The sequence below is a fragment of the Hevea brasiliensis genome, chromosome 11 (genome assembly GCF_030052815.1).
Source record: "Hevea brasiliensis isolate MT/VB/25A 57/8 chromosome 11, ASM3005281v1, whole genome shotgun sequence".
In the NCBI taxonomy this organism is placed as follows: Eukaryota; Viridiplantae; Streptophyta; class Magnoliopsida; order Malpighiales; family Euphorbiaceae; genus Hevea; species Hevea brasiliensis.
Genome location: NC_079503.1, coordinates 51,895,041 through 51,967,129, shown reverse-complemented (window position 1 = coordinate 51,967,129; position 72,089 = coordinate 51,895,041). Strand labels below are relative to the sequence as shown.

General features: G+C 35.1%; 1 non-coding gene across 1 annotated transcript; it reads right to left on the bottom strand.

Annotated features, from left to right (window-relative positions):
- Positions 1-28,562: 28,562 nt before the first annotated feature.
- LOC131170887 (small nucleolar RNA R71) lies at positions 28,563-28,669 on the bottom strand. Its single transcript, XR_009141652.1, has one exon. It is a non-coding gene; the product is annotated as a small nucleolar RNA R71 (small nucleolar RNA).
- Positions 28,670-72,089: the final 43,420 nt, after the last annotated feature.

Below are 72,089 nucleotides of genomic sequence, written 5' to 3'. Positions count from 1 at the left end.
CCAAGTGAGTATGTTTAACCACAGAGTTCTTCTAACTCTCCAGGCCATTCTACTAAAAGGCATATCTAGTGATTAGCTTCTCCTATTTCAATGTATGATTCAATTCATCCCTATGCCCCGCATTCCACTACCCTAGGTAGCCTTGCTATTCTAGAAGCCCGCTGGGAGTTTACTCTCTTATGCCACTCCCTGCCCTCATCGGAGCACTTTCCCGGGATGGGTCGTCACATAGAAAGTTTGGGAAGGGGGAGAATAGAAAAGCAGAGAGAAGGAGCTAGTTTAGGAAGAACAGAACACTACAAGATTTAACTAGAATATAAATGGATTTTTCCATTTCTAAACGTGGTCAATCCATTTTTAATATAGATTATAAACAGATTTGAAATAGAAATTTTTAGTTCCCCAGGATGCATTGCCAATTGAATTTGAAATGGAAAATAGATTCCATTTTTAAATCAGAAACTGAGTCAATCCATTTCTACTTAAAAATAGAAACATTTCTGTTTTTGATTTGTTTGAATATTGAAATGGAAAGAAATTCTGTTTATAAATGAAATTAGCATCAATATTGAAATAGAATTTTTTATGTTTCAAAACAAAAACGTATAATTTGTTTAAATTCCGTTTGTATATTCCATTTCAAAATAGAAACGTCTTTATGCTTCAAAATGAATGTTAACTAAAAAATTAATAAAATTAAAAAAAAATAAATATAGGACTTGTAATTTAAAATATTATCACCTGTGATTGGAGAAAAATAATTATAAAAGCTTCATTTTCTATTAATAAATAAATGACATAAATTAAAATATATAATCATGAATCCATAAATATAATGTAAAGTGTATGGATAAATACAATGTAAAGTGTGCAGGAAAATTCATCGTGCTCAATAAGATAAGGAAAAAAAAAAGGAAGTAATAAATCATCCAAATCATCATCCAAATGATTAGCAGTAGCATCATCTCTTGAAGGTGGATCCTTTTCCATAAGCTATCTCCAAAGTTGTTGGTGATAAGTTATCATTAAGGCCATAGATTTGATAACACTAAAAGGGTTGAAACACTTCTTTTGTATTAACTATTCCCTAGCCTTCGAAATTCTTTGACTTTTATTTGATTAGTGAATAAAGGTATCAATTTTTCTATTAAATAAAAATATATTTCCTTTTCATTTATGCTTGCTTTTCAAGCCAATTTTGGTTGTGAAGATATTAGATTGAATATATATATATATATATATATATATATATATATATATATATATATATATATATAAGGAAAACCATGATTTAATTAAACATGATCTTGCTACAAAGGATAATCAATACATAGATGCTTCAATCTAAGGTCAGCTACTATGTGTGGTGATTTCTCTTTTCCTTAATTGATTATTGCATGACAAAGGGGAGAAATCACAAGTGTTACTTTTATAGTATTGAAGTACTAAATTATTTCATGAATAAAATGAAAAATGAAAGTGAAAGATATACCTAATTTCTACGCTCACTCGAGTCTCCTCATCGAGGAGACTTATTGCTTGTGACTCTAAAACCACCTCACTCAAGTCAACTGGTCGAGTGATGCATGTCGAATGCACGAATTAAATAAAGTACTCTACTAGACTAACAAACTTGTAGCAAAAGCAAGTAGAGGTCGATCCCATAGAGAATGATTGACCAATTAGCAAAGTGAACTCAAGTATTCACACGCATTAATACTAAAGAAAACAGGGGGTTTTGAATTTTATTAATTCTAAAGAAATAAACTAATTAAATTAAACTTAAAGCTAAAAGTATTAAGAATGTAACATAATATGATAATGGCTCAGTAGAAAGATATGTATCCACCATGGAAATTAAGTATCAATCATTAAAACTATTACAATTATTCATTCACTTAAACAAATTGGCTATAGAAACAAAACAAGCATCAATTTCTCCATTTCTCTTTACTTATTAGATTAATCAAAGCGAGCATCTAATTAACCCCTATTGAATTGAAGAGCCATAGTCCAATGCAAGATTTAGCTCAACGGCAACTTTACCATACTAAAGAAACATCACCAATTCTAAATAACAATTACATAGTATGCAACATAACCATTTAACCTAGACTAAAATCTCTAAGCAATATAATGAATTCACACAATATCACCTTTGTTACAGATGTAAAGTTAATTAAGCAATTATGGACTTAATCAACCATACTAGCATTAAACATTCATGAATAATTAAGTAATAGGCCTCTTAAATAATTAACATGCCATCTTTTCATGAATCACAAGAGAAACATAGATATTCAAGTGAAGAAAATATTTATTTAATCAATAGCTCAAAATAGTCTCATGACAATTATTCTATAGTTTCAACAAACCTCTCTACTAAACAAAAAAACTACTCAGTCATGGTAACGAAAGAAAACACAATCAAAATAACAAAGAAGAACATGCTGCCCTTTTTGAATCGAATTCAAATAACTTGAATATGATGTTGATAATGATGCTAATCAAAATAACACAGAAGAATATACTACCCTTTTTGAATGGAATTTGAACAACTTAAATTTGATGTTAATGATGATGCCACACACTCCAAAGGGATGTAGATGTGCTCTATAGGCCAAAAAAGAAGAAGAAATCATACCAGCAACTAGATCAAGCAATCGATGCCTTTGAATGCACAAAGACAGAATTTTGCCACTCTGAGTAGAAGAAAATTAAAAAGCCCCAGATCTGTATTTTAGACCCTTTTTATAGAGAAAAATAGGCTAACTAAGACTCTAGATTTGATTTGGAAGTCCTAGTTGCATTCTAACTTAAAACTCTCTCAATAATCCTAATTAAAGTAGGAAAACAAGTTAAAAATAACTCTCCTTATATAGATCTACCATTTCACAACCTTAAGGACCCATATACCTTTGTTTTATTTATTTTGGGCCTCAAATAAAATAATTAAACCCATCAATTAAGGCATAAACTCTTGATCCTACACAACTCAACATAAAGAGCTCAAACATTCTCAATATGTGACTCTCAATGTAATCTGACCCAATTGCTCTCATTTTTCATATATCACCTCAGAATATGTCAATTAAGTTCCATCTAAGCCCATAAGGTCAGATTCACACTCTGAATAGTGGATCACATACAAGCTCCATTAAGAACGTTTAAAAAAGCTCAACATGGCTTCATGTCCGAATCTGTTTATTTTTCACCATTAGCCTTCAAATACCATGAATAAGATACTTCTAAGCTCATTTTGTCTTTGGCTAAGTCCTCATCAAAATCACAGCTCCTTTTGCCTTAAAATGCTTGATGCGTGTTGTGCTTCTTTTTATGCTCAATTCATCTCTTTATGCTTTATAAGCTCTTACATGCTCTTGTAAACACCTAATAACATAAAAATAAGCATTAACAAGCCAATTAAATAAGAAACAAACTCAAAGAATAAGTATGCAATGATAAAGATATGACATTTTAGGCAACTTTCATCAATGCTACTATATCTTGGATTATGACTAACCCTAAAATAGAGAAAGGGTGAATGAGACTGTTTAACATCCTCACTTTAGGTAGTTCCATATATTCTTCTGTTTTGATGACTAATGTCTATTTAGGCAGCTAAAATGTTTGAAACCACACTTAAACTAAAGTGATGAGTCATAAATTGGTTAAGTAAAGATCAAGTAAAATTGAAGAAAAATAAAAGAAGTGGAGTGTAAATTGGTTAGGTGAGCTTAAGTCCACAGCGAAGGGTGACCGAATAGGGAAGTAATGTTAGTTCAATTGCTACCCCAAATTAATGAGGAACCCTATGAGACTTTTATTTAGGACTTAATTGAGGGATTAATAAAAATAAATATGTCAAGGAAATGAAATGAAACCAATGCCAAAAACTTAATCGGTAAAAAAGGACTATAACCCGATGAAGGGCATTTTGGTCATTTCACTTGAGAGCTAACTTTTGACCAAAATCTCACATGAATTAAGTGAAATTAAAGAATTTAAGTGGACTTTAATTAATTGAAAAGGAGTATGAAAAAAAAATAATAGAAGAATGAAAATATGTGATGGAAGATTAAATTTCAATTACAATCATAAATATAATTATTTGGAAAATTATTTCCAAATAAGACAAATAACTTATTTAATATTAAAATAACATAAATATCTTAAAAATAAGAAAAGAAATCAGATTTTCTTTATCTCCTTCTTCTACTTGCCATGACACACACTCTCTCTCTCTTTCTCATCTTTAAACCTCCATTAACACTCACACCAAGCTCTAATCACTTAGCTTCTTCCACAATTTCTTTAGGAAATCAATAGAAAACCCTAAATTGAAACTTGATTTGAAGAAAGCACATCAAAATTTCAAGGAATTTGGAAGATTGGGTGAAGGGGAAATTTGACCAAATTAAGGTAAGTTGGGATTTATACTTATTTAGCTATTAGCTAATGATATTCAAGTTGAATATGAAGTTTTCTATGGAAAATTGATTGAAATCTTTGGTATGTTGAAGAAGAGAATTTTAGCCAAGGGTGGATTCAAGTTGGAAAGTCAAGTTTGGTTGGATTGGGAGGTTGAATTGAGTTGGTTAAAGCTTAAGCACAAAGGTTAGTGCTATGAATTATGATGAATTTTAAAGTTATAACAATTTGAAATTAGAGTTTCATGAAATTAGGGTTTTCAATTCTCATGCCTTATTTGATGTGTTTATGCCTAAATTAAGATCATTTGGTGTGCAATTGTTGTGAAATGTTAATGAAATGCCAAAATAAATGAGTGAATATAGAGTGGTGGATTCAAACTGCTCCTGGACAGCCTAAGTCCAGTGAGTTCAAATACTCATAACTTGAGCTAGACAACTCTAATTGATGTGAAACCAAAGCCAAACTAAAGATAAGACAAAATGCTAAATTTTTTTTATGAAGAGCACTTGATTTGAAACTAACTGGAAGCCACTTGAATTATGAGTTGAATTCGGAAATGAAAATCTGGAATTCTGGAAAAATGACTAAATAAATAGTACACACCAAAAAGAGCATAACTTGTACTAAGAAACTCTAAATAAGGTTATTTTTATTTTGTTGGAAAGCTGAGACATAATAGAACAACTTTCATGAAGAACAAACTGCTCAGTTCTAATTGTAAATTGGTCAAATTCTTAGAGTAAGTCTGCATGGCTGAAACTGGAATTCCCTGCGATTCTAGCAAAATGCCCTATGACTCCTATGTAGTAAATAGGGCATATCTCCCATTGTATAATTCAAATTGAGGTGATTCAAAATTCTCTAGAAACCTAAGCATAGGGCTATAACTTTATTTTGGAGACCTTGTACAAATTCTAGGTGTAAGACACTTGAATATTAAGTGCAAAACTAACCTAGAAACTTGGAAATCACAGGAGAATGCATATGTGAATGAGGTTTGATCATTTACCCATAACTCACACTACAAAACCCCAAATTGAGTGATTCTTAAACCTGTGTAATCCTAAGACATAGGGAAACAATTCATATGAAGAACAAGAAGTCAAATTCTGACTGCAACCTATTCAAAATAGCTTGACAAAATTAGTCCAGAATCTGTTTGGATTCCAAAATACCCTGAAAACTGGAAATAGGTCACTAGACTAGTTTTGGTAAATTAGCCATAACTTAGGCTACACAAATACAAATTAAGTAATTCCAAAGCCAAAATAAACATAAGACATAGATCTATAAATCTCATGAAGGAGTTATAGCCCAATTCCTACTATACCTTAGTCAAAATTGTTAAAGAAGTTGAGGCATTAAATCTAAAATTTATTTAATGTCAACAAAATGGTTCAAAATATGAAAGGTAATGAATGCCAATGGCATGAAAAACATGAAGGACATGCGAAATTGTATTTTGAGACATATACTTCCATGATGAATGAATGTTGAAAATATGAGAATGTTGACTTGCTAATATTGATAATTAGCCCAAGTATGCTTAGACAGTAGTGTAAAGGTTGGATAGATTGGCATGCCAAGAAGGGATGAGATTAACAGTACTACATTTAGCTTTTATGCCTAGATAACATTGGCAGGTACCAAGCGTCCGATATGGTTATCCTTATTCATGTTACTTGATGGTTTTTATGCCTAACTACATAGCATACCCGGTAGACACTGATGTGTCTGACGGTATGACGGCCCGAGGCACTGAGTGTGCAACGCTAGTATAACCTGCATATCCAGTCCAAACAGTTTAATTATAGGTTACTTGGGCACTGAAATAAATTAAAGAAGCTGAATATCAAGATAAAGAAAAATAAAGATGAAAAGAAATAAATGCTCCCAAAAATCACACAAATTTGACATTACAAGTACTATTTTCTTTTAAATAATTCCTGATTAACTTGAAAATGTGTTCTCTTATATTACTTCAAATATGAATTATTTTTTTATTTGTATATTGTACTTCTATTTTACTATTGCCCCAATAAGTAGAATCACTTAGCGCGATGGTTTTTCTTTGCGCAGGTCCTGGAGATAGGACCCGGTAGATATCAGACTGGGATTTTTGAGACAGGTCTGCAGTAGGGATTGTTGTCACCTTAGCATACCACTTGGGTAGGGCTCATAGTTCCAAAGCAATGTATATTTTGCAATATTGTAATTAAATGTAAAGCCTATAATTAAATTTTGAGTTTGTATAAAAATTATATAAACTATGTGTATTGAGTAAATTAAGGGAATGAGATAAATCCATGTATGGAATGGATGTGAATGACATGAAAACATGATTTATGATATTGAGTAGTTATGAAATTGAGATTATATTATTGAAATATTTGAACAACTAAATATTTTAAAAGGGAAAAACGTTAATAAAACAAGGGAAACTCTTGCAGTTTTCACATAAAATTTCCATAATTAAATGAACAAACCTAAAGTGACAATTAATCAAAAGAAGATAAGATTAGGAGCTCCGACACAGGTTGTGACATTCCTTTGCTTGGCTACACAGTGGATCGGATAAGGGAGTGTTATAGACTAAGCTTAAGAGAGAAAGAAAAAGAAATTACCCAAAAGTGAGACTGATCGATTGAACAACTCCAAAGTGAAAAGGATTTCAGATGTTGTGAGCCAATTAAAGAGGATGTTTAGTGCGATTGTAAAGAAAGGGATTTTGGAATAGTTCGAGCATGAGAGAGAGAGAGACAAAGTGAGAGTGACTGAGTAAGGTGGAGAATGGAAAATGAATTAGGGGTGGGAGAGGGAAAATGAATTAGGGATTCGAAATAGAGAAAGGGGAAAGAACCAAATTGCATAATAGAAACAGACACTTGAATCCATTTCCAAAATAAAAATGGCACAACACTTCATTTCTAATGTACACGAGACCTCAAACTAATTAGAAATGGAAAACTACTCTATTTCAGAAGTTTGAAATGGAAAATCCTTTTGTTTCTATCATTCTTTGATACAATAAGACCAAGAATATGTGTCCCCTATTGTATATAGAAATGGACAATGTTCCATTCAAATATAAAAATAGGCAAGAACTTCATTTCTAATAAAGGGGACCTTAACCTCCATTATAAACGGAGAACAACTTCGTTTCAAAATTTTGAAATGAACAACACTACTTTCTATCCTTCTTTGTTAGAATAAACCAAAAATACATGTCCCTCTTACATAAAGAAATGAACATTTGTCCATTTCAAATATAGAAATGGAAAACTTGTTTATTTCAAAATGTTGAAATACATATCTGATGTAATAGAAACAGAGATGCTTCTGTTTCAAATTTTCAAATGGATATGTATCTATTTTTTTATTCCATTTCAAAGACATTTTGAAATAGTTTTGACTCTTTGTGTCATTTTTTCCCACCCTATTTACCAACAAAATATGTTCCATTTCTAAGTTTTTTTTTTATTCGTGTCAACTTTGTTTTAAAAATCTTTATGCTATTTTTTCTCGCCCCATTTACAAACGGAATATGTTTCGTTCCTAAGTTCCATTTCTGATCCGTGTCAACTCTGTTTCAAAAGTCTTTAACCACATCTCCTTCCGAATCTATTTATAGACATCTTCTTGTAATGGAAGAAACTCAAAGATGGTGACTTGTGTGGTGCTAGGTGTAACATCCTCACTTTAGGCAGTTTTGTACATTCCACTGTTCCGATGACTAAAGTCTGTTAAGACAGCTAGAATGTCTAGAATCACACTTAAACTAGAGTGAGGAGTCATAATTAAATTAAATAAAGATCAATTAAGGATGAAGAAAAATAAAAGAAATAGAGTACAATCGGTTAAATGAGCACAAAACGCAGCGATGGATAGTTCACTTAGAAAAGGTGAACCGAAAATTTGGTAAGAGAAAAATTTGGTCAATCAAATTTAAAGGTCCAATATTGACAAAAAAATGAGAGTTATTAAATTAATGAAGTAATATTAATTTAATCACTTAAGATTATGAAAATTAAACATAATTATTAAAATATTCAAACCTAACGATTATGGATTTCAAAGTATTTATAATTTTTCCATTCCCCTTATTTATAGAAATGTCATTATTTCTTTTCTTAATATAAATATCTATAAAAGAAAAGAAAAAAAAAAGGAAATTATCTTCATGCTCTCCATTGTGCCGGCCAAACACTCTCTCTCTCTATCTCATTTTTTCTCAACTTCTGCCATTGTTACACAATCTTCAAGCTTCAAAACCCTAACTATTTTTCATACTTTCCATAGGAAATCAAGGGCAAACCCTAAATTAAGCCCTAAATTGAAGAAAGCACACAAGAATTTCAAGGATTTTGGAAGATTAGTGAAAAGAAGGTGTTGACCAAATCAAGGTAAGCTATGTTATAAGCTTTGATTATGGTGAATTCATGAAATTTAAGCTTGATTGTGGGATTTTCTTTAAAAAATTGATTGGATTTTTGGGTGTTTTAAGAAGAGGAATTCAGTCAAAAGGGGAAACAAGAAGGAAGGTTAAGTTTTGGTTAATTTGGAAGCAAATTGAAGGTTGATTGGAGTTGTTTAAAGCTTGTACATAAAGGTTAGAGCTATGAAACCCTTTGAATGTTAAAGTTAGAGTAATTTGAATTAGGGTTTCATGAAATTAGGGTTTTTAACTCTTGTGACCTATTTGATGTGTTTATGCCTAAATTAAGACTATTTGGTATGTAATTATTATGAAATGTTGATGATATGGCAAACCAATTGAGTGAATGTAGAGTTGTGCATTGGGACTGGTTCTGGACAGCTTGAGTCTAGTGACTTTAATTACTCATAACTTGAGTTACACAACTCCAATTGTTATGAAATCAAAGCCAAATTAAGGTTAAAACCCATAATTACAATTTTTGTGTTTTGACCCTGACCAAATCCGTGGGTAACTTGGTTAAATTGCTAGAGCAAGTTAGAGTTGCTAAACTAGAATTTCCTGTAATTCCAGTAAATTGCCCTATGACTCTCGTGTAGTAATCAAGGCAAATCTTTCATTGTATAAATCCAATTGAGATGATTCAAAATGATCTGGAAACCTAAGACATAGGCCTACAATTTTGTTTTAGAGACGTTGTCCAAATTCTAGGTGTAGAACATTAAAATGTTGAATGCAAAATTGAAGTGAAGACTTGAAAACTTGGAAATCACAGGATATTGCATCCGTGACCCAGGATTGGAAATTTAGCCATAACTCACTCAACAAAACCCCAAATTAAGCGATTCTTGAACCTGTGAAATCCTAAGATATAGGAGAAAAATTCATATGAAGAACACAAAATTAAATTATTACTGCAACCTATCCAAAATAGCTTGACAAAATGAATCCAGAATCTGCCTGAATTCCGGAATGCCCTGAAATTGAAAATTGGTCACTTAACCAGTTTTGTTGAAATGGCTATAACTTGAGCTACACATATGCAAATTGAGTGATTCTAAAGCCAAAATAAACCTAAGACATAGCTCTACAAATTTCATAAGAAGGTATGGCCTAATTCCTGCCATACCTTGGTCAAAAGTGTTAAAGAAATTGAGACAATAAATCTAAAAATTATGAAATATCAATATAATGATTCAAAATATGAATGGTAATGAATGCCAATGGCATGTGAAATTGTATTTTGGGACTTATGCTCCCATGAAGAATGAATGATGAAATAATGAAAATGTTGATTTGCTGATAATGATAGATTAGCCAGAGTGTGCCTAGAGAGTAGTGTAAGAGTTGGATAGATTGGCATGCCAAGAAGGATGAGGTTAGCAGTATTGCATTTGGCTTTTATGCCTTGATACTATTGATAGGCACCGAGTGTCTGATGTGGTTATCCTTTGTTCATGTTTACTTTGTTGGCTTTTATGCCTAATTACATAGCATACCCGGTAGGCACTGATGTGTCCGATGGTATGACGGCCCGAGGCACCGACTGTCCAGCACCAGTATAACCTGCATATCTAGTCCAAACAGTCTGATTTAAGGTTACTTGGGCACTAAAATAAATTAAAGAAGTTGAAAATTAAGATAAAGACAAGGGAATATATCAAGAAAATAAATGTTTCTAAAGGTTATAAAAATGTGTAAATATGAGGAAACAAGAAAAACATTGTGAAAGGTGATTAAAATTATTATGTGATTAAATAATGAAGTGACAACACAAAATGTTGACATTACAAATTCTATATTTCTTTTAAATGATTTATGATTAAATTAAATATGCATTTCCTTATATTACTTCAAGTACGAAATTATTAGTTTTATTTGTATATTGTACTTTCATTCTATTAGTGCACCACTAAGCAAAAATGCTTAGCGCGATGGTTTTTCCTCGCGCAGATCTAGGAGATAAAACCCGGTAGATGTCGGGCAAAGATTTTTAGTGGGATCTGCAGTAGTGAACAATGTCATCTCAGTATTTCATTTTAGGTATGAAATTTTTGGCCCACAACAATGCATGATTATGTATGATGTAATTAAACAATGATGTAATTAAATTTTGGATTTTATGACAAATATGTACATTTTGTAAATCAATGACATGAAGGAAATTCATGAATAGAAATAATTATGTGAATGAATATGGAATTTGATTAAGATGTTGGATTGATATAAATTGAGATTATATTATTTGAGATGATTTAAACAGGTTAATGATTTAACAGGTCAAATGTTAATAGTACGAGGAAACTCTTGCAATTTTTTTGTTTAAATTTCTTAAATTTAAATTATAATGAAATATAATTAATCCCAAATTTAACTAGATAAGATTAGGTGCTTTGACACATGATGTGACATTCCTTTGCTCGGCTATACTGTAGATCAAGTAAGGGGGTGCTACACTCGGGAGGGAGAACTGAATAAGAAAGAGATAGGTTTAGGTTTTTTTGTTCTCTTATAACTTAATGGGTTGGATTTCTTCTGTTTGGACTTGGGCACATATGGAATAATGGACTTAGGCTTGTGAAAAAATAAAAATGAAAGGAAGAAAGCCCATATTTAGTCAATTCGGTTAATTTTCAATTTTAAATGAAAATAGTTCAATCAAATCAAAAACTAAAATTTCTTAAAATTACTATTCAAATCGAATTGTTCTATATTAAAAATCAAACAGAAAACTGAAAAAAATTAATTCCTTTTTTTTTTGGTTAAAATTGTTAAATGGACGTCATAGAATGGAAAAATTGTATTAAGTGGTCTCCAAGTGTTTGGAAGGTAGCCACATTTTAGTAAGTCATAAACACGTTATTAGAGTTATAAATAACATATTAAAAGTTTAAAATATGTATGGCTTGATATTCAATTTGATATGATATTTATTGGGAATGTTCAATTTAACCTATTTTCAATTTTTGAGTTAAATTAATATAATTTTTTTTATTTAAACTTAATTTAGCCCAATTGTTTGTGCAAGTGTGAATTTTTTTTTACTTTATATATTTTTAATGTTAATTAATTGTAAAACGTGTGAATTTTATTTTTACTTTATATATTTTTAATGTTAATTAATTGTAACTAATTTTACGTTTTGATTTTTATTAAACATATGAAAATATAATATAATATATATTTTTTTATTTTAGTTGATTATGTGAAAGTGTAAAAACAATATTATTTACATTTTGACTTAATTAATTATAATAATTTACTTTTAATTAATGTAACATTCCAAATTTTAAATAATTATTTTATGTGTAAATTTTGATATTTTAATGTATTAAATATTATAGTATTTAATTTAAATTTTTCTGAGTTTTTAAAATCGGATTTTTATTTTTCAAGATAATTAATTTTAATGATTTTTAAAAATTAATTTATAGACTATGTGGCAAGTTTAAAATTATATTTGGATTCCATAAATTTTTATGAGTTTTTTGTAATTTTTTCTGTATTTTCGAGCCTCGTTTTGGATCTTAGAGTAAAGCAAAAATCAAAATTTGAGTATCCTAAATTGAATTGGTTAAATCGAATCGGATTGGGTTGGACTGGTCGAATCGGACTAGCCCTTTCTTTTTCTCCCTCCCTTTCCCTTTGCGCATTGCACCTCTCTCCCCTTTCTCTTCTTTTTCTCTCTCCTCCCTCACCTCTACCATTGACCACCCCTCCCCCCTCCTTCCTCCCTCGCTGCCCCTCCGGTAAGCCTCCCACGCCATTTTCGCTGCTCCGTCCAGCTGAAAAATACGCCCAAAGTTCTTCCTCCCTTTAGCATGCCATTTCGACATCCCTTGCTAAATCCAGTGAATCAAGCCACCAATTGGACCGAGTCCAGTCCCCATTGTGTTCTACTCCTCGAGAGCTCTCCATAGACACTAATTTTATCAATTTTCATCAAGCAGTTTGTGTGAATCGAGCTTGAAAAGTTTTAGCCCTTTTCGACTTTTAGGCTAGATTTCTCCCAAACTGTGAGCTTCACAAAAAATTTGGAACCACCAATGCGCTCCACTAATCGAGAGCTTCGCAACGACACCAATTTGGAAATTTTTTGACACCAAAAATCCAATGGTCCCATGAACTTACTATTGATTTTTCCATCTTTAATGGGCCCTTTTAATTAAATAAAAATTATATTCTAACTCCTGATATTGTGGCTTTGCGTTGATATTTTCATTTTGAGAAAATTCCATAGGTGATTGGGATTGTATTTTCAGGCCAAACACAATGGCTACTAGACCCACTTCAGAAATGGGTCAATATTACAGTGCTTCCCACCATTTTTAGGTGCCTCAAACATGTTCCAAGTGCGAAAATTGGCAAAGGTAAACCCGAACTCCAAATGCACTATTTTACCAAAGATTGAGTTTAGAATAAAATTCATAAAATATTAGTGGGTAGCTAGAAAATTATGTTTCCAACTGTATTAATATAATAGCATTGCTAAGGAATGTGAGGCATGATTCCAAAACTTTTGAGGTTAGTTTGGATATTTTTTACAAAATGTTAATTTTAAACTTAATAGCTGAATTGTGTAGTTATATGAGTTTTGACTAGTTTGGCAGGTCCAGGAGGGCCAGTATATTGTTGTTGTGTTGTGGGCCCCTAAGGCCATTAGATTAGAAAGTGTGTTTGAGTTGTTTTACAAGTTGGGTAGATCCTAGGTATAGGAGAAACTCTGCCTGATTTCCTACATAAATTTATAGTATCTTTAACTCTTTAACTCCTTGTTTTGTTTTAATATTGATAAATTCATTAATATAATTATTTAGGTGATCCGAGTCAACCCTCCTCCTCTTCTCAGCTACCTCAGTGATCTTCAATCAATCTGTGAGTAGGTATTGATTTTATTTATAATTTCAATATTAATAATTTATATTTAAGGCTTGCTCATGCATTCACATATATTTATGCATATATTTAGTTAAATGCTAGGCACACTCTTTTGTTGCATACTTTATTGAACTTGTTTGTCGACGACGCCTTAAGGTAATTTGGAGTACTAGGGCATGTTACACTTTTAAATTGTACAATTCTTGAAATTTAAGTTTAGGTGTTACTATTCATTTCATTAGTCAACTAAAATGTTGACTTTTGCATAGACAATAGGTACATTGGTTTTAATACTTCCAACATACCATATTTTACATTCTCAAATTGTTGGTATTGGTTGCCAATACCATTTCTAAGCTTAGTGTTAGTTATTAAAAAATTTCAAATTTCAAGCCTCATATTTACTGTTCCATTGGTCATTTGTACAGTAAGAATTTGGCAAAATTGTCTTCATGAAAGTTGTTCCTTATTTTGTCTAGTTATATTTCTTTTTTTGAATCACTCTATTTAGAGTTTTGTAACTCATGTTATGGCCTAAAAACCATAATTAGCCGGATTGGACAGAATCCAAAATTCTGGGCAAAACTAGTTCTGCAGATTTGGTAACCTAAGTTTGGTTGGCAATTTGACTAGGTTATGGTCAGAATTTGGATTTGTGTTCTCCATAAAAGTTTTAGGTCTATATCTCAGCTTTCTGATGATAAAATTTCAGCTCAATTGGACCTTTCTACACTGAGTTATGACTAAATGAATAGACACTGTTCATTTGGTCATTTTGCCCAGGCAGAATGCAAGTCACCCGGATTAGGGCAATTTTTAGGTCAACTTGGTTTGGTTTTCTGGGCAGGGTTTCTTCACCAAAGTTGTGCCATTATGTGTTTAGTTTCATGTTCAATTGGCCTTGCACCAATTGAACCTCTACAACTCCATTTATAACTGCCCAAACCTGCTGGACTCATGCTCAGTCCTGCAGGTTAGCCAATGCAGCTCACCCATACATAAATGCCAAGCCTCAACTCACTTCATTTCCTCATCATACACATTTAAATGGTCACTAATTGACCATTACAAGATTAATGAACCATCACATGAGCAAACCCTAATGTTGTTAAGTGTCCATATTTTTCCATGTTCATACATGCCTAATCTTTGCATTTCACCTACACAACTAAGTTCAATCATGCATTTAGCACTAAGGGCTGCTCATCAACACTTTGATATCAAGCGAAATCACCAACCCTAACTAACCCTAGCCGCATAAACTTGTAGGGTGCACACACCCACTTGTTTGTTTCATTTTCTTACATTTCCTATACATATCATGCCATTAAACATGAATTAAACTAAAAATAGCAAGAGTTTGGTCACTTACAACTTGGAGTAGAATTTTCTCCCTTCACAAACTTGAGTTTCTTGGCTTTTCTTGGCAGCTAATCACCTTGCCAAGTTGTATAGACAAATTTTGTTAAAGTGGACTTCGGGTTTCAAGTGAGATTTGGTGAGTTAGAAAGCTTACATAAGCTTTAATTGTGGTTTTGGGCTAGGAGAGGAAACGACTGGAAATATAGAAGGAGAAGAACTTAATTTTTTCTTTCTTTTTTTCTACCCTTTTAGTCACTTTAAATAAGTTAATTTCATTTGTCAAAGTTTGATTAGGTGGGAGGACGTTTAATGATATCATAATGATGTCATAATTCCAATTTCTTTTATTTTCTTTCCTTTTCTTGTCTACTTAATTTCAATTTAATTTTTAGCAATATTTATTCATATTTTGTGTCATAATAATTATTTACTTAACTGGACAAGTCAGCCAAAAATCACCTCTGAAGGCGAAATGACCAAAATGCCTTTCGTTTGGCTTAACAGACCAAAATTGTCTGTACCAACTGAAAAATTTTTCTAAGCATTTTCTTGGCATTCTAATGCCATAGGAACCTCAATGACCCTTCTCTAGAGTCCTAAAAATTATTTTATGAATTTTCCTGCTAGTCTAGCACTCCTAGTTGTGAGAACCGCAACTTCTCACTAGATTATCCATCGTTAGGGCATCGGCTCATTTAACTTGGTTGTATTTTATTTCTAAAACTTTTCCTAAATTTTTCTTGTTAATATTTGAGTTAATTATAGTTCTTCACTTTAGTTTAAATATATATATTTTTTTGGACGTTCTAGCTGTCTAGATCGACACTGGTCACCGAAACAGTAGAATGTACAGAGTTGCTACAGGGAGATTGTTACAACTCTTCCCCTCTAATTTAAATTTCGTCCTTGAAATTTACCTGATGCAAATAGTTGAGGGAACTATTGCCTCATCGTCTCTTCACTTTCCCATGTTGCCTCCTCGGTGTTGTAGTACCTCCAAAGCACTTTCACCAGTGGAATCTGCTTATTCCTTAACTCTTTCACTTCCCGAGCCAGGATTCGTATGGGTTCTTTTTCATATGTCAAATCTGGATGTACTTCAATTTCTTCCATGCAGATGACATGTGAAGGATCTGAGCAGTATCTTCTTAGCATAGATACATAGAACATATCGTGGATCTTGTCTAGCTTTGGTGGTAGAGCTAGTCTGTAGGCTACTGGTCCCACAAGTTCAATGACTTCATATGGGCCAATGAACCTAAGGCTCAACTTACCTTTTCTTCCAAACCTCAGTACCTTCTTCCACGTTGACACCTTGAGGAACACTTTGCCGCCAATAGTATATTCTATTTCTTTTCTCTTCAGGTCAGCATAGGATTTTTGTCTGTCTGAGGCAACCTTCAGATTAGCTTTGATTAGCTTTACCTTCTCCTCAGTTTGTTTCACCAGGTTTGGCCCTACCAGTTTTTCTTCACCTAATTCAATCCTGCACACTGGAGTTCTACATTTCCTCCCATACAATGCTTCATACGGGGCCATTTGGATGCTAGCTTGGTAGCTATTGTTGTATGAAAATTCTGTCAGTGGGAGGTATCTATCCCAACTTACCTCAAACTCATTGACACAACTCCTCAGCATATCCTCAAGGACCTGACACATATTTCATGTTATTATTATCATTTCAGTTCAATATTTGTATTAATTCAATTGGTTTCAATTGTTTACTTGGATTACTCTTTCTGATTGCCCATCCGTCTGAGGATGGAAAGCTGTGCTGAAGTAGAATTGTGTACCCAAGGATTCATGTAACTTCTTCCAAAATCTTGATGTAAACCTTGGGTCTCGATCAGATATGATGAAAAGTGGAATTCCATGCAGTCTAACTATCTCACTGATATATAATTCTGCTAACTTCTCTAGTGAGTAATCAGTCCTAACTGGCAAAAAGTGTGCTGACTTCATCAATCTATCTACTATCACCCATACTGCATCATGCTTCTTCTGGGTGAGAGGTAGATCACTTACAAAATCCATGGTGACCCAATCCGATTTCCATTCAGGTATATTTATAGGCTGTAGCAAACCCGATGGAACTTGATGTTCTGCCTTGACTTGCTGACATATCAAGCATTTAGTCACATTGTCAGCTATGTCCTTCTTTATACCAGGCCACCAATACTGAAGCTTCAGATCATGATACATTTTTGTACTTCCCGAGTGCATAGCATAAACACTGGTGTGTGCTTCTTTCAGGATACTGACTTTTAATTCCCTATCATCTGGTACACATGCTCTTCCTTTGTAGTACAGACACCCATCTGCTTTCGCCTCATAATCAATTATCTTCCCTTCTGAGATTTTACTCATAGTAGTCATTAACTTCTCATCTACTTTCTGCCTATCCAAAATCTGCTGTAGCAGGTTTGGCCTCACTTGCAACTCAGCCAAAATAGCTCCATCTCGAGCCAAAGATAGACGAGCATTTAATGATCTCAAAGCTGTGATGGATTTTTTACTCAAAGCATCAGCATCTACATTTGCCTTCCCAGGAAGGTAATCAATCACACAATCATAGTCCTTCAAGAACTCAATCCATCATCTCTGTTTGAGGTTGAACTTCTTCTGGGTTGGCAAATATTTCAAACTTTTGTGGTCTGTGTAAATGTAGCACTTCACCATACAAGTAGTGCCTCCATATCTTCAGTGCTAAGATAATTGCTGCAAGTTCTAGATCATGGATAAGGTAATTCTGTTCATGTGGCCTTAGTTGCCTGGAAGCATAGGCAACCAACTTCCCCTCTTGCATCAATACACACCCTAACCGATTATGAGAGGCATCACTATAGACCACAAAGTCCTTTCCTGACACTGGCTGTGTTAATACTGGTGCCTCTATCAACATAGCCTTCAACTTCTCAAAACTAGTCTGACACTTGTCATTCCAGTCAAATCTGACATTCTTGTGTAACAATTTGGTCATTGGAGCAGCTATTAAAGAAAATCCCTTCACAAATCTTCTGTAATACCCAGCTAGCCCCAAGAAACTTTTGACCTCAGTTGTATTTCTGTGACGCTTCCATTCCATCGCTACTTCTATTTTCTTGGAATCCACTCTAATCCCATCAGCTGACACTATGTGTCCAAGGAATGCAATCTCATTTAAACAGAAGTCACACTTGGACAACTTAGCATACAGCTTCTTTTCTCTTAGGGTTTACAGAATAATCCTCACATGCTCATCATATTCTTCCTTAGCCTTGGAATACACGAAAATATCATCAATAAAGACCACTACGAACCGATCTAGGTATGGATGGAATATATGGTTCATAAGGTCCATGAAAGCTGCTGGTGCATTTGTTAGGCCAAAGGGCATCACCAGGAACTCATAATGCCCATACCGGGTCTTGAATGTAGTCTTTGGCATATCTGCATCATTCACCCTCAACTGATGATACCCTAATCTGAGATCAATTTTGGAAAATACCTTCAATTGATCAAACAGATCATCAATTCTAGGCAACGGATACTTATTCTTCACAGTCACCTTATTCAACTGCCAGTAATCGATGCATAACCTCAAAGTCCCATCCTTCTTTTTCACAAACAACACTGGAGCTCCTCATAATGGCACACTGGGTTGTATGAACCCCTTATCTAGCAACTCCTATAACTAGATTTTTAGTTCCTTCAATTCTGTGGGTGCCATCCTATAAGAAGCAATAGAGATTGGTGCTGTACCTGGCAGTATCTTAATAGCAAATTCAACTTCCCTTTCTGGTGGCAAACCAGGCAATTCTTCAGGGAACGCATCTGAAAAGTCTTTTACTGTGCGTATGTCACACAGATCTGGCTTAGCCTACCTAGTATCCACCACATGTGCTAGGTAGGCTTCACAGCCTTTTCTCATCAGTTTTCTTACAATTATGGCTGAGATGACATTGGATAAGAAACTTATCCTTTCCCCCACAACTGTGATATCATTACCCTCAGGAGTTTTCAAAGAAATCCTCTTCAACTTACAATCAACCATTGCCTAATGACGTAACAACCAATCGATTCCCAAAAATCACATCCAACTCATGGAAAGGTAACTCAATTAGGTCTGCCAAGAATTCATACCCCTGAATCCTTAATGGGCAACCCTTGTACACTTTGTTCACCACTACATTGTGGCTCAATGGATTAATGACCAGGATGTCTTGGTCTCCCCTACTAATATCCCCCTTTCTATGGGTAGGTTGATGTAGATGTATGAATGAGTGGATCCTGGATCCACCAATGCATGCACAGATGTATTGTAGAGGGAGAATGTACCCCTGATGACGTCCGGGGCATCTTGCTCCTCCTGAGCTCTTATGGCATACGCTCTGGCGAGTGCTCTGACCTCAGGCCTCTCTGCTGGCTCAGATGCAGGCCTCTATGATGGTCCCACTGCCTCAGATTTTCTAGATTTTCTACCCCTTTGTGGTGCAGGAGCAGGTCTGTCTGCTCGTGTTGGAGCAGCTGCACCTGATGCTCTGTTGACCCTCACCTTAAGCAGGTAACCGTCACTCTCCAACACTCCCCTTTATGCCACTTCAGGCAATGTGGACATGCAGAAGATGCTGGGGCTGGTCCCCTAAACCCTGTCCCTATAGAACTGCCCACTGATGGTGTGGACTGAACTCTCCTTGGGGTGAACTGTGGCCTGGGGCCTTGGGACTGACCCTGACCTTGTGGTTGACCTGAACTCTATGCAGGTGGACCTTTAAACTTTTTTCCAGGTACAGGAGATGAACTAGACTGACCCGAGCCCCTCTTCTGCTGTCTCTCCCTTCTGGTCTGCTCACTTATTCTTACCTTTTCAACTTTTATTGCAACTTCCACTAACTTGGTGAAGTTTGTGATTCCCAAGGCAGTTATCATGATCTTTATATTATCATTTAATCCCTCTTCAAATCTTTTACACCTCTCAGCTTCATTAGGGACTATCTCCCTTCTGTAATGACTTAATCTGACAAATTCTTTTTCATACTCTGCCACTGTCAGCTGTCTCTACCTCAGGTTAATGAATTCTCTTCTTCTCTCTTTTAGGTATACACTACCCACATATTTCTTCTTAAATTCTAAGAGAAAGAAGTCCCAAGTTATTACTTCTAGCTGCACTTCACTAGCCACTGTATCCCACCATTTGTAGGCATCATCTTGTAACAGAGATACAACAGTTTCTAGGTTTTGCTCTGGAGTGCAGTGGAGTTGCTTTAAAACCCTTCCTGTTATGTTCAACCAGTTTTCGGCTACAACAGAATCATCTTCTCTCTTACCAAAGAAATCCACTGCTCCAAATTTTCTCAATCTTTCCATATGTGATTTCTGCTGTGGAGGTGCTGGTGGCATTACCCCAGCCATTTCTTTGAAGAACTCGGCAATTTGTTAGAACATGGCCTGTGGAGGCTGAGCATGCTCTGCTGGAGCTAGCGGAGCAGGTTCTCCCCTTTTTATAGAAAATCTGGTAGAATACCAGCTAAAAATGGAGAAAACAGCTCTTCGGAACCTGTGAAAACACTTCCAAAATTTTCAATCAATCCCAAACTCCATTTCATCAATAAAATCTCAATACTTTCCAACAACATTTCCATTTCTCAATCATTCATTTCATATGATATTTATGTAAAAGTCATAAATAAATATTCACTTTTTCATTCAGAAGCACAATTTTCACTATTTACATCAATATCAAAATACATTACATAAGTCTTAATTACACATGAAAAAATAAAAGTTAATTACAAAATACCCAAAATGAAACCTAGTGTCCTACTTGTGGTAAAAGCAACACGCTAAGTAATAATGCTTAGTGGTGCCAATAATAAAATAAAAAGAAATAACAGAAAATAAATATGCAGTGCATGTTCTGATGTCTTATGCATTTTCGATCATTATTGGTAATCTTATTTATTTTATACTTGTTATATTCATAATTTTATTAAATTTTATCCACTTCAATTTTTAGTTGCCCAAGTAACATATAATGGATGACTGGACTGCATAAACAGGTAAACTGGCATTGGGTATCAAGTACCTCGGGCCATCACACCATTGGTTACATATGTATCTCTTAGTGTGCAACAGAACAGCTAATAAGCTATAATAACATTAGGCTCAAGGCCAAGTATCAACACAATGTCAGAATGGCTAAAAGCCATAAAATCATAGAATGGCATAGTGCCATGTGCAGTACTGCTAACTGAACCCTATTGGCATACTAACCTATCTAAACGAATCTTGCTAGGTGTACTAGGGCATGTTACACTTTTAAATTGTACAATTCTTGAAATTTAAGTTTAGTTGTTACTATTCATTTCATTAGTCAACTAAAATGTTAACTTTTGCATAGACAATAGGTACATTGGTTTTAATACTCCCAACATACCACATTTTATATTCTAAAATTGTTAGTATTGGTTTCCAATGCCATTTCTAAGCTTAGTGTTAGTTATTAAAAAATTTCAGATTTCAAGCCTCATATTTACTATTCCATTGGTTATTTGTACAATAGGAATTTGGAAAAATTATCTTCATGAAAGTTGTTTCTTATTTTGTCTAGTTACATTTCCTTTTTTGAATCACTCCATTTAGAGTTTTGTAGCTCAAGTTATGGCCTAAATACCATAACTGGCCTGATTGGACAGAATCCAAAATTCTGGGCAAAACTGGTTCTGCCAGATTTGGTAACCTAAGTTTGGTTGGCAATTTGACTATGCTATGGTCAGAATTTGGATTTGTATTCTTTATGAAAGTTGTAGGTCTATGTCTCAGATTTCTTCTGGTATAATTTCAGGTCAATTAAACCTTTATACACTGAGTTATGACCAAATAAATAGATACTGTTCATTTAGTCATTTTGCCCAGGCAGAATGCAAGTCACCCAGATTAGGGCAATTTTTAGGTCAACTTGGTTTGATTTTCTGGGCAGGGTTTCTTCATCAAAGTTGTGCCATTATGTGTCTAGTTTCATGTCCAATTATCCTTGCACCAATTAAACCTCTACAACTCCATTTATCACTGCCCAAACCTGCTGGACTCATGCTTAGTCCTGCAAGTCAGCCAAGTCAGCTCACCCATACACAAATGCCAAGCCTCAACTCACTTCATTTCCTCATCATACACATTCAAATATTCACTAATTGACCATTACAAGGTTAATGAACCATCACATGAGCAAACCCTAATGTTGTTAAGTGTCCATATTTTTCCATATTCATACATGCCTAATATTTGCATTTCACCTACACAACTAAGTTCAATCATGCATTTAGCACAAAGGGCTGTTCATCAACACTTTGATATCAAGCAAAATCACCAACCCTAACTAACCCTAGCTGCCTAAACTTGTAGGGTGCACACACCCACTTGTTTATTTCATTTTCTTACATTTTCTACGCATATCATGCCATTAAACAAGAATTAAACTAAAAATAGCAAGAGTTTGGTCACTTACAACTTGGAGCAGAATTTTCTCCCTTCACAAACTTCAGTTTCTTGGCTTTTCTTGACAACCAATCACCTTGCCAAGTTGTATAGACAAATTTTGTTGAAGTGGACTTAGGGTTTCAAGTGGGATTTGGTGAGTTAGAAAGCTTATATAAGCTTTAATGGTGGTTTTGGGCAAGGAGAGGAAACGACTGGAAATGGGGAAGGAGAAGAACTGATTTCTTTTTTCTTTCTTGTTTTCTGCCCATTTAGTCATTTTAAATAAGTTAATACCATGTGTCAAAGTTTGATTGGGTGGGAGGATGTTTAATGACATCATAATGATGTCATAATTCCAATTTCATTCATTTTCTTTCCTTTTCTTGTCTACTTAATTTTAATTTAATTTTTAGCAATATTTATTCACATTTTATATCATAATAATTATTTACTTAACTGGACAAGTTGGCCAAAAATCACCTCTGAAGGCGAAATGACCAAAATGCCCTCCGTTTGGCTTAACAGACCAAAATTATTTGTACTGATTGAAAAAATTTTCTAAGGATTTTCTTGGCATTCTAATGCCATAGGAACCTCAATGACCCTTCTTTGAAGTCCCAAAAATTATTTTATGAATTTTCCTCTTGGTGTAGGGCTCCTAGTTGTGAGAACCGCAACTTTCTGCTAGGTTACCCATCACCAGGGCACCGGCTCATTTAACTTGGTTGTATTTTATTTCTAATTTTTTTTTAATTTTTTCTTGTTAATATTTGAGTTAATTATAGTTCCTCACTTTAGTTTAAATATATATTTTTTTTTTCCGGACGTTCTAGCTATCCGGACTGACACTGCTCACCAGAACAGTAGAATGCACAGAGCTGCTACAGGGAGGGTATTACAAATTTACACTACGCAGGTAACCCATGACAGGCTGACTAAACTGAATAACGAGTCGTTGGCACTGGACACAGCGGTGCCTCCGGCCATCATATCATGGGACGCGGAATGTCACCCACGTATGCAGTGAATATGGCTAAAAAGCCATGATAACACATAATCGGTCATAAAAGCCATGAGTACGGGCATAAAGCTATGAGTGTGGGCATAAAGCTATGAATACAGGCATAAATTCTTATGCAGTAATGCTAAAATAATACTCTATTGGCATACCAATCTATTCAATCTGACACACGTGTCTAGGCAATACATGGGCACATAATATCATTAAGAGTTCGTAAGTATCATTATTTCATTATACGTTTCAATTATAATTTATAACGTTTTAATTTTTATTACTAGTAGAAATATAAATTTCCTAAAATACAATTTTACATAAATTATGCATTCATCATAATTTATATATTCATTATATTATCCATATTGATCACAATTCATAACAATTATTCTCATTTACAATTGTACTCAAAGCATTTTGTCTTCTCCAATAATGAGAACTAATGTCTCATTCATACACTCATTTATTCATTATACTATTTATATAATTATCATTATCATTCATATTTTAAGTAATCCATGACCATTTCATGTATTTTAAATTTAGCTTAAATTTTCTTTATATCCTAGAGCAAATCAAATTCAAAAATTAAAATTCATTAATGACATTATATATTAATGATCATATTAGCTTCTCTAATTTATTTTACTATTTTATAAATCATTGGGGTCACTATTCACATTATTATTTACTCAAAATGTTGACTTTTTTCTATATAATAAGTGTGTTAATTCCAATTGCACTAAGATCCCACATTTTGGGTTCTAAATTTGTTGGCATTGATTGCCAATTGCAATTCAAAGCCTCCTAAAAATATTTTAAAAAATTTAGTTTTTATGTCCTAGGTTTACTGTTCCATTGGTCTATGCTAAAGTGAGAATTTGGCTAAACTTTCTTCATGAAAGTTGTTCCTTTATATATCTAATTTAATTCCCTTTTTGAGTCACTCCATTTGGAGTTTTGTAGCCCACGTTACGTTCAAATAACCATAACTGGTTCCTAGATGTGTGACATACCCATAGTAAAAGACTTCTCAGATGTGTTCCCTGAAGAATTGCCTGGCTTGCCATCAGAAAGGGAAGTCGAATTTGCTATTGAGATACTGCCAGGTACAGCACCAATCTTTATTACTCCTTATAGGATGGCGCCCACAGAATTGAAGGAACTGAAAATCCAGTTACTGGAGTTACTGGATAAGGGGTTCATACGCCCCAGTGTGTCACCATGGGGAGCTCCACTGCTGTTTATGAAAAAGAAGGTTGGGACTTTGAGGTTGTGCATCGATTACTGGCAGTTGAGTAAAGTGACAGCTAAGAACAAATATCCGTTGCCTAGAATTCATGATTTGTTTGATCAGTTGAAGGGAGCAGGAGTATTTTCAAAAATTGATATCAGATCAGAGTACCATCAGTTGAGGGTGAAGGATGCAGATGTGCCGAAGACTGCATTCAGGACTTGGTATGGGCATTATGAGTTTTTGATGATACCCTTTGGCCTAACAAATGCACCAGTAGCATTGATGGACCTTATGAACCGTATCTTTCATCCATAGCTAGATCGGTTCGTAGTGGTCTTTATTGATAATATTTTGGTGTATTCCAAAACTAGGGAAGAACATGATGAGCATTTGAGGATTGTTCTGCAAACCCTGAAAGAAAAGAAGCTGTATGCTAAGTTGTCCAAGTGTGACTTCTGGTTGAATGAAATTGCATTCCTTGGACACATAGTGTCAGCTGATGGGATTAGAGTGGATCCCAAGAAGATAGAAGCAGTGATGGAATGAAAGCCTCCCAGAAATAAAACTAAGGTCAGAAGTTTCTTGGGGCTAGCTGGGTATTACAGAAGATTTGTGAAGGGATTTTCTTTAATAGCCACTCCAATGTCCAAGTTGTTACATAAGAATGTCAGATTTGACTGGAATGACAAGTGTCAGACCAATTTTGAGAAGTTGAAGGCTATATTGACAGAGGCACCAGTGTTAACACAGCCAGTGTCGGGAAAAGACTTTGTGGTCTATAGTGATGCCTCTCGTAATGGGTTAAGGTGTGTATTGATGCAAGAGGGGAAGGTGATCACCTATGCATCTGGGCAGCTAAGGCCACATGAACAGAATTACCCTACCCATGATCTAGAACTTACAGTAATTATCTTCGAACTGAAGATATGGAGGCACTACTTGTATGGTGAAAAGTGCCACATTTACACAGACCATAAAAGTCTGAAATACTTGCCAACGCAGAAGGAGCTCAACCTTAGACAGAGGCGATGGATTGAGTTTCTAAAGGACTATAATTGTGTGATTGGTTACCATCCTGGGAAGGCAAATGTGGTTGCTGATGCTTTGAGTAGAAAATCTATCACAGCTTTGAGATCATTGAATGCCTGTCTATCCTTGGCTCGAGATGGAGCTATTTTGGCTAAGTTGCAAGTGAGGCCAAAACTACTACAGCAGATTTTAGATGGCTAGAAGGTAGATGAGAAATTAATGACTACTGTGAGTAGAATCTCAGAAGGGAAAACAACTGACTATGAAATGAATGCAGATGGGTGTCTGCACTACAAAGGAAGAGTATGTGTACCAGATGATGGGGAATTGAAAGCCAATATTCTAAAAGAGGCACATACCAGTATTTATACTATGCACCCAAGAAGTACAAAAATGTATCATGATCTGAAGCTTCATTATTGGTGGCCTGGTATGAAGAAGGACATAGCTGATTATGTGACTAAATGCTTGACAAGTGATACACTTGAATTGTATAGATGTTTTAAGCACATTTGTATTCTAAATCATAGCATTTAGATAAGTATTTTCATGCATAATAGTTGATTTCATTAGTTTTCATAAATTCTATTGCCAAGCCCTTAATTCCATATTTTCTGCATTATTTTAGATGTTTTGGTGAAGCCCCAAAGGATGGATGTGTAAAGGAAAGCTTAGGGAGGTAAAAAGACAAAGAATTGCTACTGATACAAAGTACACGGGTTGTGTAAACTAAGCACTAGACCCGTGTAACTCCCTGCCAGAAGAAAGCTAAGAGAATTGATGAGAAACACAAGTACACGGGTCATGTAAGTAGACCAGTGTAATCTGCAGGGACCTGTGTAAGTCTCTGCTGGGCGCCAGCTTGAAGAACCTTATGGGAACAAAAGTACACGGCCTGTGTGATCAGGCTCGTGTAGTTGGCATAGACCTATGTAACTTTCTGTGCCAAAACAAGACCACGCGATTTTCCTCCAGCATGTTACACGACCCCACTCTACGGGACCCGTGTAGTAACACACAGGTCGTGTACTATGCTGCAGCCTATTTTCTGACTCGAATTTCCCTCCTATTTTCTGGTTCGAACAAGACTCCTAAAGCCTTTTGGACTCAAAATGACCTAACCCTAGGGCAACCAATATAAATAGAAAAGAAAACACCAGGAAAGAGGGGGGCCACTGTCGTTGGGAATACTGCTGAAGGTTGCTGTTGTCGTGCTCTACATCAGTACCAAAAGAAGTCTTTCAGCAAAAGCTCCACAAGATCGAAGCTAAAACTCTCTTTGGTTCCTTCGTTTCATCTCCTTAGATAGAATTTTATTATTTTATTTCTTTTGCATAAATCTCTTTTTATTGTCTTCTACTTTTTATCATGACATTTGCTGAACTCACAATGAGTGAGTAGCTTTCTTATTCTGGATTTGGGAGAGTAGCTCTTGTAATTATTATTATGGATGAACACTGAGCTTTATTTATTGGAATTGAGATTTGTTTCTTCATTTAATTTCTTGTGATCTTAATGCATGCTATGTGTTGGTACCCACTTAGTTATGATTTTAGATGTTAATTGAAGGACTGAAAGGTGAATATTAACATTAGAAAATCGAGATCTTAAACCTAGGAATTCTGACCTAGACATAGGCTGATACCTTTGTGGAACCTAAAAAGTGGTCAAAGGTCTTAAAGGATTTTAATTGATTTGATGACCACGAAAGCAGGGTTCGAGTTAATTAGAATACACCCTAAATGCCTTGAGAAAGGATCTAGGATAGCGTAGGACTGATTTCCATCAAGGAAAACAATCCTTAATTTAGTAAATAAATGAGATAACATCCCTAGTATGATTCAAGTGTGAAATCTTAATTCCCAAATTGCTTCAAATAAATCATTTCATTTTAAGTTAACAAACTTCATTTCCTAAGTATTCAATAGCCTAAACAGTCAAGATTTATGTGTAGATTGGTACTTGCTAAACAAAATTCCTCGTGGGAACGATACTCCACTTATCACTTTATTACTTGTTAGCGATCCGTGCACTTGCGGTAATTGCAAAGTAGCGAAACAAGTTTTTGGCACCGTTGCCAAGGAATTTTATTTTTAGTAATATCAAGCGATAGGCGATTTAGCGGATTTAGGCAATTATATTTATTATTTAATTTTGCTTTACTGGTTGTATTTCTTTTCTTTTCTCTCAGGTACCCGATCTGGTATATGATCAGAATAAAGCCAGATGAAATTTTGCACTGTGATCCATAAATAGATAGAACTCTGAAAGCCATCAGAAAGGAAAGGAAACATCAAGAGCACGGTCAAGGAGATCCCAAAATCCCAACCATGGCTAATAATAATGACAGACCAAGACTCTTGAGAGATTATGGAGCTCCATCTGTCCAAGGATTTTAGCCCAGTGTCACTAGACCCACAGTGGAAGCCAACAACTTTGAATTAAAACCAGCATGGTTCCAAATAATTCAACAAACCCAGTTTGCAGGTTCACCAACAGAGGACCCACACTACCACCTCTAGTGTTTTCTTGCCTTATGTGATACATTCAAGATGAATGGAGTGTCTGATCAAGCAATAAGACTCAGAGCATTCCCATTCTCCCTTCGAGACAGGGCAAGAAAGTGGTTACTTTCTCAACCAGCTGAAACATTCACTACCTGGGAAAACCTCTCTCAAGCTTTTCTAACAAGGCATTTCCCACCTACAAAGACTACAAAGCTGAGACTAGAGCTTAACACCTTCAGACAAAAGGAGGGAGAATCCCTCCATGACACATGAGAAAGATATAAAGACCTACAGAGGGAATGTCCACACCATGGCATAGAAGATTGGCTATTGGTGCAGAATTTCTATAATGGATTACTACCCTCTACAAGAAGCACATTTGATTCAGCTGCAGAGGGTGATCTAATGGAGAAAACAGTGCCATAAGCACTTGAACTCTTAGAAAGGGTTGTATACCATAACTATGAGTGGTCAAACGAAAGAGAAAATGCAAGAAGAACTGCAGGAGTCCTGGAAGTAGATGCCCTGAGCATGGTAAATGCCCAGTTTGATCAGCTCACAAAGAAACTCAAAAGAATGCAAGCCAACACAGTTGGTACAAATAGTCAACAAAAAAGCAGCTACGAAGGAGGGTACATGAATTTAGAATACAACAATTTCAACGAACCTACAGAACAGATGAACTATGTGAATAATGGAGGAAACTTCAACCAGAGGCAGCCAACCAATCCGTATTCAAATACTTATAACCCTGGATGGAGAAATCACCCAAATTTCTCATGGTCCAATGAGCAGAACCAGCCAATAAACAAGCAACAAGTGTACAAACCTCTAGCACCACTTGGATTCCAGAACAGAGGTCAGAACCTTGCACAGCCATCGCTACCTCTCCAACCTCAACAACCTGATCTGAAAATGACCATGGAAATCATGATGGAAGGATTCCTAGCAGCTCAACAACAACAAATTGAATTGATTAAATAGCTGACTTCCAAAATGGACCAACTTGCTACCCATAATGAGATGCTAGAGAATCAAATTGCTCAGCAGGCAAGTTCTTCAAGTAAGGCTGCTAGCAAACTTCCCAGTTAACCAGAAATGAACCCAAAGGAGCATTGTAAGGCAGTTGCACTGAGGAGTGGGAAAACTCTAGGACAACCAGAGGTAAAATTGATAGAGGAAACCATTGAAAAATCTAAAGACCAAGCAGAGAAAAAGGAGGAAGAAGCTAAGAAAGATCAAGAAGAGGAAGCAAGGAAGACAAAGAAATTACCAGAACCATACTAGCCTCCCTTACCTTTTCCTCAGAGATTTCACAAAGCCAAATTGGACAAGCAGTTTGGGAAGTTTTTGGAAGTTTTACATAAACTTTACATTAACATCCCCTTCACTGAAGCACTTTCTCAGATGCCATCTTATGCCAAATTTCTTAAGGAAATTCTATCAAAGAAAAGGAAGTTAGAGGACTATGGAACTGTAACACCCTAGGCAAATCCCACATCGGCAAAACACAGAAGAGATGCTGGGTTTATAAGTTGGCGATTTGTAACACCTAGTGACGTGTTTTAAAACCGTGAGAGCTTCCGCCCAGAGTAGACAATATCACTAGTGGGTCGGGCCATTACATTTGTGGTATTAGAGTCACTCCGTGTGCAACCTTGGGCGATGGTGGGGCAAACCTCAGCGAGGACGCTGAGTCCTATAAGGGGGGTGGATTGTAACACCCTAGTCAAATCCCACATCAGCAAAACATGGGAGAGATGCTGGGTTTATAAGTTGGCGGTTCGTAACCCCTAGTGACGCATTTTAAAACCGTGAGAGCTTCCGCCCAGAGCAGACAATATCACTAGTGGGTCGGGCCATTACATTTGTGGTATTAGAGTCGCTCCGCGTGCAACCTTGGGCAATGGTGGGGCAAACCTCAGCGAGGACGCTGAGTCCTATAAGGGGGGTGGATTGTAACACCCTAGGCAAATCCCACATCAGCAAAACACGGGAGAGATGCTGGGTTTATAAGTTAGCGATTCGTAATCCCTAGTGACGCGTTTTAAAACCGTGAGGGCTTCGGCGCAGAGCAGACAATATCACTAGTGGGTCGGGCCGTTACAGGAACAGTAGCTCTAACAGAGGAATTTAGTGCCATTTTGCAAAACAAACTACCTCCAAAGTTAAAGGATCCAGGAAGCTTCTCCATACCCTGTATCATTGGCAACAAGAAAATAGACAAGGCCCTCTGTGATCTTGGAGCAAGCGTCAGCCTAATGCCTCTATCAATATGCAAAAAGCTGGAGATCGAGGAACTTAAACCCACAACAATCTCATTACAATTGGCTAATCGATCCATTAAATATCCTGTAGGGATACTTGAAAACATCCCTATTAAAGTGGGCAAATTCTTCATTCTAGTGGATTTTGTTGTCCTTAAGATGGAAGAAAATGTCCAAATTCCCATCATCTTGGGAAAACCATTCTTGGCAACCGCCGGAGCCATCATAGACGTCAAAATGGATGATTAACCCTCAATGTAGGAGAAGAAGAAGTGGAGTTCAACTTGTTCGACACAATGAAACACATATTTAAACTTGATGAATGCTTCAAGGTTGACATAATTGACGAACAAATTAAAGAGGAATTTCATAAGACACATCCTAAAGATCCTCTTGAAGCATGTATTGTACGCAGCCACATAGTGGATGATGAAAATACTAAAATAGCAACATGTGCAAAACAGTTGGCAGCTCCTCCACCCTTACCTTCAGTTAAGGCTTCCGAGATGGACGATTTGAAGGAAGAACAAACTAAAGGTAAGCTCCAGGAAAATGCCGAATAGGTAGAGCTTAAACCTCTCCCGTCTTCATTAAGAATCAAAGAAGCCCTGATATCAGCACCAATAATGCAGCCACTGAATTGGGAGCTACCATTCGAGGTTATGTGTGATGCGAGCGATTTTGCAGTTGGAGTAGTGCTCGAGCAAAGAAAAGATAAAAAGCTCCATGCTATTTTTTATGCTAGCAAGACACTTGATGATGCACAAATCAATTATGCTACCATAGAAAAGGAATTCCTAGCAGTGGTATGTACAATGGACAAATTTAGATCTTATCTCATTGGGTCAAAGGTCATTGTATTCACAGACCATGCTGTAATTCGGTACCTTATGAACAAAAAGAAAGCAAAACTAAGACTGATTCAATGGATTCTACTCCTATAAGAATTTGAACTTGAAATAAAGGACAAAAAGGGATCTGAAAATGTAATAGTCGACCATCTTTCTAGACTAAAACCGAAGTACATGAAAGATTTTGAAGATTTGCCAATTGACGATTCATTTCCTGATGAGCAATTACTTGCATTCTCCAAAGCTTCATGGTACGCTGACTTTGTTAATTTTCTTGTATGCAGGGTACTACCTCCAAACATGACTTATTAGTAAAGAAAAAAATTCTTACATGATGTAAGATATTACTTATGGGAAGAACCATTGCTGTACAAGAGATGTAATGATAGGCTGATAAGAAGGTGCACACCAGAGGAAGATATGAAAAGTATCATTTATCTCTACCATTCATCACTATATGGAGGACATTTAGGCACTTCAAAGACCACAGCTAAGATTTTACAAGTAGGGTTTTACTGGCCACATTTATTTAAGGATGTAAGATCCTTTATGCTAGCTTGTGATCAATGCCAAAGAATAGGTAACAGTTCAAGAAGGAATGAAATGCCATTGTATGGTATACTTGAGATAGAATTGTTTGATGTATGGGGAATAGACTTCATGGGACCATTTCCCTCTTCCCATGGAAACAAGTATATCCGAGTTAGAGTTGATTATGTGTTAAAATGGGTAGAAGCTATTGCAACCCCAAGCAACGATGCAAGAGTGGTCACCAAGTTCCTTAAGAAGAACATCTTCACAAGATTTAGCACACCACGAGTGATAATCAGTGATGGAGGAAGCCACTTCTGCAACCAATAATTCGAAACACTACTGAAAAGGTATGGAGTGGCTCACAAGGTGGCGACACCTTATCATCCTCAAACCAGTGGTCAAGTAGAAATATCAAACAGGGAACTAAAGCAGATTCTAGAGAAAACTGTAAACAGATCCAGGAAGGATTGGTGCATGAAGCTAGATGATGCACTATGGGCGTACCGCACTGCATATAAAACCCCAATTGGCACAACACCCTTCCAACTGGTTTATGGAAAATCATGCCATCTCCCTGTTGAAATTGAGCATAAAGCCTACTAGGCAATTCAGGTACTAAACTTTGACCTCAAGGCTACTGGTGAAAAAAGGCTCTTACAACTAAATGAGCTGGAAGAAATCTAACAAGATGCATACGAAAATGCCAAAATCTTTAAGGATAAAACCAAAAGATTGCATAACAGGTGTATAGCAAGCAAAGAGATAAAAGAAGGAGATCTTTTCCTCTTATTCAACTCTAGATTGAAACTCTTTCCAGGGAAGCTGAAATGAAGATGGTCCGGACCTTTCAAGGTCACCCAAGTCTTCCCGCATGGAGCAGTAAAGGTATGGAGCGAAACCTTTGGTACATTCAAGGTCAATGGGCAGAGGCTGAAGCCTTACTTTCAAGGAGAACCCATAGAAACGGGAGTAAATTGCACTCTCAATCCTCCTACTGACAGACCATAAACAAGCAAAGTCCAGCTAAAGACTATAAACAAGCGCTTTTTGGGAGGCAACCCAAAACTTTTCTGAACTTTTCTTCTTTTATTTTTATTCAATATTAAATTTTTGTTTCGTACTCATTAGCATTTCATTTTTTGTAGGATTCTTCAAAAGGGGAATAGAGATCAAAGAGGAAGGGAATCACCAAGTCAAAACCATAAAAGGGAAAATTGAACAAAACTGAGGAAGTAAATCTACTGCTAATCTTTGCATCCATTTCATGTGTTAGAATCATAAACTTTTCATTTGCCAAAGATTTGAGAAACTAGAAACTTACACGGGTCGTGTACTGATAGTACATGCCCCGTCTGACTTTTTGGAAGTCTATAAATTTCATCCAATCTCAACCCTTTAGGAAGCAGAAAATTACACGGGTCCATATACCAAATTACACAGACCGTGTAATGTCTCTAGCAGAAAAACTGAGAGACAGAAGGTTACACGGGGCTCCTTGAATTTTACATGGGCCGTGTAACATGTCCAGTAAAGAAATCCGAGAGACAGGAAGTTACACAGGTCCCATAGCTAATTTACACAGGTCGTGTGCTACGACAGGTTTCAAAAATTCCAGGCAGAAATTTACACGGCCCTACATGTTAGGACCCATGTAGTGATACACGACCCGTGTATCTAATCGCAGACGTGACTCTTGGGGTGCAAAATGTGCGAAACGAAGAGTCCTAACGGCTCTTCAAATACACCCTTAGCATTAAAATCCTTCGTAAACACAAAACCCTTCATCTACTCCCTTCCTAGCCTGTAAAAACCTCTCAAATCTCATCTCTTTTCACTAAAATCATACTCTTCTCCTCCCCAAAAACACACCCATGGCTCCTGCAAAGATATCTGCAAGAAGAATTGGCTCTTCTTCACGACAAAGAGGAGAATCCTCACCTTCTCTACCCCAGCCTCCAACCCAAAGCCTAAGAATGAGGGAAGCCACCCAACAACCATCTCAACAAGCCCCACCCCCACCACAACCACAGCCATAACCCGCTCCATAACCCAAAATCTCTACTCCTTGGGGATTTCAAGATGACGCCTACGAAGCAATTTGTACCTGACTTCATTCATGAAAAATATCCTCCACCAAATACATAGATTTTTCGCTTTTAGAGCAACTCGGGTTGCAAGAAGAAATCAGTGGGCTACTTGACAGCATAGGGTGGACAAGGTTCGCCCAACTCTAATTTCCAGCCTACAAAGACACAACACTAGAATTTTTGGGCAGCTTCAAGGCCAACTTATGGCCCACCGACAGGGAAGACAGGGGCAGAATCGAGTTTCACCTACTTGGTGTAGACCAGGTAATGAATATGGATGAGTTCAATACCATTTTTAGCTTTGACAGTATCAGCCACCAAGAAATCCTAAGGAACCGCATGCTATACAACAACATCAACTTTTGGGATTTCATTGCACCAAACACAGAGCCCTACAACTCCAACAAATCCAAATCAATGGGCATCACTAGTCCGGCATTGCAATACATGCATTGGTTTGCCACCGACACCATAATGGGCTTTGGCGATAGCCTCGGCTTTGTCAACGCTAGTGAATTATTTTTCCTATGGTGCATGGTCACTGGGCAGCAGTGCAGCACTGGCTTTTTCCTATGCAACCATCTTCAACGCCTTTGCCATCAGCCTACCGGGCATACAGTGCTTGGAGGCCTTGTCACCACCATTGCTCTCCTCTTCGACTTTGTTCCAGGACATCACAGACTACGCTTTGTTACTAGAACACCGAGAATTGATTAGACTATTTGCATATCCATGGGGATATGTAAGAAGATGGGCAACAAATGCTACTTGGTGGACACCGAATTTCACACCCTACCCCTCTGTAAGGCATAACATGATCCCGTAGTATACCTAATGAATTACCAACTTTGTCTACTGATAACCCATTAAATACGCTACAAGGGATTTTAAAACTTTTTTTACTTCTTTTTACAGTGGTGAGCACTATTTACAGGTGTTAAAATTTTTTTTTTTTAACTTAAGTGAAAGAGCTAACACATTTGAATTATTAGGAATTTCTGTAAAAATTTTGGCGGAGTGCCCTCTGTATTTTAAATAAAACAGTTCTTCAGAAACCTGTAAAAAGCACTTCAAATATATTTCTCAATCTTAACTCCAACAGTTAAACTACACAATATATTTCTCAACTCAAATCCATAATAATTTTTCAGTATTTTCAATGGATGAGATAAAAGAAATATAATACAAATTTTACAAGTCAAAATAACTCATAATTTATTTTACAACTTCAATGTACAATTTTAATTTACAACTGCTCAAAACCAAGAACACTAAATACATACAGTGAACATACATTACAATATAAAATGCAGAATATGGTATACTCAATATACCCGATGATCTCTCAGTGTACTACTAGCAGTCTAGTCTGCTGCCCTGTCAGTCTGTCTACCTGCGACAGCAATGAAAAGCTATCGCTGAGTAAAATTTACTCAGTGGTGCACAATAACAATTTGAAATGCGATATATAAATCTTTTATTGACAGTTCACAAATCAAATGATTCACAATTCCATTTCACAATTTACAAAATTCATATAATACAAATTTGATCAAATAACTGAGTAATACAATTTTGCCAATCAATAATACAATTTTGCCAATCAATAATACCATTTGATCAAATAACTGAATAATACAGTTTTGCCAATCAATAACACAATTTGATCAAATAACTAAATAATACAGTTTTGCCAATCAATAACACAATTTGATCAAATAACCGAAGAATATAGTGTTGCCAATCGATGACACAATTTAGGCCATGACACAATTTTTCCACACATGCCGTGTTGTACACCACAACAAGACACACTCACCCCAATAATCGAAATCAATGAGGGAGGAAGCTAGCTGAATAATGATTACTCATCCACACTCACCTCAGACTGGCAAGTCAAAGAGGGAGGAACATAATCATACTCACCCCAGACTGATAAGTCAAAGAGGGAGGAATATATCACACTCACCCCATAAATGGAAGAGGAACATAGTAACAGTGTCATGCCAAGAGTGAATCAAAACAATTTCAAATCACAATATTTCATACAAACCATAAATCACATTTTATCTCAAAATTTCCATTTGTAAAGTAGGCAACAAAATAATTTCCAAATAAGATTCTCAAAGCCAAAACAATAAAAAATTATTCACTCATTTCTCCAAATAAATTTGCTAGTAAAAGCAGTGAATATAAAAGTATTGTGCACGGACACAATTTAAAACTATAATGCTCAATTAAATTTTTAAGTAGAAAATGAGAAGTCAAAATTATTGTGCACCAACACAATTTAAAACAATAACATATAAATAATCATAATTTATTTCAATTGAAAAATTCAAAAGAAATACTTATTGTGCACAAACCTTTGATATATGCCTCTTGGCTCTGACTCACTGTTTCCTTCCCTTTCCCTGAGTCGTTGCTAACTGAGAAACACAATTTGAAGTGTTTCAGTACTCATTTAAACAGTCTCTAAGAATAAGGTTCAATAATTAATTTATCGAATTCTATTATTTCCTTAGTCAACCTAATATGTTGACCCTCAATGCAGTCTAGGTGGATTAGGTTTTAATGTTACCAATATGTCACATTCAATAGTCTTTTAGGGTTGGTACATGTTACCAAACTCATTTCCATGTATCTTGCATTTTCTTGCAATTTGCTAGATTTCGGTTTACTAATTTGACCTAGCTGGACGACCTAGTTCCCTTGGTTTTTGGGTTTCGGTCAAAACTAAAAACTTGTAGATCTATGTCTTATTGCATGCGGGGCAAAATTTCAGGTCATTATGAGTTATGTAGACCAAGTTATGGTCATTTTACTATTGCTGGTCAAAGTGCATCAAAATTGGTCACTTTAGGTCATTTTAGGTCAATTTTGGTTCGGCCAGTTTTTGGACCCGAAATTGTGCAAGCTGTTTGACTTACTTATGGTCATTTATGGGCTTTGGTGTCTGCACAAGACATGTAGATATGGGTCTTAACTATTCATGGTTAAAGTTTCAGGAAAATTGGACCTGTTTTGAGTGAGTTATGGCCTAAACACTAACTGCTGCCCAAATGGTCAATTTTCAGGCCTCAATTGCACTAATCTGAATTTGGTCTTTTTTCAAGCTACCTTGCAGGCAGAATTTTGGCAAGCTTCCTCCATGATAGTTGGCACATTTTGTGCCTAGTTTCACCTCCAATTGGTCTCATACCAATTGGAGCCACACACTTAAGGTTCTAGGCCAAAATGCATACTACCCTATTGCACTTCCTTTATTACTCATCAAAGATCACTTTTAGCATTTACCAATTCACACATTCTTACCAAATCTGGTTTGTACCATAACCTAAACATATTTTACCACATATTGTTGATCATTTTGGCAGCTTACAATCACATTCCACAAACACCATTAAGTGCAGAATTTGTCAAAATCAATTACAATAATTTAGTCACCTATTCATGCTCATTTACATGTCCAACTTCACACCATCACACATATACCCAAACTGCCATAACAACTAATACAATTCAACATTAATATTCCATAATCCAACCATGAAATAACATCTTTATGGTTCACCAAACCAGGCTGCCGATTCATGCATTACATTCCCTAAATTTTTAAGCATTCAAATTTCAATACACATTCACATATACTAAGTATACATCACCCAAATAATTTCCTACACACATAAACATTTAATCAATCCTTTAATCCACCATTTACAAGCAAAAATAAACTGTCTTCAAAGAGTTTCCATGGCTGCCAAAAATAAACATCTCCCCTAGAACATCAAACTCCAAAATTCTTTCCACAATTCAAGTACCCATAACCTCCTTACTAACTTTAATGAAGCACTAACCAAAAACACAAACTTACCACTTTGGAAACTCTTCAAAATCTCTCCAAAACTTGGTCTTCTTACTGCTAATCTACTGCCCAAGGTGTATGGACAACTTTTAGTGAATAAAGGTGCCAAGAACAAAGCTTAAATCAAGCTTGCATGAAGCTTTCAAGTGGACGACAATGGTGGATCTTCTTTTCACCATTTTCGGCTGAATTTGGGAGCTTGAAGATGAAGTTCAATCTGCTGTCCAAAGGGTGAGTTAGTGGTCCACTTAAATGAGTTACTGGAGCACTATGTCAAAATTAACTATTAGTTTAATCTTAACTTTCATTTTCCCACATTTAACTCTCCATTTTTACTATTTACATTAGGTACCACTAATTTAATTTTTCATTATATTTTCCAAGTGTAATATCATGTATTTTTAATGGATATTTAGGTCAAAAGAAAACTTGGGATGTCAAATGACCACAATGCTCCTATTCGGGTTGCATTCCCGATTTTTCAGTAACACCGGGTTTTGTCCGTTTTTCGATTTCTCACTTTTCTTTGTACTAATTAATTAATATTTCTTTGATATTTCTAATGGTATTTATACTTCAATAGGTTTTTATTTAAGTTCTAAAAATATTTTTCAGGGTTCCCTACAGTCCAGGGCTAGTCAACGGTCCACACCGTGACTTCCCGGTGCAGTCACCCATCGCTAGGGTTCTCGGCTCGTTTAACTTGGATACATTTCATTGCTATTAATTTTCCTTTGTTTTTCTTGTCTTTCCTTTTCTTGTATTTCATTATTCTATGTCTCCTCATCCATATCTAAGTATAGTTCTAGGCATCCTAGTTGTCCGGACAACACTGCTCACTGGAACAGTAGAACGCACTACCGAACATAGGGGTGTTACAATTCTCCCCCCCTTAAAATAAATTTCGTCTGCGAAATTTTACCCAATAGCCATCTTACAATAGTTATACATTTATTTTCTCCTTTCTATATGATCGTATAATCTTCTTTTCCTCAAATTTGTATAAGACTTTTAACAATCTAATACAACGTTTAATTTGTTTGTATAACACCAATCTCCTCTTACTATTGTGCTATCTAATATTTCAGTTTATGTTCCTTCTTGAATGACCCTTGAGGCCATGTTAGAATGATTTATCTAGTCATTGGTTCTCTGACCATTCTAGTAAATAGTCTTCCTCACATTCATTACATTTCTTTGTTATATCTGACCAACTATTCAAATTTTTACTTCCCTAATTCTTTTTATCTATTAATATTCTATAACTTACTTCCTTTTGTATTAAACTATAACATTTCGATATTCTAACTTTTGAGTTTTAACTCCCTAAGTAGGATTTTCAAACTTATTTCTAACAATTAAATTCTGTCCTGGCATAACTATACCAAAACAGATGCTGTTGGCAACTATTCTCATCTTGGTGTACTATCGAGTAGTACATAGCTGTACACAATAATCTCAAGTCAGTACTGTAATCTGTAGCTTACAGTATAAATATCAAGAACATTGCATAGTTACTACGATACATCCCAATAGATCAAGTTATCCTATCTTTTATCCTTTTCGAATTCACTAATATCCTGAACTTATTATGATTACAATATCCATTAACAATTACTAACATTAACATCCTTGCCCTCATCTAGAGCAATTCTATTACTGTAACTTACTTTTACGTCCTCTTGCCTTACATTAAGTAGGCTTGCCGTTTAGCTTTATAATTTATGGTGTGTTAGAACATACTTTTCGCCGATAAACTCTTTCAAAACTAATTTCACTTATTATCACAATCCTTATCTTAAAGGACTAATCACTAATGCATCAAAATATATTCCCCTATAAAGGAATAACAATAGAACATATAGTTCTAACACTAACATAAAAGTATGCAGACCCCAGGTCAAACAATACATACATATATATCTTAGTTACTATTTGAGAAAGTACCAGCAATAATATCAAAAGTCTAAGCCTCTTCTCTCTGCTATATAGCGTATACTCCAGCTGGAGCATCACCCTGTTCTGGCTGATTCACAGTACTCTGACTTCTAGGTGTACTACCCTTACCTCTACCTCTGCCTCTACTAACTGATGGTGAACTCTTTGGGGTAAAAACTTGGGTTGATCCCTTTGGTGTAGTAAATGATCCAGAACGACATGGATTTACACAATCCCTAGCAAAATGACCAGTCTCTCCACAATTAAAACATGCTCGTACGGCTCTATAACATACCCCACTATGTGGTTTACTACAAGTTTCACAAAGTCGATCTGACAGCGCATTCCTAGGTTTCTGTTGAGTTTGCTAATCGGATCGGGGTGGTTTGTCACACCCTACCCCTTTGTAAGGCATAACATGATCCCGTAGTATACCTAATGAATTACCAACTTCGTCTACTGATAACCCATTAAATACACTACAAGGGATTTTAAAACTTTTCTTACTTCATTTTATAGTGGTGAGCATTATTTACAGGTGTTAAAAACATTTTGTGGACTGACTTGAAACAGTTAACACATTTAGACTATTAGTAATTTCTGTAAAAATTTTGACAAAGTGCCATCTGTATTTTGGATAAAACAGTTCTTCAGAAAACCTGTAAAAAGCACTTCAATATATTTTCAAATCTCAACTCCAACATATTTCTCAACTCAAATCCACAGTAATTTTTTAAAAACTGAGATAAGGAAATACAATATATTTTTTACAAGCCAAAATATCTCATAATTTACTTTACAACTTTAAGGTACAATTTTAATTTACAACTGCTCAAAACTAAGAACAATAAGTACATACAGTGGTCATACATTACAGTACAAAATGCAAAATGAGGTATACTCGTTATACCCGATAATCTCTCGCTGGATGTACTAGCAGCCTAATCTGCTGCCCTTTCTGTCTGTCTACCTGCGACAGCAATGAAAAGCTATCGCTGAGACAATGTCTCAGTGGTGCACAACATTAACCAAATACAACTTTAAATCACAGTTCATAAATCATATAAATGATAGATATGTAAAACCATAGTTAAATTCAAGACAATGAATGTCATAAGGAATTTAACACAATATCACAATAAATCTCAGTAATCAAAACGTAGTTAAATTCAAAAGACAGTGAATGTCAATAAGAATTTAAACTCCATTTCACAAATTATCAAAGCTCATAATAATACAATTTAGTCAAATAATTTACAAATACAGTGTTGCCAATTCATACACAACTTAAGCCATGACACAAAATATCTGATCAATACCGCGTTGTACACCACGATAAAGCAATCACAGCCCCACTAATCGAAATCAATGAGGAAGGGAGCTAGCTATATAATTAGTACTCATCCAATCACCTCAACTGGTAAACCAGAGAAGAAGAAAAATAAACGATCACGACTCCATAAATGGAGAAGGAAAATAAACGATCACAACCCCATAAATGGAGAAGGAATGATATGATACTGTCATGCTAAGTGTGAACACAAAATCAATTCCAAACATTTTATTCAAATGATTCGTGAGAATCCAATAAATTTCTAAAGTCATAAATTCATTCACAAAATGGCAACACAATTCATAATTAACTTCAAATTTTCACAAATCACACTAAATCAATTGTTCCACAGTTTCAAACTTTTTACAATGCTTTTCAAGCAATAAGTATCCATTCAAACACATTTCCATAAATGAAAACAATAATATACAAATAGTCATAACTTATTTCAATTGAAAAATTCAAAAGAAATAACTGTTGTGCACAAACCTCTGATAACTGTCTCCTAGCCTTGACTCAGTGTTTCCTTCCCTTTCCCTGAGTCTTTGCTAACTGAGAAACACAATTTCAAGTGTTTCAGTTCTCATTTAAATTGTCTCTAACGATAATGCTTGATAATTAATTCATTGAATTCTATTATTTGCTTAGTCAACCTAATATGTCGACCCTCGATGCGTTCTAAGTAAATTAGGTTTTAATGTTACTAACATGTCACATTCGATAGCCTTTTAGGGTTGGTACATACTACCAAGTTCATTTCCATGTATCATGTATTTTCTTGCATTTTGCTAGATTCCGGGATAGTAGTTTGACCTAGCCGGATGACCTAGTTCCCTCGCTTTTCAGGTTTTTGTCAAAACTACAAACTTGTAGATCTATGTCTTATTGCACGCAGGGCAAAATTTCAGGTCATTCTGAGTTATGTAGACCAAGTTATGGTCATTTTACTATTGCTGGTCAAAGTGCATCAAAATTGGTCACTTTAGGTCATTTTAGGTCAATTTTGGTTCGGCCAGTTTTTGGACCCGAACTTGTGCAAGATGTTTGACTTGCGTATGGTCATTTCTGGGCTTTGGTGTCTTCATAAGACTTGTAGATATGGCTCTTAACTATTCATGGTCAAAATATCAGGTCAATTGGACCTGTTTTGAGTGAGTTATGGCCAAAACACTAACTGCTGCCCAAATGGTCAGTTTTCAGGCCTTATTTGCACTTAATCCGGATTTGGTCATTTTTCAAGCTACCTTACAAGCAGAATTTTGGCAAGCTTCCTTCATGAAAGTTGGCACATTTTGTGCCTAGTTTCACCTCCAATTGGTCTCATACCAATTGGAGCCACACACTTAAAGTTCTAGGCTAAAATGCATACTGCCCTATTGCACTTTCTTTATTACTCATCAAAGCTCACTTTTAGCATTTACCAATTCACACATTCTTACCCAATCTGGTTTGTACCATAACCTAAACATATTTTACCACATATTGTTGATCATTTTGGCAGCTTACAATCACATTCAACATACACCACAAAGTGCAGAATTTGTCAAATTCAATTACAACAATTTAACTACCTATTCATGCTCATTTACATGTCCAACTTCACACCATCATACATATACCCAAACTGCCATAACAACTAACACAATTCAACATTAATATTCCATAAACCAAACATGAAATAATATCCTTATGGTTCACCCAACCAGGCTGCCAATTCATGCATTACATTCCATTAATTCCCAAGCTTCAAATTTCAAATACACATCCACATATACTAAGTATACATCACCCAAATAATTTCCTACACACATATACATTTAATCAATCCTTTAATCTACCATTTAGAAGCAAGAATAAGTTGTCCTCAAAGTGTTTCCATGGCTGCCAAAAGTACACATCCCCTTTAAACATCAAACCTCAAAAATTTCTCCATAAATCAAGTACCCATAACATCCTTACAAACTTTAATAAAACAATAATCAAAAACTCAAATTTATCACTTTGGAAATTCTTCAAAACTCCACAAAAACTTTTATTTCTTGCTGCCTATCTACTGCCCATGCTGTGAGGATCATTTTTCATGAAGACACTTGCAAGACATCAAGGCTTGATCATGGAGAACTTGAGCTCCATGCATGGTGCGGCCATGGGAGAGGTTTGAGAGCTTTCATTCTTCCAAATGAATTTTTCAAGTGGAGAAGATGAATTGCAGAATGTTAGTAGACATTTCTGTCCACTTAGGGTATTATATGGTATATAGCAATTTACTTAGTGCTCCACTAACATAGGTTAATAATAAATAATGTTAAACTTTCCATATTCCCATATTAAGTCCCTAATTTTTGCTAATTGAATTAGGTAGAACTAATTTAATTTTTCATGACATTTTACAAATATAATATCATGTATTTTTAATGGAAATTTAGGTCAAAAGACAACTTGGGGTGTCAAATGACCACAATGCCCCTGTTCGGGTTGCATTCCCGATTTTTCGGTAATACCGGGTTTTGTCCGTTTTTCGATTTCTCACTTTTCTTTGTACTAATTAATTAATTTTTATTTAATATTTCTTATAGTATTTATACTTCAATTGATGTCTCTTTAAGTCCAAAAAATATTTTCCAGGGTTCCCCGCGGTCCAGGGCTAGTCAACGGTCCACGCCGTGATTTCCCGGTGCGGTCACCCATCGCTAGGGTTCTCGGCTCGCTTAACTTGGTTATATTTCTTTGCTATTATTTTTCCTTTGCTTTTCTTGTATTTTCTTTTCTTGTATTTCATTATTTTATGTCTCCTCAATCATAAAGAAGTGTAGTTCTAGGCATCCTAGCTGTCCGGACAATACTGGTAACCGGAACAGTAGAACGCACTACCGAACTTAGGGGTGTTACATGGTTTTTGTCTAGAAGATCTATCTCTAATGGACTTTTTACCACCTCTGTTGTGTCCCCCAAAGTTTTTCCTCTTTCCAGTAAGACCACTAGAACTCTGTTCTACTGACTTTCCCTCTTTTTCTGTCTTCTCTGATTTCTTTTTCTCAGGGGCCACTTCAGATTCAATTCTTTCTAACTCTAGTGCTTGATAAATAAGTTCAGAGAAGTTAGTATGTTTGAATCCAACCACTTGTAATCTGGTACTGGGCTTCAAGCCGGTTTCAAATCTCTTACATCTCTTCCTGTTGGTAGCAAGTAGACTTACTGAATAATGGCTTAGGCGGGAAAATTCTCTTTCATACTACCACCGACCGCTTCCCTGTTTGCACTTAGGAACTCTTGCAGTTTCTGATCTACATAAGCATCAGGGACATATTTTTGTCTGAATTCCCTGAGAAAGTCATTCCATGTTAGCACTGCAAGTTCTACCAAACTGTGGGGAATGGTTTTCCACCAGTCATAAGCATCCCCCTGTAGCAAAGATACTGAGTATTCAAATCTGAGCTCTTCTATGCAGTGCAGTTTCTTGAATACCCTATCCCTCCTTTCTAACCACTGTTCTGCCTCTAGAGAATCTACTGTCCCCTTGAACTCTGTAGCCCCATATTTCATCAATTTGTCATACTGCCTTGCAGAAGACTGTGGTTGTACCACTGGTGCCTGTATTGGGACTTGAGTAGGCACATTACCAGCCATTTGTTGGAACATTATAGCCATCTGCTGAGCGAACTGAGCAGGAATCGCAGATCGCAGGCCGGTGTCTTTGAACCACTGACATTGTGTAGGGTTGGGGCATTCCCTTGCACCTCAGCCTCTATAGATTGATCGACTGAACGATCAGCCTCTTCCATTGTCAATGCGAGGATCTTAGACCTCCTAAACAAATAACACAAGGAGATTTCCTCCCGTTAGTGCATATTTATAATGTAATGTACTGTAAGTATCAAACAATGATATTGAGTAGTTGTACTATGAAGAAAGAATATTCAAATAACATGTAAAAATAGAATTTAAAAAACTAGCTCTGATACCACTTAAACATGTCACACCCTACCCCTCTGTAAGGCATAACATGATCCCGTAGTATACCTAATGAATTACCAACTTCGTCTATTGATAACCCATTAAATACACTACAAGGGATTTTAAAACTTTTCTTACTTCTTTTTACAGTGCTGAGCATTATTTACAGGTGTTAAAATTTTTTTTTTTTTGAACTTAAGTGAAAGAGCTAACACATTTGAATTATTAGGAATTTCTGTAAAAATTTTGGCGGAGTGCCCTCTGTATTTTGAATAAAACAGTTCTTCAGAAACTTGTAAAAAGCACTTCAAATATATTTCTTAATCTTAACTCCAACAGTTAAACTACACAATATATTTCTCAACTCAAATCCACAATAATTTTTCAGTATTTTCAAAGGACGAGATAAAAGAAATATAATACAAATTTTACAAGTCAAAATAACTCATAATTTATTTTACAACTTCAATGTACAATTTTAATTTACAACTGCTCAAAACCAAGAACACTATATATATACAGTGAACATACATTACAATATCAAATGCAGAATATGGTATACTCAATATACCCGATGATCTCTCAGTGTAGTACTAGCAGCCTAGTCTGCTGCCCTGTTAGTCTGTCACCATGGCAAAGAATGAAAAGCTATCGCTGAGTAAAATTTACTCAGTGGTGCACAATAACAATTTGAAATGCGATATATAAATCTTTTATTGATAGTTCACAAATCAAATGATTCACAATTCCATTTCACAATTTACAAAATTCATATAACACAAATTTGATTAAATAACTGAGTAATACAATTTTGCCAATCAATAATACCATTTGATCAAATAACTGAATAATACAGTTTTGCCAATCAATAACATAATTTGATCAAATAACTAAATAATACAGTTTTGCCAATCAATAACACAATTTGATCAAATAACCGAAGAATACAGTGTTGCCAATCGATAACACAATTTAGGCCATGACACAATTTTTCCACACATGCCGTGTTGTACACCACGACAAGACACACTCACCCCAATAATCGAAATCAATGAGGGAGGAAGCTAGCTGAATAATGAGTACTCATCCACACTCACCTCAGACTGGCAAGTCAAAGAGGGAGGAACATAATCACACTCACCCCAGACTGATAAGTCAAAGAGGGAGGAATATATCATACTCACCCCATAAATGGAGGAGGAACATGGTAACAGTGTCATGCCAAGAGTGAATCAAAACAATTTCAAATCACAATATTTCATACAAATCATAAATCACATTTTATCTCAAAATTTCCATTTGCAAAGTAGGCAACAAAATAATTTCCAAATAAGATTCTCAAAGCCAAAACAATAAAAAATTATTCATAACTCATTTCTCCAAATAAATTTGCTAGTAAAAGCAGTGAATATAAAAGTATTGTGCACGGACACAATTTAAAACTATAATGCTCAATTAAATTTTTAAGTAGAAAATGAGAAGTCAAAATTATTGTGCACAAACACAATTTAAACAATAACATATAAATAATCATAATTTATTTCAATTGAAAAATTCAAAAGAAATACTTATTGTGCACAAACCTTTGATATATGCCTCTTGGCTCTGACTCACTATTTCCTTCCCTTTCCCTGAGTCGTTGCTAACTGAGAAACTCAATTTGAAGTGTTTTAGTACTCATTTAAACAGTCTCTAAGAATAAGGTTCAATAATTAATTTATCGAATTCTATTATTTCCTTAGTCAACCTAATATGTTGACCCTCGATGCAGTATACGTGGATTAGGTTTTAATGTTACCAATATGTCACATTCAATAGTCTTTTAGGGTTGGTACATGTTACCAAACTCATTTCCATGTATCTTGCATTTTCTTACAATTTGCTGGATTCCGGTTTACTAATTTGACCTAGCCGGACGACCTAGTTCACTCGGTTTTCGAGTTTCGGTCAAAATAAAAAACTTGTAGATCTATGTCTTATTGCACATGGGGTAAAATTTCAGGTCATTCTGAGTTATGTAGACCAATTTGTGGTCATTTTACTATTGCTGGTCAAAGTGCATCAAAATTGGTCACTTTAGGTCATTTTAGGTCAATTTTGGTTCGGCCAATTTTTAGACCCGAACTTGTGCAAGCTGTTTGACTTGCTTATGGTCATTTCTGGGCTTTGGTGTCTTCATAAGACTTGTAGATATGGGTCTTTACTATTCATGGTTAAAGTTTCAGGTCAATTGAACCTGTTTTGAGTGAGTTATGGCCTAAATACTAACTGCTGCCCAAATGGTCAATTTTCAGGCCTCAATTGCACTAATCCGAATTTGGTCATTTTTCAAGCTACCTTGAAAGCAGAATTTTGGCAAGCTTCCTTCATGATAGTTGGCACATTTTGTGCCTAGTTTCACCTCCAATTGGTCTCATACCAATTGGAGCCACACACTTAAGGTTCTAGGCCAAAATGCATACTGCCCTATTGCACTTCCTTTATTACTCATCAAAGATCACTTTTAGCATTTACCAATTCACACATTCTTACCCAATCTGGTTTGTACCATAACCTAAACATATTTTACCACATATTGTTGATCATTTTGGCAGCTTACAATCACATTTAATATACACCATTAAGTGCAGAATTTGTCAAAATCAATTACAACAATTTAGTCTCCTATTCATGCTCATTTACATGTCCAACTTCACACCATCACACATATACCCAAACTGCCATAACAACTAACACAATTCAACATTAATATTCCATAATCCAACCATGAAATAACATCCTTATGGTTCACCAAACCAGGCTGCCGATTCATGCATTACATTCCCTAAATTTCCAAGCATTCAAATTTCAATACACATTCACATATACTAAGTATACATCACCCAAATAATTTCCTACACACATAAACATTCAATCAATCCTTTAATCCACCATTTACAAGCAAAAATAAACTGTCTTCAAAGAGTTTCCATGGCTGCCAAAAATAAACATCTCCCCTAAAACATCAAACTCCAAAATTCTTTCCACAATTCAAGTACCCATAACCTCCTTACTAACTTTAATGAAGCACTAACCAAAAACACAAACTTACCACTTTGGAAACTCTTCAAAATCTCTCCAAAACTTGGTCTTCTTGCTGCCAATCTACTGCCCAAGGTGTATGGACAACTTTTAGTGAATAAAGGTGCCAAGAATGAAGCTTAAATCAAGCTTGCATGAAGCTTTCAAGTGGACGACAATGGTGGATCTTCTTTTCACCATTTTCGGCTGAATTTGGGAGCTTGAAGATGAAGTTCAATCTGCTATCCAAAGGGTGAGTTAGTGTTCCACTTAAATGAGTTAGTGGAGCACTATGTCAAAATTAACTATTAGTTTAATCTTAATTTTCATTTTCCCACATTTAACTCTCCATTTTTACTATTTACATTAGGTACCACTAATTTAATTTTTTATTATATTTTCCAAGTGTAATATCATGTATTTTTAATGGACATTTAGGTCAAAAGACAACTCAGGATGTCAAATGACAACAATGCCCCTGTTCGGGTTGCAATCCCGATTTTTCGGTAACACTAGGTTTTGTCCGTTTTTCGATTTCTCACTTTTCTTTGTACTAATTAATTAATTTTTCTTTGATATTTCTAATGGTATTTATACTTCAATAGGTGTTTATTTAAGTCCTAAAAATGTTTTTCAGTGTTCCCCGCAGTCCAAGGCTAGTCAACGGTCCACGCCGTGACTTCCTGATGCAGTCACCCATCGCTAGGGTTCTCGGCTCGTTTAACTTGGTTACATTTCATTGCTATTATTTTTCCTTTGTTTTTATTGTCTTTCCTTTTCTTGTGTTTCATTATTCTATGTCTCCTCATCCATATCTAAGTGTAGTTCTAGGCATCCTAGCTGTCCGGACAACACTAGTCACTGGAACAGTAGAACGCACTACCGAACATAGGGGTGTTACACCGAAGGAAACACCATCCCTCGGAGAGATGAGGCAAGGGAGGGACCCGGTGAGACTTCACAACCCCAAGAAGAACGGTAAGAGCAGATGTTCGAAGAGTCTCCTGTCCGAGTGCCTCCATACACACCATCACTGACAGACTCGGTCCTTGCATACCTACAGCGCATGGAAAACATAATATAGGGCAGGATGCGAGCTATCGAGGATAGCCTCCAGGAAGCACATAACAAGCTGGACATTCTAATGGAGAAACTAAATGAGGAGGATGAGGAGGAAGAGGAGCAAGGATCACCATCATCATCATCAAAGGCCTTTTAGAGATAGGACTATAGGATATGATCTTCATTGTAATATCTTACATGCCTTAGTCCTAACTTAAAGCCATAGGTCTCTTTTATTTGCTTTACGTTCAAAAATTTTACATGCTTAATAAATATTATGCTTCCTTAAAATTTTTGTATGCATCATCCAATCTTACACATTATATTGACATCGAGGACAATGTCTGATTTGAGTTTGGGGGGGGGGGGGGGGATACATTTGCACTTACATATCATTACATAAGAATCATTGCATTGTTTAAATCCAGCTACATTATTCTTGTGTATCAATTTTAGCTACATGAAAATTTTTGGATTGTAAATTGTGAAACTTAGTACTATAACCAACAATTTTTGTAAGCTAATAATTGGACTCCACGGGGTAGAGGAATGAACATATCTAGATGGGCAAAAAGGGATTCTAACATGTTGTTTGTGAAGAAGCTAATCTCTTTTACGGAACTAAACTAGCTAAACCTCTTCATAACTATTAATTTATCACATTAAATTTGTAAAATTAGGAGAACAAATTTTTAAACACAAACAAACTTAAAAATTGCCTCACTAGCTCTAAAACATGTGTTTTGGACCTATCGAGCCGAAATCCTAGCATATGCTCGATGAAGAGATGATTAAGGCATTCTTTGATATAATCTCACTAAGCCTTGGCCACCCCTAATTAAAATATATCCCTTGTAGCCAACTTGAAGCCTATATTTATCCCTTAGAATTTATTGCTTACCCATATTATTTACCTAGCTCCTAACCTAAACATCTACCATACCCTTTTAAGGAAGCAAAATGCATAAAAAAAATGAAGAGAGGATGTGAAACTCAAGAAAGAATGCGAGTGTGCAATTGAAAATATATATATATATATATATCCAGCAAAAGCAATGAGTTTGGGGGAGAGGACAAAACAAAAAGGAAAAAAAAAAAAAAAAAGAAGTCCCAAGATAAGTGTCATAGAAGCATGCTCGACAGTATAAAAAAGCCAAAAGCCCTTCCTTTCCCACACAAAATATGTAGAAATAAACTCAGTATACTTAGATTTTATGCATACATGCTATCCTCATATTTGCATTCCCTAAAATCCTTTCATTGACAGCCAAATCATTACCCCCTTAGCCCCATCACAACCCTTTTAAAGACCTTTTGATCTTTTGAAAAGCGCATGCTACATTAATTGAGATAGAAAATTGAGATATGCCTATGGAGTTAGAATTGAAAGGGGCGGAATTGGGGGAGTTAGTGTTTCTTAATTCTATCCCGATAAAACAGATTGTTTATGGTTTATTAATGGTCTTGTATAGAGGAATAGTTAGTCGAAACACCATAAAACGAGGTGAAGATCCAAACAGGCAGCTGTTAGAACCCTTATGCCTTGAAAGAGGGCAATCGGTATAAAGGTTGGAGGAGTTCAATTCTATGCTTATTAAATTGATGGTTGTATTCCTAAGTATCTCCTGAAATATGCTTTAAACCAGAGTTTTGTTTTGCTTAAGGACAAGCAATAGTTTGAGTTTGGGGGTATTTGATACACTTGAATTGTATAGATGTTTTTAAGCACATTTGTATTCTAAATCATAGCATTTAGATAAGTATTTTCATGCATAATAGTTGATTTCATTAGTTTTCATAGATTCTATTGCCAAGCCCTTAATTCCATGTTTTCTATATTATTTCAGGTGTTTTGGTGAAGCCCCAAAGGATGGATGTGCAAAGGAAAGCTTGGAGAGGTAAAAAGACAAAGAATTGCTGCTGATACGAAGTACATGGGTCGTGTTAACTAAGCACTAGACCCGTGTAACTCCCTGCCAGAAGAAAGCCAAGAGAATCGATGAGAAACACAAGTACACGGGCCGTGTAAGTAGACTCGTGTAATCTGCAGGGACTCGTGTATGTCTCTGCCGGGCGCAAGCTTGAAGAACCTTATGGGAACAAAAGTACACGGCCCGTGTGATCAGGCCTGTGTAGTTGGCACAGACTTGTGTAACTTTCTGTGCCAAAACAAAACCGTTCGATTCTCCTCCAGCAAATTACACGGCCCTACTCTATGGGACCCGTGTAGTGACACACAGGCCGTGTACTATGCTACAGCCTATTTTCTGACTCGAATTCCCCTCCTGTTTTCTGGTTCGAACAAGACTCCTAAAGCCTTTTGGACTCAAAATGACCTAACCCTAGGGCAACCAATATAAATAGAAAAGAAAACACCAGGAAAGAGGGAGGCCACTGTCGTCAAGAATGCTACTGAAGGTTGCTGTTGTCGTGCTCTACATCAATACCAAAAGAATTCTTTCAGCAAAAGCTCCATAAGATCGAAGCTGAAACTCTCTTTGGTTCCTTCATTTCATCTCCTTAGACAGAATTTCATTATTTTATTTCTTTTGCATAAATCTCTTTTTATTGTCTTCTACTTTTTATCATGACATTTGCGAAACTCACCATGAGTGAGTAGTTTTCTTATTCTGGATTTGGGAGAGTAGCTCTTGTAATTATTATTATGGATGAACACTGAGCTTTATTTATTGGAATTGAGATTCATTTCTTGATTTAATTTCTCGTGATCTTAATGCATGCTATGTGTTGGTACCCACTTAGTTATGATTATAGCTGTTAATTAAAGGACCGAAAGGTGAATATTAACATTAGAAAATCGAGATCTTAAACCTAGGAATTCTGACCTAGACATAGGCTGATACCTTTGTGGAACCTAAAAATTAGTCAAAGGTCTTAAAGGATTTTAATTGATTTGATCACCACGAAAGTAGGGTTTGAGTCAATTAGAATACACCCTAGATGCCTTGAGAGAGGATCTAGGATAGCTTAGGACTGATTTCCATCAAGGAAAACAATCCTCAATTCAGTAAATAAATGAGATAACATCCCTAGTATGATTCAAGTGTGAAATCTTAATTCCAGAATTGCTTCAAATAAATCATTTCATTTTAAGTTAACAAACTTCATACCCTAAGTATTCAATAGCCTAAACAGTCAAGATTTCTGTGTAGATTGGTACTTGCTAAACAAAATTCCTCATGGGAATGATACTCTACTTATCACTTTATTACTTATTAGCGATCCGTGCACTTGCAGTAATTGCAAAATAGCGAAACAACAAGTCAGCAAGTCAAGGCAGAAAATCAAGTTCCATCGAGTTTGCTACAGCCTATTCGCATACCTGAATGGAAATGAGATCGGGTCACCATGGATTTTGTAAGTGGTCTACCTCTCACCCAGAATAAGCATGATGCAGTATGGGTGATAGTAGATAGATTGACAAAGTCAGCTCACTTTCTGACAGTTAGAACTGACTACTCACTGGAGAAGTTAGCAGAATTGTATATCAGTGAGATAGTTTGGCTGCATGGAATTCCACTTTCCATCATATCTGATCGAGACCCAAGGTTTACATTGAGATTTTGGAAGAAATTGCATGAATCCTTGGGTACACAACTCCACTTCAGCACGGCTTTCTATCCTCAGATGGATGGGCAATTAGAAAGAGTAATCTAGGTAAACAATTGAAACCAATTGAATAAATACAAATATTGAACTGAAATGATAATAATAATGTGAACTATATGTCAAGTCCTTGAGGATATGCTGAGGAGTTGTGTCATTGAATTTGAGGAAAGTTGGAATAGATACCTCCCACTGGCAGAATTTGCATACAACGATAGCTACCAAGCTAGTATCCAAATAGCCCCGTTTGAAGCACTGTATGAGAGGAAATATAGAAATCTAGTGTGCTGGACTGAATTGGGTGAAGATAAACTGGTAGGGCCAGACCTGGTGAAACAGACTGAGGAGAAGGTAAAGCTAATCAAAGCCAATCTAAAAGTTGCCTCAGACAGACAAAAATCCTATGCTGACCTGAAGAGAAAAGAAATAGAATATGCAGTTGGCGACAAAGTGTTCCTCAAGGTGTCACTATGGAAGAAGGTACTGAGGTTTGGAAGAAAAGGTAAGTTAAGCCCTAGTTTCATTGGCCCATATGAAGTCATTGAACGTGTAGGTCTAGTGGCCTATAGGCTAGCTTTACCATCAGAGCTGGACAAGATTCACAATGTGTTCCACGTGTCTATGCTAAGAAGATACCACTTAGATCCTTCACATGTCATTTCCATGGAAGAAATTGAAGTACAATCGGATTTGACATATGAAAAAGAACCCATACGGATCCTGGCTCGGGAAGTGAAAGAGTTGAGGAATAAGCAGATTCCACTGGTGAAAGTGCTTTGGAGGCACCACAACACCGAGGAGGCCACTTAGGAAAGTGAAGAGATGATGAAGCAACAGTTCTCTCAACTGTTTGCATCAGGTAAATTTCGAGGACAAAATTTAAATTAAAGGGGAAGAGTTATAACACCTTCCCTGTAGCAACTCCGTACATTCTACTGTTCTGGTGACCATTGTCGGTCTGGACAGCTAGAACGTTCGGACAAATATTTAAACTAAAGTGAGGAACCATAATTAACTCAAATATTAATAAGAAAAATTTAGGAAAAATTTTAAAAATAAAATACAACCAAGTTAAATGAGCCGGTGCCCTAGCTATGGGTAACCTAGTGGGAAGTTGCGGTTCTTGCAACTAGGAGCCCTAGACCCGAGAGAAAATTTATAAAATAATTTTTGGGACCCCAAAGAAGGGTCATTGAGGTTCCTATGGCATTAGAATGCAAAGAAATGCTTAGTAAAAATTTTTCAATCGATACAGACAATTTTAGTCTGTTAAGCCAAACGGAGGGCATTTTGGTCATTTCGCCTTCAGAGGTGATTTTTGGCCGACTTGTCTAGTTAAGCAAATAATTATTATGACACAAAATGTGAATAAATATTGTTAAAAATTGAATTGAAAATGAGTAGAAAAGAAAAAGAAAAAGAAAAAAAATGGAATAAATGTGAATTTTGACATCATTATGATGTCATTAAAAGCCCAATGACCAATCACATTGTGACACCTATCTATAAACCTAATTAAAAAAGTGAAATGGGCAGAAAAATTAACCAAATTTTTTGTCTTCCCTTACCTCCAACCAGCGGAACCCATTCCCAAAACCCTTTCCACCATTAAAGCTTCCTTAAGTTTCATTTCCCACTTTAATTCACCTCAAAACCTTATCCTCCCTTCACTAAAAATTATACTCACACCAAGAAGAAGTGTTTGGTAGCCAAGAAAGAGTAAGAAAGTAAAGAAAAATTAAAGTCTTGGTTGGCTTGGATTTGAGCTACAAGTGGTTAGTGCTTATTTATGCATATTTCTCTCTTTATTCCATGTTAGGGACTTAAAATGAGTATGAAATTGTAAATCAAATGAAATAAAACTTATGTGTATGTACACCATGGAATTTGGCAGCCCTAAGGAAGGGATAATGTTGATAGTTAAAATTGAATTAAATTGGTTTAATGATAGTATTTGAGTAGTGTAAAGGGAGTGGAGATGATAATTCATATGATATGCATGAATTGGGGATAAATTGAAATTTTTGAGTTAGGGTTTATTGCAAAACCTAGGGTTTTGCTCATGTAATAATATTTTAACATTGTAATGGTCAATTAGTGACCATTTGAATGTGTGTGAGGAGGAATTGAAGTGAGTAAGGATAACGGAGTTGAGCTTAGGAGAGCTAGCTTGGCTGACCTGCAGGACTAACCATGAGTCCAGCAGGTTTGGGCATCCATAAATGGAGTTGTATAGGTTCCATTAGTGCAAGGCCAATTGAACATGAAACTAGACACATAATGGCACAACTTTGGTGAAGAAACCCTACCCAGAAAACTAAACTAAGTTGACCTAAAAATTGCCCAAATCCGGGTGACTTGCATTCTACCTGGGCAAAATAACCAAATGAATAGTGTTTATTTATTTAGTCATAACTCAGTGTAGAAGTTTCAATTGGCCTAAAATTTTACCAGCAGAAAGCTAAGATATAGACCTACAACTTTCATGAAGAAACCTAACCCAAATTTTGACCATAACATGTTCAAAAAGTGACCTGCAATCACTGCACAAAACACTGTAGATTTGGTCAGTCCTGAAAATCTGGAAAGTTTGCAATCCGGCCAGTTATGGTTTTTAGGCCATAACTTGAGATACAAAACTCCAAATGGAGTGCTTGAAAAAAAAAATATAATTAGATACAATAAGGAACAACTTTCATGAAGATAACTTTGCCAAATTCCTACTGTAAAAATGACCAATAGAACAGTAAACACAAGGCTTGAAAATTTGAAAATTTTGAATAAGTAACACTAAGCTTATAAATGGTATTGGCAATCAATACCAACAACTTTAGAATGCAAAATGTGGTATGGTGAGAGTATTAGAACCAATGTACCTATTGCCTATACAAAAGTCAACATTTTAGTTGACTAATGAAATGAATACCTAAACTTAAATTTCAAGAATTATACAATTTAAAAGTGTAACATGCCCAAGTACACCTAGCAAGATTGGTTTGGATAGGTTGGCATGCCAATAGGGTTCAGTTAGCAGTACTGCATATGGCATTATGCCATTCTGTGATTTCATGACTTTTAACCATTCTGACATTGTGTTGATACTTAGCCTTGTGCCTAATGTTATTATAGCTTATTAGCTGTTCTGTTGCACACCGGGAGATACATATGTGACTGATGGTGTGACGGCCAGAGGTACTTGATACCCAGTGCCAGTTTACCCGTTTATCCAGTCCAGTCATCCAGTATAGGTTACTTGGGCAACCAAAAATGAAAGTGGATAAGTTTAATGAAATAATGAATATAACAAGTACAAAATAAATAAGACTACAAATAATTATCGAAAAATTCTCTGCATAAGACATTAAAACATTCGCTGCATATTTATTTTCTATTATTTCTTTTATTCTATTATTGGCACCACTAAGCATTATTGCTTAGCGCGTTGCTTTTTGCTGCGCGTAGGTTCTGGAGAGACCGATAGAAAGCCCAATAGACCACAGACTGGGTGATATCATCTACAGCTCTGCATAGTATCCGTGTCACCTCACCGTCTTCAGTGCATTGGTAGGACGCTAGGTTTCATTTCGGTATATTGTAATTAAATTTTATTTTCTCATGTGTAATTGAGACTTATGTAATGTATTTTGGTATTAATGTAAATAGTGGAAATTATGTTTATGAATAAAAAAGTGAATATTTATTTATGACTTGTACATGAATATCATGAGGAATGAATGAATGAGAAATGGAATTGTTGTTGAAAAATATTAAGACTTTGTTGATGAAATGAAGTTTGGGAATGATTGAAAATATATTGGAAGTGTTTTTCACAGGTTTCGAAGAACTGTTTTCTCCGTTTTTAGTCGATACTCTGCCGGATTTTCTATAAAATTTGCGAAACCTCAAATAAATTGTTTTTTTTCCATAAATGACTTAAATAAATTATACTTCACCAATTGTACTTCATAACCATGAAAAAAATAAATAAGAGAGGATAAAAATAATTGAAATAAAATATGGTGTTCCGGTACAATGTGTGGTATATCTTGCTCGGCTATACTGTTGACGGATAAGGGGTGTCACAGATGTGCAGATTGTGTTTTCACTTTTAACTCCTTTTACCTCTTTTTAATTGGGTTATAAAGTGTGTGTTGCAACATGATTGGTGGAGGGCCTTTTATTGCATCATGGTGACTTAATTCTTATGTCATAATTCTAATTTTATTTCATTTTCTTTTCTTTTCTTTTCTACTCATTTTTAATTTTATTTTTAGCAATATTTATTCATATTTTACATCATATAAATTATTTATTTAATTGGACAAGCTGGCCAAAAATCATCTCTAAAGATGAAATGACCAAAATGCCCTCCGTTTGGCTTAACAGACTAAAATTGTCTGCACCAATTGAATAAATTCTCTAAGCATTTTCTTGGCATTCTAAGGCTATTGAAACCTCAATGACTCTATTTTATTTTTAGCAATATTTATTCATATTTTACATCATACAAATTATTTATTTAATTGGACAAGCTGGCCAAAAATCATCTCTGAAGATGAAATGACCAAAATGCCCTCCGTTTGGCTTAACAGACTAAAATTGTCTGCACTAATTGAATAAATTCTCTAAGCATTTTCTTGGCATTCTAAGGCTATTGAAACCTCAATGACTCTTCTCTGGAGTCCCAAAAATTATTTCATGAATTTTTCCCTGGGTTTAGGGCTTCTAGCTGTGAAAACAGCAAGTTCCCGTCAAGGTCACCCATTGCTAGGGCACCGGCTCATTTAACTTTATTGTATTTCATTGCTTAAATTTTTCTAAATTTTTCCTTACCATTATTTCAATTATCCTCACTCTAGTTTACATATAGTTCCAGTCATTCTGGCTGTACAGACAAACATTGGTCATCGAAACATTAGAATGTATAGACTAGCTAAAGTGAGGGTGTTACAATTCTTTCCCTCTAATAAAAATTTCATCCTCGAAATTTACCCGATGTAAATAGTCAAGGAGTTTCTACCTCCTTAATTCTTCACCTTACCAAAGAAAACAGATCTGCATTAGTATTACCTCGACTCATATGAATGCAATGCATTTTATGCACACAATCTTATTCTATCTATCGATGCCTAGGAACGGCTAAACCGTTCTCTGATACCAATAAATGTGACACCCCTTACTTGACTACAGCGTAGTCGAGCAAAATATGTCATACTCGGTGCCGGAGCACCCTATTTTATCTTACTTTATTCTTTTAATAATGTTGTTCTCGTTATATTTTAATATCAATTATTATTTTAAGGAGAAACCAGCGGAGTTTCCCCTATTTTATTGCCGTTTGGTGTATTTCACTATTTACCTGTTTTAAAATTCAACAATATTTTCAAAATAAAATCTCATATTCATTTCATATTTCAATATCATCCATGTATTTCAATTCTCATATTCATTTCCATCCACTTTCCTTCATACTCATTTCACATATTAAAATTATCATATTTCCATTAATTTACACAATTTGCAAACTAATTGAATAAATTTATAATTTACATGATATACAAATTAATTACATATGAAGTAATCAATTTATTAATTTACATCACATAAATATTATTTACAAATTCTTAGTTTACAATTCTTAGTTTATATTACAATATACAAAATATTTATAATATATAAAATACATAAAATGACTTATATGAGCCCTATCTACATGCATTATTGAGGAGGTGACAGCTTGAACACTTCAGCAGATCTAGACTCCAAAAATCCCAGTCAAATGTCCACTGGGTTTTAGCTTCAGTACCTGCGCGAAGGAAACAAATCCATCGCGCTTAGCATTTCTGCTTAGTGGTGTAATAATATAACAACAAAATAATATATGCAAATAAGAAAGACTGAAATATGATTATAATGTATAATTTAGATCCTTGGGTATCAATTATGTAACACCCCTATGTTCGGTAATGCGTTCTACTGTTCCGGTGACCAGTGTTGTCCGGACAGCTAGGATGCCTAGAACTACACTTCGATATGAGTGAGGAGACATTAAATAATGAAATACAAGAAAAGAAAATAAAAGAAAAAACAAAGGAAAAATAATAGTAAAGAAATGCAACCAAGTTAAGCGAGCCGGAAACCCTAGCGATGGGTGACCGCACGAGGAAGTCACGGCGTGGACCGTTGACTAGCCCTGGACCGCGGGGAACCCTAGAAATTAATTTTAAGACTTAAAGAGAAATCAATTGAAGTATAAATATCATTAGAAATATCAAAGAAAAATTAAATAATTAGTATAAAGAAAAGTGAGAAATCGAAAAAACGGACAAAACCTGGTGTTACCGAAAAATTGGGAATGCAACCCGAACAGGGGTATTGTGGTCATTTGACATCCCGAATTGTCTTTTGACCTAAATGTCCATTAAAAATACATGGTATTACACTTGGAAAATATAATGAAAGATTAAATTTGGGGTACCTAATATAAATAGCCAAAAGTGGAGTGTACATGGAGTAATTAACACATTTAAGATATAATATTAATTAAATAAAGTTAGTGGAGAGTTAGTGGGAATTATCTACACCTAAGTGGACCACTAACTCACCCTTCGGAAACTAGATTGAAGTTCATCTCCAAGCTCCCAATTTCAGCCGAAATGGTGAAAAGAAGATCCACCATTGTTGTCCACTTGAAAGCTTCATGCATGCTTGATTTAAGCTTCATTCTTGGCACCTTTCTTCATTAAAAGTAACCACCACACCTTGGGTAGAATTTAGGGAGTGAGAAAGGTAAGTTTTGATGAGTTTTTAAGAAGCTTCAAAAATAGGTAAGTTTGTGTTTTTGAATGTTACTTTGTTAAAGTTTGTAAGCATGTTATGGGTGTTTGATTTATGAAGAAATTTTTGAGTTTTGATGTTGAATGGGAATGTGTACTTTTGGCAGCCATGGAAGCACCTTGAAGGCAGTTTAATTGTGCTTGTAAATGGTGAATTAAATGATTGATTAAATGTATATTGTGTAGGAAATTGTTTGGGTAATATATACTTAGTGTATGTAAATGTAAAATGAGATTTAAAGCTTGGAAAGTAATGGAATGTAAGTGTACCATTGTGGCAGTTTGCTAACTCTTGAGGAATGCTGGAATTCATGCTTGGTTTATGGAATAATGATGTTAAAATGTGTTGGTTGTTATGGCAGTTTGAGTGCATGAATGATGGTGTGAAGTTGGACATGTAAATGTGCATGAATTGGTGATTGAATTGTTATAAATTGAGTTGGACAAATTTTGCACTTGTTGGTGCACATTGAATATAATTGTGAGCTGCCAAAATGACCTATAATATGTTGTAAATTATGTTTAGGTTGTGGTACAACCAGAATTAGTTTGAATGTTGAGTTTGGTGAGTGTTACAAATGATGCTTGATGTGTATGCAAGAATTTCAATAAGGCAGTTTGAGTTTAAGGCCTATAACCTTAAGTGTGTGGCTCCAATTGGTATGAAACCAATTGGAGGTGAAACTAGGCACAAAATGTGCCAACTTTCATGAAGGAAGCTTGCCAAAATTCTGCCTGCAAGGTAGCTTGAAAAATGACAAAATCCGGATTAAGTGCAACAAAGGCCTGAAAATTGACTATTTGGGCAGCAGTTAGTATTTAGGCCATAACTCACTCAAAACAGGTCCAATTGACCTGAAATTTTAACCATGAATAGTTAAGACCCATATCTACAAGTATTATGAAGACACCAAAGCCTAGAAATGACCATAAGCAAGTCAAAAAGCTTGCACAAGTTCGGGTCCAAAAACTGGCCGAACCTAAAATGACCTAAAATGACCTAAAGTGATCAATTTTGGTGCAATTTGACCAGCAATAGTAAAATGACCATAACTTGGTCTACATAACTCAGAATTACCTTAAATTTTGCCCCACGTTCCATAAGACATAGATCTACAAGTTTGTAGTTTTGACCAAAACCCGAAAACTGACGGAACTAGGTCGTGCGACTAGGTCAAACTAGTATCCCGGAATCCAGCAAATTGCAAGAAAATGCAAGATACATGGAAATGAATTTGGTAACATGTACCAACCCTAAAAGACTATTGAGTGTGACATATTAGTGACATTAAAACCGAATTTACCTAGAACGCATCGAGGGTCGACATATTAGGTTGACTAAGGAAATAATAGAATTCGACAAATTAATTATTGAACCTTATTCTTAGAGACGGTTTAAATGAGTACTGAAACACTTCAAATTGTGTTTCTCAGTTAGCAAAGACTCAGGGAAGGGGAAGGAAACACTAAGTCAGAGCCAAGAGACAGTCATCAGAGGTTTGTGCACAACTAGTTTTTAACTGATTTTGTTTGAATATTTCATATGATTAAATGACATACTTTTCTTATGTATTATGTTTAACAAGCATTGGATTTAATTCAATGATTATTGAAATTGTTATAGTATATATGAATTTAGCTTTGTGAAATGGTATTTTCACAAGTATTAAGCATTGTTATGGATTGAATAAATTATGTTTTGGAAAATTGTGATAGAACATGTTTTGAATTATGATGGTAATTTTCATGGAAAAATGCAAATTTATGATTTGAATTGTGATGAGCATAAAAATTATTGGATATTGGAATTGACTTTGAATTGAATTATATTGTGATTTATGCTCACTAAAAGGATTGTGATATTGTTTTATATCTCACTATAGATGCTTGACTAGGTTATTACCCGTCTCTCTCATTTGTTGAGAAGACAATGGAGTTAGTTGTGTTTTGATTACCATGGTACGTGCACAGGCTTAGATTTTCCTCTGATTTGAGGTTAGATCTAAGTTTATTTTATCGTTATGGCCCTTGCGGAAGATTCATTATTGTGATGGTACTGTGCATGATGATTCGACACCATAGGGAGTTAGAATCTGATTCGACCTCCCCGATCATAGGGAGTTAGAATCACATCGAATATGGCCCTTTCGGATTAGTCTTGCATAGTTAGTGAGATAAGAATAATTTTTGAGATACATAATGATATTTGAGATACAGAATGGCTTTTGAATGGTAAAGAATTGTGATTTCAATTATGGTTTATGTATAATTGATTTTGTTAGAATTACTTAAATGGTTAGTCATGATTTGATAAATTGAATTTTGTGATCAAAGTCATTTATACAAATGATTTACATTATTGGCAATGAATATTTTGAGTTTTGGAATTTGATGAGTATTCAGATTTCCAAATTATTTACTGTAAATTTTGTCAATGTATATTGTACTATGTTTTAAATTATAGTTGTGCACCACTGAGTTCACCACTCAGCGATAGCTTTGTATGCTGTCGCAGGTAAAAAGAGCATAGAGCAGTGAATAAGTTTCTTTGAAGACATATTCAGATCAGCTCCAGGTATATCATAGGTATACCCATGTACATAGGTTTTGATGTATGCATGTAATAATATGTATGTAAATTATTTGAGCAGTTGTATAAAAACTCTTGTAAAATATTTTGGTATGTAATTAAATGTAAATTATTGTAAATGTAAATTTGGAATTTCAATTATCTGAATAGTTTTGTAATATTAATTTTGAGTCTTGTAATCAATGAAATGTTTCTTTTATGAGGAGATTGATTTGATTATTGAGATTTGAATTGTGGGTTCAAATGAAGTTATTGAAGTTGTATTTGAGAAAACATATTGGAAGTGTGTTCTTTGCAGATTTTGAAGAACTGTTTTCTCAAAATACAACTGGCACTTTGCCGAAATGTTGAAAAAAATTTTATAACACCAGATTTTAATCGATGATTTAAATTTCATGAAAATTGTTTTAAAATCCCTTGTAGTATATTTAATGGATTATCGGTAGGTGAAGTACGGTAATTCATTAGGTGTACTACGGGATCATGTTACATCTTACAGGGGAGTAGGGTGTGACAAATTAAATCTGGTATGATATTTCTAATATCAACTATCTTATATTCTATTATGTCCCTCTTTGGAAGTGCTGAGTTTGTGCAGTAATAATATTCGATATACAGATTAATTCTAGGAGTATTGTATTTTCGATTCCTACAATTCTGAAAATTTCATTTGTTCTACTTGATTCAGTTATGTTTCCATTGCTAAATTTTTTTTCTCATTTCATTCAATACTTTCCAAGGTTTTTAATTACAAATGTTCTTAAATAATTTCAATAATTTACACTGCCCAGGTAACCCATGACAGACTGACTAAACTGGATAATGGGTTGTTGGCACTGGACACAGTGGTGCCTCGGGCCATCATACCTTGGGACGCGGAACTTCAACCACGTATGCAGCCACTATGGCTAAAAATCTATGATAACACATAATCAGGCATAAAAGCCATGAGTACGGGCATAAAGTCATAAGTGCGGGCATAAAGCCTTACGCAGTACTGCTGAAACAATACCGTATTGGCATACCAATCTATCCAGTCTGACACATATGTCTAGGCAATACATGGGCACATAGTACCATTAAGAGTTCATAAGTATCATTATTTTATTATATGTTCCAATTATAATTTATAATGTTTTAATTTTTATTACTAGCAGAAGTATAAATTTCTTAAAATACAATTTTACATAAATTATGCATTCATCATAATTTATATATTCATTATATTTTCCATATTGATCACAATTCATAACAATTATTCTCATTTACAATTGTACTCAAAGCATTTTCTCTTCTCCAATAATGAGAACTAATGTCTCATTCATACACTCATTTATTCATTATACTATTTATATAATTATCATTATTATTCATATTTCAAGTAATCTATGACCATTTCATGGATTTTAAATTTAGCTTACATTTTCTTTATATCCTAGAGCCACTCAAATTCAAAAATTAAAATTCATTAATCACATTATATATTAATGATCATATGAGCTTCTCTAATTTATTTTATTATTTTCTAAATCATTGGGGTCACTATTCACATTATTATTTACTCAAAATGTTGACTTTTTTTCTATATAATAGGTGTGTTAATTCCAATTGCACTAAGATCCCACATTTTGGGTTCTAAATTTGTTGGCATTGATTGCCAATTGCAATTCAAAGCCTCCTAAAAACATTTTCAAAAATTCAGTTTTTATGTCATAGGTTTACTGTTCCATTGGTCTATGCTAAAGTGAGAATTTGAATCACTCCATTTGCATTTGGAGTTTTTTAGTCCACGTTATGATCAAATAACCATAACTAGTTCTTTTCCTAATTTTGTCTCTTTAATTATGCAGATTTTGGCATTACCATTTACCAATTTAATTAGACATGTTATAGTTACTTTTAGGCTTAGCGTTCTTCATATAATTTGTTCCCCTATATCTTATGGTCATTTAGAAATTTTAATTACAATTTTCAAAGTTTTATAGAATTAATTATACCAATTTAATTGGCCTAGACTCTAGTACCCTGTGCCTTCAGGGTCCAAGTTCAGGTCAGTAGATTTGACCTCCATTTTAGAATTCTTATGTTCATAATTTGAGGACAATGTCTAAAACAAAGTTGGAACCCTGTTTCTTATGGTTCTAGATCAGTATGGATCAACCTAATTAGAGTTTTCTAGTGGAACATATGCTATAAAAACTGTTCTGGGGTCAATTGTGATTTGGTCAAACTCCAAGTTTTGATATGTTAACTTCTTCTAACCATTTGACTTAGTTCCATTGGGTTTTGGGTTTTGCATTTTGGTCGAAAGACTAATATTGTAGACCTATGTCTTATAAAACCTTTTCCATTGGTTTCATTGCATTTGAATTTTTATAGACCAAGTTATGACCATTTTTTCAAAACTGGTCGGGTAGGCTTATGTCTAGGAAATTATGGGTAGAATGGATTCTGGTCAGTTTAGTGATCTAACTTAGGTTAGTAATTTTATTTGGTTAGAGGCATTTCTGGGCTTAGTGTTGCCTCGACTCATATGAATGCAATGCATGTTATGCACACAATCTTATTCTATCTATCGATGCCTAGGAATGCCTAAACCGTTCTTTGATACCAATAAATGTGACACCCCTTACCCAACTACAGTATAGTCGAGCAAGATATGTCATACTCGGTACTGGAACACCCTATTTTATCTTATTTTATTCCTTTAATAATGTTGTTCTCATTATATTTTAATATCAATTATTATTTTAAGGAGAAACCAGCGGAATTTCCCCTATTTTATTACCGTTTGGTGTATTTCACTATTTACCTATTTTAAAATTCAACAATATTTTCAAAATAAAATCTTATAATCATCTCATATTTCAATATTATCCATGTATTTCAATTCTCACATTCATTTCCATCCACTTTCCTTTATACTCATTTCACATATCAAAATTCTCATATTTCCATTAATTTACATAATTTGTAAACTAATTGAATAAATTTACAATTTACATGATATACAAATTAATTACATATAAACTAATCAATTTACATCACGTAAATATTATTTGCAAATTCTTAGTTTACAATTCTTAGTTTACATTACAATATATAAAATATTTATAACATACAAAATACATAAAATGACTTATATGAGCCCTATCTACATGCATTATTGAGTAGGTGACAACTTGAACACTTCTGACACTTCTGCAGATCTGGACTCAAAAAATCCCTGTCAAATGTCCACTGGGTTTTAGCTTCAGTACCTGCACAAAGGAAACAAATCCATCGTGCTAAGCATTTCTGCTTAGTGATGCAATAATATAACAAGAAAATAATATATACAAATAAGAAAGACTGAAATATGATTCTAAAGTATAATTTAGATCCTCGAGTATCAATTAAATTTGGTATGATATTTCTAATATCAACTATCTTATATTATATTTTGTCCCTCTCTGGAAGTGCTGAGTTTATATAGTAACAATATTCGATATACAGATTAATTCTAGAATTATTGTATTTTTGGTTCCTACAATTTTGAAAATTTCATTTGTACTACTTGATTCAGTTATGTTTCCATTGCTAAATTTTTTTTTCTCATTTCATTCAATACTTTTCAAGGTTTTTAATTACAAATGTTCTTAAATAATTTCAATAATTTACACTGCCCAGGTAACCCATGACAAACTGACTAAACTGGATAACGAGTTATTGGCATTGGACACCATGGTGCCTCGGGCCGTCATACCATGGGACGCAGAATGTCAACCATGTATGCAGTCAATATGGCTAAAAATCCATGATAACACATAATCGAGCATAAAAGCTATGAGTACGGGCATAAAGCCATGAGTGCGGGCATAAAGCCATGAGTGCCGGCATAAAGCCTCATGCAGTACTGCTAAAACAATACTTTATTGGCATGCCAATCTATCCAATCTGACACACGTGTCTAGGCAATACATGGGCACAAAGTACCATTTAGAGTTCATAAGTATCATTATTTCTTTATATGTTCCAATTATAATTTATAACATTTTAATTTTTATTACTAGTAGAAATATAAATTTCTTAAAATACAATTTTACATAAATTATGCATTCATCATAATTATTGATCATAATTCATAACAATTATTCTCATGTACAATTGTACTCAAAGCATTTTCTCTTCTCCAATAATAAGAACTAATGTCTCATTCATACACTCACTTATTCATTATATTGTTTATATAATTATCATTATTATTCATATTTCAAGTAATCCATGACCATTTCATGGATTTTAAATTTAGCTTAAATTTTCTTTATATCCTAGAGCCACTTAAATTCAAAAATTAAAATTCATTAACCACATTTTATATTAATGATCATATCAACTTCTCTAATTTATTTTATTATTTTCTAAATCATTGTGGTCAGTATTTACATTATTATTTACTCAAAATGTTGACTTTTTTTCTATATAATAGGTGTGTTGATTCCAATTGCACTAAGATCCCACATTTTGGATTCTAAATTTGTTGGCATTGATTGCCAATTGAAATTCAAAGCCTCCTAAAAACATTTTTAAAAATTTATTTTTTATTTCCTAGGTTTACTGTTCCATTGGTCTATGCTAAAGTGAGAATTTGGCTAAACTTTCTCCATGAAAGTTGTTCTTTTATGTATCTAATTTAATTTCCTTTTTGAATCACTCCATTTGGAGTTTTGTAGTCCATGTTATGATCAAATAACCATAACTGGTTCTTTTTCTAATTCTGTCTCTTTAATTAGGCAAATTTTGGCATTACCATTTACCAATTTAATTGGACATGTTATAGTTATTTTTAGGCTTAGTGTTCTTCATATAATTTATTGCTCTATGTCTTATGGTCATTCAAAAATTTTAATTACAATTTTCTAAGTTTTATAGAATTAATTATACTAATTTAATTGGCCTAGACTCCAGTACCCTGTGCCTGCAGGGTCCAAGTCCTGGTCAGTAGCTTTGACCTCCATTTTAGGGTTCTTATGTTCATAATTTGAGGACAATGTCTGAAACAAAGTTGGAACCCGGTTTCTTAGGGTTCCAGATCAGTATGGCTCAACCTAATTAGAGTTTCCTAGTGGAAGATATGCTATAAAAACTATTCTGGGGTCAATTGAGATTTGGGCAAACTCCAATTTTTGATGTGTTAACTTCTTCTAACCATTTGACCTAGTTCCTTTGGCTTTCTGGGTTTTGGTTGAAAGACCAATATTGTAGACCTATGTCTTATAAAACTTTTTCCAATAGTTTCATTTCATTTGAATTTTTATAGACCAAGATATAAACATTTTTCCAAAACTGGTCGAGTAAGTTTATGTCCAGGAAATTCTGGACAGAATTGATTTTGGTCAGTTTGGTGATCTAACTTGGGTCAGTAATTTCATTTGGTTAGAGGCATTTCTGAGCTTAGTATTCTTAATGAAAGTTGTAGTCCTATGTCCAAGCATTCAAATGGTATAAAATTCAGGTCATTTGGACCTTTCTAGAGGGAGTTATGGCTAAATGAAGTACTGTTCATTTGGTCATTTTTTCAAGGTTCAGTATTTGGATATCCAGATTGGACCAACAAATTAGTCAACTTATGGATAGAATTTACGTAGGGTTTCTTCATGAAAAATGGGGTATTTTGGGTCTAGTTTCACCTCTAATTTGCCTCATACCAATTGGAGTCACACAACTTCAATTATGACTCAAATAGTACACTAGACTCATAGGTCCGAATTTCCTACAAGAAGCATACACTCCCAATTTCAATTTTCTCCAACTCCCATACTTCACATGGCATTCAAGGCACTTCTAAATGGCAAGAATCATTCTCAATTTAGTCAATTTCAAGCAATCTCAACAAATCCCTAATTCATGATCACTAACCCTAATTTCAAATTTCCCAATTGGTGCAAACTCAATTCATTCTACTTCCTAAGCATATCAACTTAACATGCATCATCATGGGACCAAGTTTCATCAAATAAAGACATTAAACCCTAAAGGATTTCATGGCTGCCAAATTTCATGGTATCCATACTCATGTGTTTTACTTCAATTTTATGCAATCCCTAATTCAATTTATGCTCTTAACAATAAATATAAAGAGAGAGAAATGATAACTAGCACTAACCTCTTGTTGCTCAAATTTAAGCTAATGAAGACTTCAATTTTTCTTCACTTTCTTACTCTTTCTTGGCTGCAAAAACTTCTCCAAGGTGTGGGCTCAAGTTTTTGTGAAGGTGATTAAGGCTTTTGATGTGAGAGAATGGAGAATTTCAAGCTAGAAAGCTTGAAAAATTTATGGGAGGGCCATCCATGGAGTTCGGCTGATTTGGGGAAGAGATGAGTATAATGTGTTTTCAATTTTAACTCCTTTTACCTCTTTTTAATTGGGTTATAAAGTGTGTGTTGCAACATGATTGGTGGAGGGCCTTTTATTGCATCATGGTGACTTAATTCTTAACTCATAATTCCAATTTTATTTCATTTTCTTTTCTTTTCTTTTCTACTCATTTTTAATTTTATTTTTAGTAATATTTATTCATATTTTATGTCATATAAATTATTTATTTAATTGGATAAGTTGACCAAAAATCATCTCTGAAGACGAAATGACCAAAAATGTCCTCCGTTTGGCTTAACAGACTAAAATTGTCTATACTAATTGAATAAATTCTCTGAGCATTTTCTTGGTATTCTAAGGCCATCGAAACCTCAATGACTTTTCTCTGGAGTCCGAAAAATTATTTCATGAATTTTCCCACAGGTTTAGGGCTTCTGGCTGTGAAGACAGCAAGTTCCCCTCAAGGTCACCCATCTCTAGGGCACTGGCTCATTTAACTTTGTTGTATTTCATTGCTTGAATTTTTCTAAATTTTTCCTTACCATTATTTCAATTATTTATGACTCCTCACTCTAGTTTACATATAGTTCCAGTCATTCTAGCTATCCAAACAGACATTGGTCATTGAAATAGTAGAATGTACAGACTAGCTAAAGTGAGGGTGTTACACCTAGGGCATACGACGGCATAGGAGATGCATACAGGTTTTTCGATTCCTGCAAATAGGTTAGGGCAGAATTACAATTGACAAAAAGAAGATTGGTTGAGTGTGTACAGTATGTTTTAGGGCCTATGCCAAGATATTGGATGACTGACTATATGCTCCCTTAGATTGAAGGGCTATCTTGGGCACAGTTTTTGGAGCTATTTATAAATAAATTTGTGCCAGAGAGCTTTAGGGATTAGAAATAATGAGCCTTTGAGGATTTGAAATAGAATGGGAGATTAGTAGATGAGTATGCATTTGAGTTTCTAGAGCTGAGTAGATATGCTCCAACTACCATGGCCACTGAAAGTATAAAAGTGAAGAAATTTCTTAAGGGACTTGATAGAAGGTATCCAAACTTGGCTATGCTATTGGACTAGCCTTTTGATGTAGTAGTCGACAGGGCTTGATAAATAAAAATCAGCTACATGGGTGATGATGGAGGTAGACCAAAGAAGAATAAGGCTGAAGGGTCATCTGGTACACCCCTTATGAGTGCGATGGGTGTAGGCAGCCAAAGCAACTATAGTTGCAGATCTAGAGGTAATAAGAAATGGGGTCTTAGACATAAATCTTAGGGGTTCAGATCAGAATATGGCTCTAGTAGTAGGCAAAGCTCAGGTTACAACTGTTTAAGGTCTAGTTCAGGATCCGCTTTTTCCATTGTGTTCTCAATTTGGAAGAGTACACACGGGGCCCTACTTGGAGAGTACAGGAGGATGTTTCAAGTGTGGTTAGCTGGGTCACTTTGCTAGGAAATGCCCTATTTTCAGTGAGTAGTAGATGGAGCCTTACGGTTTTATAGCTAATGTACCCCGCCAGCTACTCCCTAGTACTTGTAGCATGGCGAGTAGCCAATTTAATGGCTAGCAGGGCCGTGGACACGGGGGACATAGTTTTGGAGGCAGATCTGGTGGAAGAAGCCAATTTCAAGGTTCTACATTACAAGGCTGAGGACAGGCTCGAGTTTTCACTTTGATACATCAGGATGCTTAGGTTTCAAATGTAGTAGTACCAGGTATTCTCACAGTCTATTCTTTTGAGGCACATGTTTTAATAGACCTGGGTGTTACACGCTCGTTTGTTTTCCCTATGTTTTCCTTGATATTGGGTAGGAATCCTATGGCTAATCCTACGACTTTAGAGTGTCCTTTGTCTATAGCCACTCCTCTCAGTGATGTTATAGATGTGGCTATGGTTTTTCTTAATAGTCCAATGTTAGTAGAAGGAAAGATCCTCCCAACAAATTTGGTTCCCTTACCGATGATAAACTTTGATGTGATTCTAAGCATGGATTAGTTCCATTATGCCTCACTAGACTATAGAAACAAAAAGGTGTACTTCCATATTCTTGGGATGGAAGAGTTCAGCTTTAATGGTGATAGGAGTATAGCTCCATACAATCTGGTGTCAGCCATAAGTGCCAAAAAGATGTTAAGGCATGGTTGCCAAGTTTATTTGGCACTAGTATGGGACATATTTGTTAAGGTATTCATGTAGAAAATATTATTGTTGTTAGAGAATTTATGGATGTGTTTCCTAAGGAACTTCTTGGGTTGCCACTAGATAGGGAAATTGAATTCTGCATAGATATTATGCTGGGTATAAGCCTTATTTCTATGCCACCCTATAGGATGGCGCTAGCGGAGCTAAAAGAATTGAAAGAGCAGCTATAGGAGTTCTAGACAAAGGTTTTATCCAGCCAAGTACATCACGTTGGTGTGCTCCCATTTTGTTTGTGAAGAAGAAAGATGGGTCTTTAAGGTTATGTGTTGACTACAGACAGCTGAACAAGGTGACAATTAAAAATAAGTATCTACTCCCTTGGATTAATGACTAGTTTGATCAGCTATAAGGAGCAAGATACTTCTAAAAAATAAACCTATGGTATCATCAGATAAGGATAAGGAGTAAAGATGTGCTAAAAATAACATTTAGGTCATTATGAGTTCTTGGTGATGTCATTTGGACTCACTAATGCACGAGCAGCTTTTATGGATCTAATGAACAGGGTGTTTAGGCCATTCCTAGATCACTTTGTCATTCTTTTCATTGATGACATTTTGGTGTATTCTCTGACCGAAGAAGAACATGCTTGGCATTTAATGATGGTGTTATAGACCTTGAGTGAGCATTAGCTGTATGCTAAGTTTTTGAAGTGTGAGTTCTGGTTGGAGAATATTTCATTCTTGGGACATGTGGTCTCTAGTGAAGATATTCAAGTGGATCCTAAGAAGATTGAGGTAATAACTGATTGGCTTAAGACTACTATAGTTATTGAGAAGCAAAGTTTTCTATGCCTAGTAGGTTCTTACAAGCGCTTTATACAGAACTTCTCTAGGATATTAGCTCCTTTGACATAGTTAACTAGAAAGTTTTCTCAGCTTTTAGTGTGAGAAAAGCTTTCAGAAGCTTAAGGACTGTTTAACTAGAGCTCCTGTGTTGACTTTGCCTGTGAGTGGAGAAGGATATACGGTATACTACGATGCTTCTAGAGTTGGGTTGGGATGTATTTTAATGCAGCATGGCAGAGTGGTGGCGTATGCTTTGATTATAACACCCTCATACTAAGTAGTTCCGTACATTTTACTATTCTTATGACTAATGTCTGTTCGGACAATCAGGATTTCAGGATCCATACTTAAATCACATAGAAAGGTCATAAATTA